This window comes from Mesoplodon bidens (genome assembly GCF_964165515.1).
Source record: "Mesoplodon bidens genome assembly, chromosome: 7".
Taxonomy (NCBI): Eukaryota; Metazoa; Chordata; class Mammalia; order Artiodactyla; family Ziphiidae; genus Mesoplodon; species Mesoplodon bidens.
The window spans coordinates 12645642-12716864 of record NC_138164.1 but is presented as its reverse complement, the minus strand read 5'-3'; the positions used below and the strand labels follow the sequence as shown (position 1 = coordinate 12716864).

Below are 71223 nucleotides of genomic sequence, written 5' to 3'. Positions count from 1 at the left end.
TTTTTGAGGAACCTCCATACTGTTTTATATTCCCACCCACAGTGCACAAGGGCTTCCTTTACTCCATATCTTCACCAACACTTGTTATTTCTTGTCTTTTTAATAAAGGCCATTCTAACAGGTGTGAGGTGATATCTCATTGTGGTTTTGATTTGCATTTCCCTGATGATTAGTGATGTTGAGCACCTTTACGTGTATCTGTTGGCCATTTGAATGTCTTCTTTGGAAAAATGTCTATTCGGATCCTCTGCCCAATTTTTAATCAGATTTTTTTTTTTTTTTTGCTGTTGAGTTGTAAGAGTTCTTTATATATTTTGGGTATTAACTGCTTATCGGATATATAGTTTGCAAATATTTTCTCCCATTCCATAGCTGCCTTTTCATTTTGTTGATGATTCCCTTTGCTGTGCAGAACCTTTTCAGTTTGGTGTAGTCCCACTTGTTTATTTTTGCTTTTGTTGCCTTTGTTTTTGGTGTCAAACCCCCAAAATCATTGCCAAGACCTATGTCAAAGAGCTTACCCCGTATGTTTTTTCCTAAGAGTTTTATGGTCTCAGATCTTATGTTCAAGTCTTTATGGTCTCAGATATTAGATTCAAGTTTTTAACCCATTTTGAGTTAAATTTTGTGTATGGTTTAAGAGAGTGACCCAGTTTCATTCTTTTACATATGACTACCCAGTTTTCCCAACACCATTTATTGAAGAGACTATCCTTTCCCCATTGTATATTCTTGGCTTTTTTTGTCATAAATTAATTGACCATATACACGTGGGTTTATTTCTGGGCTCTTTATGATGTTTCATTGATCTATATGTCTGTTTTTATGCCAATACAATACTGTTTTGATTACTATAGCATTGTAATATAGCTTGAAATCAGAAAGTATGATGCCTCTAGCTTTGTTCTTCTTTCTCAAGATCGCTTTGGCTACTCTGAGGCTTACATATACATTATTAACACTCAAAAGTAACTTTTGAAATTATTTAGAACTTAGGCCAACAGGAGACTTTCCAGGGAGTATTTTAACACCAATGTTTAGAATTTCCACTGCGTGATGGTACTAGAAAGCTGACTGATTTTTAGTCGGTGTTGGTGTTTCTAAATTCTCTGCAGACAGTATGCATCCTATTGCCGGCATCTGGGATGACCACTACCACTGCCCCACCCTACCACACCACAGTTTTTTGCCCTTTAATCCCCTCATTAGATGCGAGGACCTAACTATTTTTGGCTCAACTGCTTTATCTTCCTCTGGAAGACAAAGTTTGGGCACACAAGGACCCAAAACACTCTAATTTTCAGGTCTTGCCAACCAAAACACATGTGTTATTTGTACGTTGTTTTAAATGGTAATACTCACATTATAGGTATGAGTTGATGGTTAATTGCCCTTCTTTATTAGCCAAGGTGAATAACCACAGCAACGTGCATTAGAAATGACGGTATACACTCTGGCAGGAGCTTGAGTGAGTTTTTGTTAGAAATCAAAAGAGCCTTGGGAGGGCAAGAGCCCTGATTTGGGCTGAGGATCCCAAAGTGGTGGGTGAGGAGCAGTGGAGACACACAGAAGGGTTGGTGGCTGAGGGTGGGGGAGGGGGCTTTGATGGGACATGGCACCCAGGAGACAAGTGGGACAAGCAAGCAGTCCAGTTTCAAGGAAGCCAGCCATTGTCAATAACAAAAGCTACTGTTTAGCTTTTTTTCCCCAATGTTTCTCTTTTTATGTCCCCAACAACTCTTCAAGATGAGCTCAGGAAGTTAATTAATATTTGTCTAAGGTCTCTCAGCTAGAGAGGTGGGATTTGAACTCATGGCCTTGCCACTTCACCACAGAGCCTCCAACACCAGCTCCTATGCTACCCTGTAGTCCAGCCCGGGCACTGGGACTCAGAGGTGGCCTCCAGGGGCCAGGCACCATGACTGGGTCATGGAAAGAGTGAGACTGGCATGACTCCATGAGCCATGCCAAGCATGAGATTTGAACACATGCCACAGCAAGTGCCTGGTTCTCAGATCTGAGGGGCAGTCTAGGGCCTCATTGGCAGCCAGCATAACTTGAAGCAGAATCCCTGGGCACCAAGGTGGAACTATTAATTCCCTCCAGCTGGGGTCAGGATTCATCTGAGAGGGGGCCGTGTCAGGACTTGGAGGGATGCTGAGGCCTGGAGCCAGAACCGTCCAGGTCGCACTGGGTCTCTCTTCTCAAGAACACTGTTGAGAGCACTGAAGCGCACAGAGTTCCAGGTGAGGTCCCAGATTTGACAACCACGTGGCCTCTTAAGAAGCCCCTCCTCCCGAGAGTCGGACCTGGGTGAGAACAGGAGGAGGGACATCTTCCCAGTGAATTTCAAATCACAGAACAACTTCTGGATTGATTTTTTGAAGACTGAGAAGGCCATATGCCTGTATTTCTTTGTTTCTGGCAGCGAGGGCCTAAAACGACTCAGGAATCTTTCATCATCAGCATCCTTATCAACAGCACCAGTGTTCTATTTATTCAACAATTACCTGTTGAGGGCCTGTTATGTGCCTGGCACTGTTCTGGGCATAGACAACTCAGAGTGAACAAAACAGAAACTCCTGCCTTTGTAGAGCTCAGTGCTAATGGGGGAGAGAGATCATAAACAAACAGGAAAATATGGGAGTGAAAAGTGCTATGGAGAAACCTAAGTCAGCTAAGAAGGTGGATGGCACCAGGGGTGCTGTTGCGATGGGGGTGGTGGTCAGGGCAGGTCTCTGTAAGGAGGGAACTAGGAGCCCAGTACCCCATTTCCTACTTCCCCAGCTCAGGTGTCAGGCCAGATCTGAGCACCATCACTCGGAGTGATGAGCAAAAAGGGCCTGTCTCCTAGTTTAGAGGCGCAGTGTGGGGACACAGGGACAGTGAAGAGACAGCCACTGCCTTCAGGGGGATGGGGTGAGCACACTAGAAAGGGCACGAGGCATGCACACAGAAACAGAACAAATGACAATTAGCATGAAGCACACTGACCATCTGTCAGGCAGGCTGCTGGGGCCAGAGGGAGCAGCAGTGGTCTCTATGGCAGTTCTATCACAAGTACATCCTGAGTGTCCCAGGCTTCCCCAGCTGGAAGGTGAAAAGCTGGTCCCACTAACCTTTGTGCCTAAAATTGGTGCTGCAAGTGCCCAGTTGTGTGATGGCAAGAAGTCCAGTTTTTTAGGGAGTAACTTCTCCTGTCTATTCCTGAGATGCTTCAGGGAGGTCCCAGGTGACACAGAGCTTCCCTGCCCTGTTGTTGACTCCCACCACCCAAGTCCCAGGCCCAACAGCATCCCTGAGGTATCACTTCTAGGACCTCATTGTACTGCCAGTATTTTGCCACTGCCAGGTCCTTGACTCTATAGTGAAGCCCAAAGTCAGTGACTGGGAAGGCTGCCTATGAGTTTGCCACTACTGGTATTGTCGCTCTTGCAAAGTAAAAGGGAAGTGCTCAGAGCACAGAGAGTGAAAAAAAGGCTGGTACCTGAAATGCTATTCAGTTGGTCAACAGCTCTTCTCCTCCCCCAGACAGGCTGAGGGTGGGCCTCCACCATGGCCAGAGCTTTCACAGCCCAGACTCCAATGAACCACCCCCTGCTTCTACCCCAAGGGCAAATCTGACTTTACAACCCAGGAGAATGCTTCATCTCTCACAGACAAGGGTGTCACACAGCAAGGAGTTTTGATTAGCCACATGTTCCAGATTTTTCAATTCGCAGGCACACAAAGCCCCTTTATCTCAAACCACACAAGTCACCAAGGGGCTGGGACAGGAAGATGGGGTACAAACACTCCCTTATGAAGAGTGAAGTCAGTGACTGGGCCAGGTTTCCTATGCTAGACACCATTCTCACTTAGGTGAGTGCATTTTGTGTGCCCTCATCATTCTCCCATGTTATCTGCTTTCCTTTGGCTCTCATCCCACCCACTGCTCCCTCCAGCTCCCCCTCCATCAGACATGTCTACGCCCCAACAGTACCCAAGGTTTGTCCTTTAATTCCAGACAGCTCCCTGTTCCTCATGCAAATCAGCATACACACTGCTCAACAACTCCAATTGGCAGAAACACCCAACCTTAATATGAGGGGTGGTGGGACTGAGTCCTAGCTTATACCAAGATGCTCAGAATGTCCTGTGGCACATAATGTGCACTTAGCTTGCAAAGGTGGAGAAAGTGTCAACATCTTGAAAAATAAAATATCCTTAGAAGCAATTGGTTCAACATACTCTGGTACATACATGCAGTACTATGCAACTATAAAAAAAAAAAAGAGGAAGTCACGGTGAACTGATATGGAATGATTTCCAGATGTTATTAAGTGAAAAAGGCAAGTACAAAAGAGCATAGATGGCATGCTATCTTTTGTGTAAGAAATAAGGGAAAATAAGAAAATGTACCTATATCAGCTTGTGATTACAAATAGAAACACAGGAAAGATAAAGCAGAAAATAATGATGGTTATCTACAAGGAGTAGGAAGAAATGGTGCTTTAGACTGGAATATTTGTATCCCCCCAGAATTCATATGTTTAAATCCAATGTGATGGTGCTGGGAAGTAAGGCCTTTGGGTAATTAGGTCACGAGGGTGGAGCCCTCATGATTGGGATCAGTGCCCTTATAACAGAGGCCCCAGAGAGCTCCCTCGTCCCTCTGTTATGTGAGGACACAAGAAAAAAATTGCAGTCTATGAACCAGGAAGTGGGTTCTCTCCAGACATCAAACTCTGCCAGGGCACTTGGACTTCCCAGCCTCCAGAACTGTGAGAAATATATTCCTGTTGTTTATAAGCCACACAGCCTATGGTGCTTTGTTATGGGAGCCCAAACAGACGGGGATGGAAATTGGTACCCAGATGTGGGGGTGCTGCTGTAACAAACACACTTTTCAATGTTGACGTGGCTTTGGAACTGGGTAAAGGGTAGAGGCTGTGAGAGTTTGAAGCACATGCTGAAAAAAAGTCTGCATTGTCGTAAATGGACCATTAGAGACTCATTCTGGCAGGAGCTCAGAAAGAAAAGAGGAGAGCTATAGAGAACGCCTCAATCTTCTAGAGAATACCTAAGTAACCCTGAGCAGAGTGTTGGTAGAAACACGGCCGGTAAAGGCCATTCTCATGAGGTCCCAGAAGGAAATGAGGAACATGTTCTTGCACAATAGAGGAAAAGAGATCCTTGTTATAAAGTGGCAAAGAACTTGGCTGAATTGTGTTCTGTGGAAGGCAGAACTTGTGAGCAATGAAATTGGATATCTGGCTGAGGCAACATCTAAGCAAAATGTTGAAGGAACAGCCTGGTTCCTCGTTACCGCTTACCGTGAAATATAAAAAAAGAGAAACTATTATCTATATTATTTATACACATACACACACAAATGGGACATTATTCAAGCATAAAAAAAAGAAGGAAATCCTGCTATTTGCAACATGGGTGAACCTTGAGGGCATTATGCAAAGTGAAATAAGTCAGACAGAGAAAAACAAGTACTGTATGATCTCACTTACATATGGATTCTTAAAAAACAAAAACAAAACAAAAACCAAACCCACAGATACCAAGAACAGATTGGTGGCTGCCAGAGGTACAAACTTCCAGTTATAAGTCCTGGGGATGTTGCACACATATGTATGTATGTGAAGTGACTATAGTTGATAATACTGTAGTGCACATTTGAAAGTGGCTAAGACAGTAGATCTTAAAAGTTCTCATCACAAGAAAAAAACATTGTACCTATAAGTGGCGATGGATGTAAACTAAATTTATGTTGGTAATCGTTTCATAATATATACATGTAGCAACTTATTATGTTATACACCTAAAACTAATACACTGTTATATGTCAATTATATCTCAATTAAAAAAAGAAAGAAAAAAGACATCCGTTTGTTAATCAAAATGTAAGCAGAATTTAAAGATGTGTAATATCCTCAGCCTATCCATACTGAAAAGAATGAGAAAGCCTGTTAGGGAGAGAACACTAAGAAGGTGGCCAAATGACCATTTGATAAGGAGATTAGTCAGCTCAGGATAGTGGAAGAATGAACCCCCTAACCTCCAGGGTGATTTAGGCCCTGGTACAGCTCAGCCTTGGTGGCTGCACTTCTTGGAGGGCACTAGATACAGAGTTTGGTGGATTCTCTACAGGACCATCTGGGGCCTACACACTGAGTACACGAACCATGGGGGCTTGGCTTCCCCCACCTAGATTTCTAAGGTTACCTGGCAGAGCCATAGGTTCAGGACCCCACCCCAGGAGAGCCACTGCTTGGGACCCCAGCCTGCAGGATCAGGGTCCAGACAGAGAACCACTGCAGGGACAATGGCAATGCCCAGTGGAGCAGTGGGGCAGGGCTACCCAGAACATCAGGTGCTGAACCCCTGTCCAGCAAAGCTGCAGAGGCAGGACCCCTGCCCCAGTGTGTGCAGTAGAATGTTCTCATGCCTTAAGGGCTAATGCGGTTTTCCCTGTTGGGTTTTGGACTTGCTCAGGACCAGTCACTCCTTCCTTCTTTCCTATCTCTCTGTTTTGGAATGGGAATGTCTGTCCTGTCCCACCATTGTACTTTGGAAGGCTATAACCTGTTCGGGTTCACAGCTTCACAGCTGGAGAGCAATTTGCCTCAGGATGAATTGTACCTTGAGTCTCACCCATACCTGACTTAGATGATACTTAGGGGAGACTTTGGACTCAGACTTTACAGTTGATACTGGAAGGAGTTAAGACTTTGGGGGCTGTTGGGATGGAATGAATGTATTTTGCTTGTGAGAATGAAATGAATTTGGGGGGTCAAGGGTAAATTGGTATACACTGAATATTTGTGTCCCCTCAAATTCATATGTTGAAATCTAATCTCTAACGGAGTAGTATTTGGAAGTGGAGGGCCTGTGGGGGGTAATTAGGTCATGAGGGTGGAGCCTTCATGAATGGGGTTAGTGCCCTTATAACAGGCCCTACAGAGCTCACTTTTCCCCTTCTTCCATGTGACATTACAGCCAAAAGAAAGTTTTCTGTGAACCAGGAAGCAGGCCCTCAGCAGACACTGAATCTGCCAGGGCCTTGATCTTGGACTTCTAGCCTCCAGAATTGTGAGAAATAAATTTCTATTGTTTATAAGCCACTCAGCCTATGCTATTTTGTTATAGTAACCTGAACAGACAGGGATACATGGGGTGGAGAGGATATGTGAAGAAGTGGTACTTCTCTGAGTATATGTTTTTAAAATAATTTTGACTTTTGTAAGCAAGTCAATAGTCTACAAATTCTAAAAACAACTTAAATTGGTAAGACTGGAGACAGAGAAAAGATGGAAAGCAAACTGAAACAAATGAAACTATATATTTCAAGTGAGAATTATAACCACACAGAAGTGGGGGAGGGAAAGAACTACTCCAAGTGACTTAGGAAAGTAGTATTTGACCACATACCCTCAGTCTGGGGCAAGATAGGTAGTGTATATGTGTATGCGTGTATTGGGGTGAGGGGAAGGGTGGGAGGGGAGGAAGTGCAGACAAATCCTGAATTCTTTAGAGAAGATTTGTTTATTGTAGTGGCATGAACTGCAGGGTTCTTACTAATGAAAAAGGGATGTGCAAATACGGAAGGGGTAAGGCAAGAACCCCGTGGAAATAGACTTGAATTGGAAGTATTGGTGTGAACTCATGATTTCTAAAGTATGTACATATATGAATGTTCACATGCACGTGTATAATCTAGGTATGTGTGTGCAGATGCATTTGTATATGCATACGTGTGTATGTGCATTTGTATACACATGCATATATTTCCTAGTTCAACCACTGAAATAGCCAAGAAGCAAAGATACCCCTGTAGCAATGAGCACACCTAGCCCCTTGATCTTGATCTCTAATACTATTTTCCACTGAAAGGAACCAGGACTCCCCAAAGAAGTGTCTGATTCCAGGATGAGGGCAGAGTAGCTACAAGACAAGCCTGGAACATCTTATGCCACAGAGTAAAGGATTGCTCCAATAATAATAATGATAATAATAATGGGGCATGTCACAGAACAGAGGAACCACACTGAAGGGGTTCCAATGGCCCAATCTGGGATAATTTGAACAACAAAATAATGAGCTAGAATAATGGATTATAAACCACTGAAAAAATAGGAATTTATGAGCCCATATCAAAAATATATATTTAGATAGATAAGTAGATAGATGATAGATAGATAAACAGATATGAAAGGAGGGTTCTTGCTTAGTAGAATGCTGAGGGCAAACTGGTAAATGCTGGAGTTGGGAGATTAGCATCATGGTGAAGATTGGGTCCATCAAGAATCATCAATGGATATTAAATCTCGCAGAAAATTTTGATGACAAATGGTAACCTGTCTCCCCACAAACTGCTTACTAGTTGCAGCGGAGGGGGGAAATGGTAATTAATAGTGGGGAAAGCCGGTGACACCTTGACTGCACAAACTAAATTAAGATCACCTGCGAGGGACAGATGGACATTACATGCCTCCAGATGTGATACCCCAAGAAGTATACATCATCACCTACATTGTATTGTTACTGAGAATGCATAACCCCACTCTAATCATAAAGAAACATCACACAAACACAAAATGAGAAACATCCTATTTTAAAAATGGAGCACTGTATTCTTCAAAAATATCAATATCGTATAAGACAAAGGAAAGGCTGTGGGAATGTTTCAGATTAAAGGAGGCTAAAGACACATGAAATCAAAATGCTATACCTAACCCTAGACTGGATCCTACACTGGAGCGAAAACTTCTCTTATTAGGTCGAGTGAAAAAATTATAATATGGCTGATAGTTTAGATAATGTAAATCAATCAAGCTGATAACTCTACTGTGGTATGTAAGAGAATATTCCTATTCTTAGGAAATATACACTGAAGTGTTTAGGGATAAAGAGCTCTGATGTATATAACTTATTTCAATGTTCAGAAAAAACTTATGTAAAAACATATATAACTGTGTATGAGAGAGAAAATACATCATAAAGTAGATGGGGTAAACTGTAAACAATAGGTAAATCTGGGTACAGTGTATATAGATGTTCTTTGTGCGATTTTTAGTTTTGCACTTGACCGTTTTCTGGCATGTTCATATGCACTGGTACTTTGTGTGTGTGTGTGTGTGTGTGTGTGTGTGTGTGTGTTACGTGGGCCTCTCACTGTTGTGGCCTCTCCCGTTGCGGAGCACAGGTTCCGGATACACAAGCTCAGCGGCCATGGCTCACGGGCCCAGCCGCTCCACGGCATGTGGGATCTGCCTGGACCGGGGTCCGAACCCGTGTCCCCTGCATCAGCAGGCAGACTCTCAACCACTGCGCCACCAGGGAAGCCCTGCAGTGGTACTTTTGATCCTCCCAGCAACCCCATGAGGTCAGCAGGACAGGCATTGTTATTACATTTCCCATTTTATAAATGAGGAAGTTGAGGCACAGAGATGTTGAGTAACTTACCAGGTATCACATCCTGGACACTCACCTCCAGGCATCAAGTCTAGGCTTCCCTCTCATAATAACCACATATGCTCTCCCATCTATCAGAATCCATGTACAATTCCTGCTAGTAATCTCTCCAGGAGGTAATGAGTTCCATAATTCTATCTCCATGAGTGTATTACTCAGCCTTCAAAACCCAACGTAAGAGTCAGTTTCGTCCCTGATCCCCTGCCCCAGAGTCCCAGCGGGCTCTCATCTGTTCTCTGCAGCATCGGTACATACATTTACTTTAGAACTGATGGCACATCTTGTTATTTCCTATTTGTTTCTGTTTGTCTCCCTAAAGGGCAGGGACCAAGTATGGTTCCTCTGACCCCCGGCCCCAAGCTCTGAGCCTGGCTCCGATTGTTTGATGAATAAATGACTGTGGAGCCGAATGAAACCTCCTCTTATCTGACCGAAAGTCACCTCAGTCAAGTCTCAAAGTGAACCTTTCATCATCGAATTAGAATTAAGTAGGATTAAAGTTAACACCGTCCTGGCTGGCATACCCCCCTGGCTCCATCCCTTTCTTTCACGGGGTAGCAGATTAAGAGAGGGGACAGGTCATAGGGAAGCAGTGTGGTGTTTTTCCTAATACAATAAAGAATAGCTTCCTATGAATGTAGCTTAGTGGGGAGGTCCCCAATCTGGCCGACATGCAGGAAGCAACAATGTGGCCCGAGTTTAGGGGAGGAAGTAGACAGAGGAGCAGAAGCCTCCTGGGGGTGGGAGTTAGTAGGAAACTACTCCTGAGTCACAGATTCCAAATCTACTCAGGTTCAGCCCTCTAGGGAAATGAGGAATTTGGGTGGAGCGACATTTAGCACAGTTCAAGTGACCACCTCCCCCATGTAAGTAGCCCAGAAAATAAGCAACAAAGGGACATTGCACAGCCATCTCGGGAAACCTGATTGATATCTACCTTCCTGATTCATCACGCTCAGGGCACCAGAGGCTATGATCTTTCCAACACAGCTCTGTACAGAGTGTGAGAAGATAGAACTTCCAAATAAACCCCTGGATTTGAGACAAGGCTGAAATCATATTTGAAGGGATTTGCTTCGATTTCATTTTTTTAAATGCATTTTTAATAACAAGCCTATTCAATCAAAAGGCGGCATTAGAGTGCTTGGAACAGCAGTGAGATCTTCCTCAATGTAATTTGGACCCTTTCCTAAACCCACTGCCTTTGATTCTGCCAGCTCAGATCTCTCCTCAGTCGGTAACTCACAAAGCCTTGACATCAGTGGTGTGGAAGAAATGCAGTTAGGAGCATCCCTAAATACATCTCCGGACCCGTCCCTGTAAAGCAGGAGAGTGAGTTCCCATTCACTGGTCACCAATGAGTGACATTATGCATAAGCATTTAATGCTATAGGGGGACGGATCCTAGGTCATGTGGGCCCAGCCCCTCTCATAGCATTGAGACCCACATGGCCAATCCAGATTGGGCCAAATCAGTCTCTCTTTAACTTTGCTCATTGGTACACATTTGTGACATATTCAATTCACTGTTTTCCTAGAAATATTCCAGTCCTAGTAGAGTTTAATCTGATAATCATGCAGACCGTCTCCAGTCCAGTGAAAAGGACTGAGTGAGGACCTAACCTAAGGAGACAAGGTCTGAAATTTAAAATATTCTCAACACAGCAGCCAGAGGGATCCTGTAAGAGCCTATAGAGTATATCACTCCCCTGTCAAACCTCCCCATGCCTTCCCATTGCACCCAGAAAACTCCTACAGTGGCTGCAAAGCCCAGGGTGATCAGGCTCCCGGTTACTTCCTGGACCTCGTCCTCTGCAGTTCTCCCCTTCTTCACCCCATTCCAGGGTTGCAGACCCCCACCCCCGTTCTCCCAGCACACCAGGCCCACGGGCTCTGTGCTTGCTGTTCCCTCTGCCTGGGTCTTCCTCTCCCAAGCATCCCCATGGCTCCAGCCCTCACTCCTTTACTTTTTCACTGAAGCATCATCAAAAGCCTGCCCTGCCCACCTGTCTTAAACTGCAGCACCTCCACACTCCGTCTGCCCCTCTCCTAATGTAGCCCTTATTACCATCTGACACACCAAGTGCTTCAATGATCTGCTTACTATCTGGGGCCCCCAGTAGAAAGTAAAGCTCTAGCAGCGTTGGCATTTTTGTCTGTTTCACTCACCACTGGCTCATGAGGAGCTAGAATAGAGCCAGACACATCGTAAATACTCCAAATCGGTTTGTGGAATGAATGAAAGGGAAGAAGGTGGAGACTATTGGGCCCCCAATCCCACCACCTTCTAACAGGACGCCTGCCCTAGGCTTGCTTGGCTCAGCCCTGGCTCTTGACTTCCCTACCTGCCTTCTGCCCTCTCCCATTGCCTGGCTCAACTTTGACCCATGCCGATGACAACAGAGGGACCAAGACGTGTGGAAGTAACCTCAGCATTTCCCAGAGCAGTGGATTCACTTGTGTCTATAACAATCTTCCTTGATTTGGAGACTTTTATTTTTATTTTTATTTTTTTTTGCGGTATGCGGGCCTCTCACTGTCGTGGCCTCTCCCATTGCAGAGCACAGGCTCCGGACGCGCAGGCTCAGCGGCCGTGGCTCACGGGCCCAGCCGCTCCGCGGCATGTGGGATCTTCCCGCACCGGGGCACGAACCCGTGTCCCCTGCATCGGCAGGCGGACCCCCAACCGCTGCACCACCAGGGAAGCCCGATTTGGAGACTTTTAATTAGCTCTCCAGTCCCTCATCGCCTCTCTGTTTCAGGCAGAGAAACCCCAATATCTAAGAAAGAGAGAGGGAGAATGAAAGAGAGAGAGAAAGAAGGAAGGAAGGAAGGAAGGAAGGGAGGAAGGGGAGGGAGCGAGGAAGAGAGGGAGGATAGGAAGGGAGAAAGAAAGAAAGAAAGAAAGAAAGAAAGAAAGAAAGAAAGAAAGAAAGAAAGAAAGAAAGAAAGAAAGAAAGAAAGAGGGAGAAAGAAAGGGAGAAAGAGAGAGAAAGAAAGAGAGAAAATCCCTTGCTATTTTACTTAGGGAAATAAGCCATTGGTTTGGCCAAAACAGGTGATCCTGAGGCACACCCAGCAGAGGGCTTGATGGGGAGGCAACATTCCTCCTCGGTGCTGGGCCTCCCTCATAACCCTCGCAGTGGACAGCCCTGGCCAAGGCCTCCTCCCCACACACTCACCACAGAGCCAGCTCAAAGAAGAGCCCCTCTTTGAGTCTCAGTCAAAGACGTGTATGCTTTCAGAATCATAAAGTACTTGTAAACCCAGAAGAGAAATTCACCAGACAGTCCCATTCCGCCAAGGCAGTTCTTTCGAGGCGTTAACATCCAGAGCTGGTGCCTAAACAGCCCCACACAGACATAAGGATTTCTCAGAGCAATAGCGTACAACAGAAGCTCCAGCCATCTGTCTCTTGAAATTATCAAGGAGGGGGCACCCCTTAGCTGGGAAGATGCATTGAGGCAGTTTTCACATCTGAGATGCATCACACAAGGTTATGGGACAGAACTTTCAAGAGGCCTTCCCGCTGATGCCATGAGTGTCAAGCGGGCAGACTTCCCACCCACCGCCAACACCCCTCCCACCAGTGGCCACAGAAGTTCTAGAAACCCATGGGAATAAGGATGCCGGTGAGAATCCTCACGTGGAGGGAGGGTTGGGCAACAAACCCTGCCAAGCAGTGTTCCCAATCGCTGTAGACCAAATTCTGTTGAAATGAGACACTTTTCAAAAGCAATTTCTGGGTAAGTGGTGGAGAAAATAAGATCACCCTGAATACATGAGGAAAGGAAGGAGCCGCCCCCCTAGTGCAGAGATGGGTCCTGGTCCACAGGCGGGGCGAGCCAGAGGATCGTTTCTCACATACCTTCACGAGAGGCATGGGCTCCGACAGTGACTTGCGTGGGTTGCCATGACAATGAAATTGAAACTGGAATAAACAATAGCCACTCAGCCAGCAGCCTAACCTCAGAGCTGACCTGTCATTACGATGGTAGCCACCTGGGCCTCACGCAGACATCAGGAGATGAGCATCTCTGGGCAGCTTTCGTAACAGGTGGCTAAACAGGAGGCTGGAAATCAACTAGCTCTTTTTGCCCTTCTTGAGCTAAACTAGGGGATCGAGTGGCATCCTAGGAAAGGTCCCTAGAGCCTGTGGAGGGACAACAAAGCACAGAAAGCTAATGGAGTAGCCCCAAAGACCCACAGCACACAGGCAGGAAAGGCTGAGCACTGGTCCCCCATCCTAAGTTCAGATCCTTCCAAAATCATTGCTCACTGGGGGTAGCACTTCTAAAGCCCATTGGGGCTTCCCGGCATTCCTCACCAAATGGACCAATGCAAAACTGAATTATTATCTCTTTTAGAACTTGAACGTGCCTTTGCAGTTCCAAGTCAAATGCAAATTGCCCAGCTCCTGTGGCACTCTGTGGCATCCTCCCTTCCATCTCTGCTAGCCTCAGACACAGAGCCTAAGCCCCTCTCCATAGCCTCAGAAGCACAGCACCGGGAAAGAGAATAGAATATGCCCCAAAGGGCCCAACTTGGCTTTAAAACTGGTATTGTTATTTATATTTAATAGCAGCTTCAGAAAAAGCTGCAAATCCTAGGGCATGGCAGAAATGTAAATGCTAACTGATTGTTATTCTTACAGAAACTTAGAATTCAAAAATTTAATCATCCTCATTAGCATAATTTGGGCGACTTCAGTCCATAACCTCACCCTGGAGTTGATTATTTATGGCGCCTTGAACAGAAGTCAAAAATTAACATTGATTTAATGTAACAATTCCATCCCCAATATAATTCATAATGCAGATACGTTTGTCAAAAATAAATCAGGCTGCTTCGCCCATCTCGGAACAGGAAATCAAGAAAGGAATAGAAAGAGAATCCATAATCTTTCATTTCTGTGGCTGTTCCCGCACACCCTTCCTCTCGTCAAGTCCGTGCCTGCCCAGGGACTGCTTTGGAGGTGGCTGAGAGCTTCAGAGTGCACAGAAATCTATGAATCAAGACAGACGGGCCAGGAAGCAGTAGGGTTCCCCAGGGATGGACTTCTTGCTCCTCCTGAGGGTTTTATCTAAGTAAGCAGCTTTCTAACAAAATCGAATGAGAAAAATGATCACAGGGCGCTAGTCTGGCGGAAGGCTGCATGTGGAGAGCATCATCTATGCCTTGCTTTTGTTTGAGTTTTCTCAGTGTATAGTTTGCCTTCACCTGCACCACCGCATTCAATCCTCACGACGATAGATAAGGCCCATGGAAACTGAGGCCCGGGGAAGTTAAGCAGCTTGTCCACATTCCACACGGTTTGAGCCAGGCAGTGCTGCCCTGGGATGCCTGTCTCCTGGCTCCACACACAGTGCTCTCCATCTGCCAGCAGGTAGAAAGAAAGGCACCTGGCTGAGCAGTCTGTGTCCCAGCCAAGGACTCCATCAAGGACTTGGGGTGACAATGGGAGACGGTACTCCTGGAGAAGGCAAGAAACATCCTTAAGGCATCACCAGCTCGCCAATTTCCAGAAGTTCAGAAATGGCATTCATTACCTCTGCTGGAAAAGCTCAGAAAAGTGTAGGATCCCCACGCACTCGGCAAAATGTCCCAGGAGGAAACTCCCAGATGATTGGGGTCATAGTCATGCTGGGATTCTCTTTACCCCACTTCACATAAATTTGCGACCAAGGAAGAGAGCATGGGTAGCACCATGGGTGCTTTCCACGGGGAGTACCAAGGAGCCAGACCGGCATTGAGGAACAGGCACTTCCTCTGTGCTAATTCTCTGTCTGGACTGCTAAAGCCGCCCAGACGTGCCAAGTTTTAGTGGCAATAGGTTTGCCTGCCAGGAACCAGCCTCCTCGGCCTCCTGCCTCAAGCACCTACCTGCTGGACAATGCCAGCTCTCCCCTTCCCGTGCCAGGTGGAGTGGATGAGACCTCACAATGGACAGCAGAGTAGAGTGCCAACAGCCAGAGCCTTGCCCAATGACTGGCAGGAAAGGGACCAAGCTCAGACTATGCCATTTGGCTCTTTGGCGTCTGCTGTGGAAAAGAACTGGCTGAGAAGAGGTAAAAGCTGTTGGCAAAACATAAAGTTCGGGTTCTCTTGGTCCCAGCTCAGCAGGAATAATCATGAGCTGGCTTGGCTTCTGTGTGTCTGTATATGTGTCTTCACGCTCAATCACATGTTTTTAACAGTTATAAAATGAAGACAAAATCAGGCCAAAAGTTCACTTGTGAAAGAGAAAGCACCCAGGGCCTTGGATAAAATCACGACCATTCTTAGATTGGGTCACCAGGATGCCGGAACAATGAATTGATTCATCCAATTAGAAAACCAATTGGTTACTTCAGTTCAAACAACCACCTGATCCCACCAATGAAAAAAATAAATGTCAGTTGTTAGAGCCTTCGCTGACCAAACACTCAAGGAGTTGACTGAATTGATCTTTTACCAACTAAATGTTGTGACGCAGTGCATACACAGCTTTGGAATCACCTCTTCCAGGGTGTCACTTTGCTGAAAGAAAGGTTTCCTGCTTCTATTTCTAAATGTGTAATATTCACAATAACAATAACAATAATGCATACATGGGTACATCCACCATGAGTCAGTACTCCATTGCGTACTTCATATACTTTCTTTCAAGTCATCTTCACAGCCCTATGAAATCAGTATTATCATCATCTTGACTCTAAAGATGAGAAAACTGCAGTTCAACACAGTTAAGTAACTTGCCCAAGGTCACACAGCTAGTAAATGACACATCCAAGGCTCAGACCCAGATCTATCCAGTTTTCCTCTTTACACTTGTTCACATGTATGTCCTTGCCTCTCCAACTAGATTGTAAGCTCCATGACACAAGGGACCTCGATTCTCACATCTAAAACAGTGCCAGAGACTTTCCCTGGTGGTCCAGTGGTAAAGAATCCTCCTTCCAATGCAGGGGATGCAGGTTTGATCCCTGGTCGGGGAATTAAGATCCCACAAGCCTTGGGGCAACTAAGGCCACGCACCACAACTACTGAACTCGCATGCCTCACCAAAAGAGCCCACGTGCCGCAAACTACAGAGCCCACGCGCTCTGGAGCCTGTGCACCATAACTAGAGAGAGAAAACCCGCACACCCCAACCAGAGAGAAGCCCGTGTGCCGCAATGAAGAACCCGCGCTGCAACGAAAGATCCCACATGCCGGAAGTAAGACCTGACGCAGCCAAAAAAATAAAGAAAATAAATATTTTTAAAAATAAATAAATAAAACAAAAAAATAAAACAGTGCCGGCATACAGGCAGAGAAGAGGCTCTCAATAAATATCTATTGAATAAGTGAATGGTTGAATGAATGAATGAATCAGCTCCACCGTAACTGTGTCATGAAACCAATCAGCTCCATATCCACCTCCTGACCTGAAGCCCCAAACATAGAGAGTATCCAGTGGTGGGCATCGGGGCATGGCACTCCCAGAGGGCAAGGGTGAGGTATGTCCATGTTCTCTGCTGTCAGCAGGGGACAGGAGAGCAAAGACTGCCTGCCTTCCTGTCTCCTGGATATTTACATTATCGCATCCCAATGAGAGTTTCCCATCAGTCACATGTCTTCCTGATAGGCCCCTGTGCTGGGAATACCCTGTGCCACTTGGCACCCATTACCATAGCACTGGCATCCATGCTCCATCTTGCCAAACAGCTGTCAGAGCTAGGCAGTGGATGGCCGCGGCAATCTTGGCAATGCAGCCAGACAAGTTTCTACCTGAACTTTGGCTCTGCCAGTGACTGGATGGAGGAGCCAGAATAGAGAAGGAAAGTGCCTTCTCATTTCTGATTCCCAACCATACAGGACCAAGGGAAAGGGATGTGCTAATGGTGGTGGGGAAACACCAGTAAGAGAAGACATTCTTTGGGCAGATAGGAGCTCAGATCTCCCATTCATCCCCTTGCTGCCAGGCTCACCTGCACACAACTCACCCAGGACAGACCTGTTCCTCCACAGCCCCCAGACAGAAAGCTCCTCTGATAACATGTCTCATCAGCCACATTCAGAACTGCAGCCCTTCCCAATGGGCAATGGCACAGGAGTGGAGAAAACCAACAGTCTGATGATTCTCTCCTGCCACAGGATGGAGAAAGCACCAATTCTCAACTTAGCCTCTCAAATATATGTGTTGTTACTGCTGCTGTTTTCAAAGACCCTGGCCCTACTTATGCCTTGTCCCATGCACTTCCCTCTTAGGACATGAGAAACAATAAAAAAGAAGGTGGGCTTAACCCTTCCCTTGACAGGGATAGGGACTTGTCAGAGATGAGTAGGAGTGAGTTTGCAAGATGAATACCTTGGGCTTGCAAAAGACTTTATATTTGACAAAGCTTTTTCTCATTTGAGCCTTACAGCTGTGAGATGCGTAATACAGTATAAGTCTATATTACAGATGAGAAAACAGAGGCTAGGCCAAGGCCACAAATGTTGCTCTAAGCCTCCTTTCCTCTCCTCATTACCCAGGTTCTAGGTCCCTGGAGAGCAGGAGAAGAGAAACGGTGGTACTAACAGGCCATGTTAATTGCAGCACTGCCCAGCTGGTAGAAGGTGGTGTGTTACTCAGTCTGCTGCATCCTGTTCTCCTTCTGTTCTGTGAGATGAAGGGCATGTGATGGTTAATTTTATGGGTCAACTTGACTGGGCCATGGAGTGCCCAGATATTTGGCCAAACATTATTATGGGTGTGTCTGTGAGGATGTTTCTGGATGAGATGAACATCTGAACCTGCAGACTGAATAAAGCAGATTGCCCTCCCTGGTGTGGGTGGGCCTCATCTAATCAGATGAAGACCTGAATAGAACAAAAAGGCTGAGTAAGAGGGAACCCCTGCTGCATGGCTGTTGAACTGGGACATTCATTTTTTTCCTGCCTCCGAACTTGAATGGAAACATCGGCTCTTCCTAGGTCTTAAGTCTGCTGGCTTTCAGACTGGAACTGCACCACCAGCTCCCCTGGGTCCCCAGCTTGCTGACTGCAGGCCTTGGGACTTGTCAGCCTCCATAATCACATGAGCCAATTACTTATAATAACTCTCCTTCTATATCTCTATAGCTATAGCTATGCATGTATCTTTTGGTTCTGTTTCTCTGGAGAATCCTGACTGCTTTCAGACAGGCTCTGATTTAGGAGATGAGCTGGAAAACTGGGCTGGACTGAGGCAGGAGGCCTCCCATCCCCACATCAATCGAGAAAGGAAGGGTTGTCTGCTCTTGCACAGACTCCTTTGAGAAGCTGCCCTCCCTCCCACAAAGAATTTCTTCAAAAATATTTACTTACCCCTGCCTTGTGGCAGACACTGTTTTGGGAGTGTGAGTATGTCAGTGAATGAAGCAAAGATCCCTGCCCTCGTGACACTCAGTTTCCATTGCAGATGTAATCAGGAAATTAGTATATTACAAGGTGGGAAACACTATGAAAAAGTTAAAAATTGATCAAGGGGAGGGGGATCAGGTGCATTGGAGTGGGATCGAGAGTGTTGAATCAAGGACGGCCTTGATGGGGAGGTGAGATTGGAGTGGATCTGAAGGAGGTGAAGGAACAAGCCAAGCAGATGTTTGGAGGAAGAGCATTCCAAACAGGAAACAGCCAGTGCGAAGTCCCTAAGAGGCGAGGTGCCTGGTGGGCACAAGGAACCGCAAAGAGGCTAGCTCGGCTGCCTCGGAGAGAGAGTAAAGAAGGGCAGAGCGGCAGGAGACAGGGACGAGATGGCAGGAGGCTGGGTCATGCAGGGCTGTTGTAGAGATTGGAAGGGAAGCCTCGGCAGGGCTTCTGGTAGAGGAGGACATGATCTGATTTTGTTTTTTAACAAGATCCCTCTGGCTGTCTGTTGAGAACAGACTGTAAAGGGGGCAAGGATAGAAATGGGGAGACCAGTTAGGAGGGTCTTGTCAAAATCCAGACAAAGATGATGGTGGCCCCTCCCAAGGTAGTGTCAGAGGTCTGATTCTGGATGGAGTGAGCCAACAGGTGGAGACACCCCCGAAAGCAGAGCAGGCAAGTTCCAGGGTCTTGGGTCCTTCCGCTCTCTGCCCAGGGATGCGTCCCAAGGACATCTTCTCTCCTGGGACACAACTAGGAATCCACCTTCTTTGGAAGGGGCTGTGGAGGAGGATGAGACAGCCAAGTTCTAGCCCCTTCCTCCACATCTGGTGCAGCCATTAAAGGCTGATGACACCATACAAGTCCTAGAGCCAGAGTGAGGGGCATATAGGAAGGGGATGAGGCTCTCTCCCATAAGTACAGTCAGTGGTGTGCTGGTAAAGGTTTAACAACCGGCTCTCCAGGAAAAAAGAAAAGTGTGTGAAAGTGGGTGTTTGTGATTTTACTGATATAAAGGGTGCATTGCATATATTTTACAAAAATAATAAAATATACAACACTCTTTATTGTAAATTCCACATATCCAATTGGTTTTCACGGAATGCTTCTGCTGATTTTTGCAGAGCTCTTCTATCCGTAGCCAACCTATGGCTACAATTGACAAACGAGTGTAGTTCTCACATGAATTTTGGTTAGTATTTGCATTTACATTAATGGGTAAAAAGAAAGTGAAACAACAAAGACATCTGTGGGAACCTCCTTCGTCAATGATGTGACTCCTTTGCTGCATCAGATAATAGTTTTCAATTACTGCAAGAATATTTCCTCGATTTTTTGTGCTATTTACAATGTAATAGCTACACACACCACATACTTTTAGGTTTAACCTGCATCATTAAGATTTTCTCCATCACTGTTTTTAAGTCTAACCAAGTAACAAAACAACAAATGAAGTCCTGACTTCACGGCATTTGCCAATTTCCATGTTGCGAATGCCCCTACTCTGGCTGATTTCAAGCTACCAAGGTGATGTCATTGAATGTGGAGTTGGAGAGAGATGCTTAGCAGTGAGTCATTACCCAGCATTGCCAACATACAGATACAATCGACATAAATAACCTCAAGAGCACAGATAATAGTAAAGTAATTAGGAAGTCATGAGTTTTGAGTATTACCTTTGTGTTTAATGTAACTTATTGAATTGTAAGTTTATATAGTTTAGTTTTTAATAATGGCCATGTTTATCAACCAGCTGGCAAAAATCACTGGAAGTTTAACAACTGACCCTTGTGAGTCGATACCAGCCAGCTCTGGCACCCTACTGACTGTATGGTGCTTTCACAGAAATCACCCATCTTCTCAACTGGGAGACCAGAAATGGGGAAACTGAGGCTCAGAGGGGTGAGGTGATTTGCCCAAGGCACCTGGAAGCTGATGGCCTTGAGCGAGGGTGGCCTTGGGCGTCTGGTATGGGGTGAGGGGAGGATGGTGGAAACCCCAGAGAGCCAGAAGAAGTTTCATACAAGGGCAGGGAGGGTCGATAGAGGCTGTGGATGGGAGGGACCCTCAAGCCCACACCCCCATTGCCACCACCTGCTCCCCCAGCTGCCAGGCTAGCCTCTCAGGGTGGGACCTTGGTGGATTTCCATGGAGAGACAGCCACACCTAAGTTACATAGGCTATGGTTGATTAACAAATTAGCTGTTAATCATGCACCAATCAACGTAAATAACAAGTTTGTCCACAGGATGGAAGATGTGACAGGACCAGCCCCTTTGGTTGGGCTCGTCATGAAGTCAGCATGTGGGGATCAGGCCGAAGGGAATTAGGTGGAGTGTCTGGCCCGCTGGCCCAATGCACTAGTGTTTCCCAGAAATGAGCTAGGGGCCAAGGGAGGGGTTGAAAGGCAGGAGCTAGCCCCCAAAGATACCAGCTGCGCCTGGGAGGACAGCCCCCTTTACCCCCTGTTTTTGTTCCCCAAGTTCCTTCCCTACCAATCACTGCCTCCAAAATGCCTACTTGACCCTCTGGGTCCCAGAAGTCAGAGTTATGATAGCAAGGCCAGGCCCTCCCCAGCCTCCCCAGGCCCACCCAGGTCCTGGACGTAGAGGGAGGAGCAGTGTGTAGTCCTAAACCCCAGGGAGGCCTTTGGTGGGGTCACTCTGAATTTGACCCAGCTCAGAAGCTGAGGGCAGAGCAGGCCTCCTGAAGTGGGGGATGCTGGAAGGGGCAAGGGCAGCAGGGAGAGTGTAGCCAGGGACTGGCCAGAGCTTGGCCCACACCCTAGCTTCTGTGCACAGGACGGAGAACCCACCAGCCTAGAGCTGTATTTTCTGAATCCATTAGCTGTGTGACCTTGGGCAAGTTAAAGAACCTCTCTGAGTTTCCATTTTCTCCATGTTAGAAAATGAGTTAACAATACACTAAATTCCGGGTGTTCATAAATGTTCTATTGTTTTTAACTATTTAATGATCTAGATGTTTTTCTGGGCAGTACCCCGTAGTGGGCCCTGTTTGCCTTCCCAGAAGCCCTTGGTCTCCTGCTTCACTAGCTCTGATAGGAGCAAGGAAAGAAGGATTCAGTGTCTGCTTCTAGCCTCCATCCCCTGACTCCTCAGTCTAGAAGCTCACTCCCCATGGATTTTCTTTCCCCGCAGGATCTAGAATCTGCATTGCGGCAGCCGGTGCCTTGCAATTGGTGGCAAAGCACCAGGACCTCCGCACAGGGGTCTGCATGGCCCTGAGGGGACAGCTATGCCCCCAGTCCCAGTGTCCAGGCTTTTTCAGCCCTGGAGGTGGGGAAAACGTAAGCCTGGGAGTCCCACAGACGGAGGCTCAGAGCTGGTCCTGTCACTGAACAGGTGACAGGAACCGAAGGCTCCAGGCCCCCTTCCCTCCTTTTCCACCAAGGGCCTCAGGGCAGCTCTCCTGGGACCGCGGGTGGGGTGGGGCAGGGCAGGGGGAGCTCCTCATTAGCACTTCCCCCACCCTCAGGTCTCTCAGCCGCTAAGGACAGCTCAGCCCAGAAAGGAGTTTGAAAGTAGGCCCAGTTCAGCCTCGGGCAACTCACTCAGGGAGGGGAGAACCAGTGAGAGGTGAGAGGCAGCATTGGGAGAAACAGGTGAGAAGCTGAAATGAGGGTTGGGGAGAGACCAGAGTGGGAGGCAGGAGGGGAGGGAGGCGCTGACGCAGCACTGGCTGTGCGCATTGCTGCCACAAATCACTCTCGGAGAGGCCTGGGAGCCCTCACAGCGGGAGGGAGAAGACCGGAAATCCCAGATCCCGAGTGAAATCTCCATTCCCCTGGAGGCCTGGGGCACCTGGGGCCGCCCTTTGTTCTTGCCGGGGGCCTCCGTTTACCCCACTGCAAAATGGGGCTTCCCTGGTGGCGCAGTGGTTAAGAATCCACCTGCCGATGCAGGTGACATGGGTTCGAGCCCTGGTCCGGGAAGATCCCACATGCTGCGGAGCAACTAAGCCCGTGGGCCACAACTACTGAAGCCCACATGCCTAGAGCCCGTGCTCCACTACAAGAGAAGCCACCGCAATGAGGAGCCCAAGCACCACAACGAAGACAACAGCAACTAGAGAAAAGTCCACGCGCAGCAACAAAAGACCCAACGCAGCCAAAAATAAATAAAAAAAAATTAAAAAAAAAAAAAAAAAATGGGGAGCACGATCCCCTCCTCTTAGACCCTGGGCAGAGACTGTGTCCTGGGGACATCGAGGTCCCCACGCAGAGGTACGTGGACAAGCAATGGGCTTATTAGTAGTAATTCTCATTCCTAACAGTATTAATTTTTTAAAAAAACAACCTCATGCGGAGCTCTGGGACAGGCCTGCTCTGGGGTGTGGAACAATAACTAATGTTTATGTAGCACCTCACAGCATGAAAACCAGGGTGTATTTCTCTCCTGTGATTCCCACAATAAGGTAGGAATGCAGGTAGGGTGGAGGGCGTTTCTCCTTGTTTCACAAGCCAGGAATTCCCAGTTCAAAGAAGCCCTGAGCTGCCCGGGGCCATGGAACCAGGTAGCTGCGGGGAGCAGGAACTACACCCCAACCTTGCCCTTTCTGTGGGTCACAGGGGAGGACCCGGTTAAGGTGACCGAATCCTGGGAAGGAGAGAGATCACAGGACGTTGGTGTCTGTGCCACTGCCTTGTTATAATGAAGATAATACCCACACCCTAGGGTTGCTGGGCGCATTAGGAGAGAGAATGGATTCAAGGGCTTAGCAAAGCTCCTAGCAGAGAGTACGTGCTCAATTGACGTGAGCAATGGATTTATCATTCCTAAGATTTAAGGGAAGGGGGGTTTGCCCTGCTGGTTTGCCTGCCACTCATTGGCCAAGAGGTGGACATAATGACCCCCCAGTTCTCTCCCAGGGGGAGGGGCCCAGAGAGTCATTTTCACGGCCTTTCTCATTTTCCCCTAGAGTCCCCTCCCTGTGCAGCTTTTAGGGCTTAGATGCCCACAGCCAGAGGACATTACCAAGGTGTCCTAAGCTAAAGCGAAGGAAACAGGGCTCCAGACCCTGGGGAGTTAAGCAGCTTCTGCCCTGACCTTGGGCTTGGAGCCCACCTGAGCCCAAGGCAGACCCTGGATAGATTTGTCCTTCATCAAAGCTCTGACTGGGGAAGAAGCTTGGGGCAGTGCGAGAGCATGGACTCTGGATCCTAACAGATCTGAAACCTAACTCTGCCTCAGTTTCTTTATCTGTAAAGTGGGGTTATAATAGCCATAGTGGGGATTGAATGTGGTTACCATGGTTAAGAGTTCCCCTCCCTCTCCCTTCCCTCACTGTGGAGGCCAGAATAAAGCCTAGGATGCCAGACCACTGGGCAGAGCTACCCGACACTCTCTGTGTGGACATTCTGGGGTCAGGTTCCCTGGGAGGCAGGACTCTCATCAGGCAGGACCAGCAGGTGGGATGCTGCTGGTCACAGGAGCATCCTGGCCTCTCCATTTTCCTCAGGCCTGGCAGCTGCCCCAGCCTTCCAGGATGTACCACCCACCTGAGGCTACGGACCCTCGGAGACGGCCCTGCCTGAACGCCCTGGCCCCCGGCCCTCCTCCAGGGTCCACCTGATGCCTGTGCCGCACATGAGCATCACACGTGGCCTCTTCCTGCCTCAGGTGAGCGAGTCAGGTGACACGTTCGGAGGCTCTGAGGGCCCCGCCACTAAGTGGTGTAATTTAGCTTGGGTTCTGTGTTTTGATTTTGCCCAGCTGCGTCTGTGTGCATTTAGATTAATCCTGTTAGGAGCGGGAGCGGGGCTACCTGCTGTTTATCAAGAGTGCTTGTGTGATTCCCGTTGAACATGCAGCCACCTTCCCTGTGCACAGAAGCCTCCTGTCTCCTCCCTCCCGCCAGAACAGGGAGAGGCGGACAGGTCCACAGAAGGGGCTGCCAGAGCTACCCACACTTGGCCTAGCACAGACCCACCGCTCGGCCTCTTCCATCCTCAGCACCTCCCCCCGGCCCCACCTTCATTGCAAGGCCTTTAATCCACTGCATCTTGGAGTCTAGAAGCCTCCAGAATCATGGCTGTGATTGCTCTAAAGCCAGCAGGAGTCCGGGTGCTCTGAATAATGTTTGGAGACACATCCCTGACTCTCATTGTTCTCACCTGTAAGACGGGGCTAGTGACACCCATCCTACTTACACAGAAGCTTTTCTTGAAGGTGAAATGAGAGTATTTTCCCACAGTGCTTTGCGAGGTGTCAGCCCTGCTGCGTTGTCAGGTGCAAGACATCCCAGAGGCAGGGTCCAGTTCTGTTCTCCCTCTCGGCAATGTGTCCTTCGACGAGTCACCAAGACATGGGACCTCTGTGATACCTCGTGTAATACCCGCCCCATCTACTCACAGGGTTGATGCCAAGACCAACTGCGATCAGTTTTCACCCATCACTGGAACTCCTACCAGGTGCTTTCAACACAGCATCTAATTTCATGCAGGGCAACCCATGGAGGGGGAAATGACCACCCCGGACTACTGACAAGGAGCCTGAGGTCAGAGAGGTCCTCTGCCTCCAAACTCAAGCTCCCATCACTTGCGCTTCACCCGTGGGGACACTGACTGGGTCAAGTTCTTTCCCTCTGCACAAGGTCACATCAGTGGTGTGATGACCTCCAGGGCCACTGTTCCTTGGAGTTGCAGGCACCTCATCAGAACCCCAGCTCCCCTACCCAATACCGACCAGCCCTCTCCTGCTGGAGGGTTTGAGGGCCGCCAGAGGTCACCGGTTCAGCCCTCTGCCTGCCCCGGCACTTCCCAGGGGTTCACCCGCCTGAGTGACACCTCTTCCTCCAGGAAGGCGTTCCCTCAGGGTCCATCACCCATCCCTTGGGAAATGCTTCCTGAGCAAGGTCATCCCCCCACCACCAAGCTCTCCACTAGCAAATCCCCAGCCTCTGTCTCCACCCATACCTTGCCCCTCAGTCTCAGGATTTTTCTATGGATTTATTTCTCTGTTTTTGAACAGCTTCATTGAGATACAACCCAAATACCCTATAATTCACCTATTTAAAGTCTACAATTGAAAGGTTTTTAGTTTATTCACAAATGTGTGCAAGCACCACCACAGTTCGCTTTAGCACATTTTCAGCATCTCTAAAAAAAAACCCCATACCTTTCAGCCATCACCCCTCCATCCCCCCAGCCCCACTCAAGTCCCTAAGCAACCATTAACCCACTTTCTGTCCCCACAGATTTGCTCATTCTGGACTTCTGTAGGAACAGAATTGCATACTAGGTGGACTTCTGGGACTGACTTCTTCCACCTAAGGTTTTCGATGTTCATCCACATGGTAGCATGTGTCAGGATTCCATTCCTTTCACAGCTGGATGATATTGTGTGGATACACATATTTTGGTCACCCATTCATCACTTGGTGAACAACTGGCTTGTTTGTACCTTTTGGCTATAATGAAGAAAGCTGCTATAAATGTTGGCATACAAGGTTCTGTGTGGATGTGTGTTTTCTATTCTCCTGAGTATATACCTAAGAGTGGATGTGCTGGGTTATACGGTAACTATGTTTAACCATTTGAGGAACTGCCAGACTGGTTTCCAAAGTGGCTGCACCATTTCACACTCTTACCAGCAGTGTATGAGGTTCTAATTTCTCCACATCCTTGACAACACTTGCTATTATCTGTCTTCTCGATTATCACCAACCTACTGGATGTGAAGTAGTATCTCATCGTCGTTTTTTTTTTTTTTTTTCCGGTACGCGGGCCTCTCACTGTTGTGGCCTCTCCCGTTGTGGAGCACAAGCTCCGGATGTGCAGGCTCAGAGGCCATGGCTCACGGGCCCAGCCGCTCCGCGGCATGTGGGATCCTCCCAGACCAGGGCATGAACCCGCGTCCCCTGCATCAGCAGGTGGACTCTCAACCACTGCACCACCAGGGAAGCCCCTCACTGCGGTTTTGATTTGCGTTTCCCCGATGACGAACGGTGTTGAGCATCTTTTCATGTGCTTATTGGCCTGTGTAATTCCTTGGAGAAATATGTATTCTGATACTTTGTCCGCTTTTTAATTGGGTTGTCTTTTTATCATGGAGTTGTAAGTGTTCTGTATATACTCTCGCTATAAGTCCCTTAGTCTCAGATTTTAACACCTACCTAACTGGCATAGGCTTATGGTCGAGGGGGAGGACCATGGGCTCTGAAATGAGACCAGCCTGGGTCCAAATCCCCACTCAGGCACTGAGTCACAGAGAATTTATCGAACCCATCTGTAGAATAGTGGTAACGGCACCTGGGAAATAACACGCTCTGCTCGTGTTTAGCTGGTGCCAGGCAAGGGGCTGAGAGCTTTTACAGTTCTCCCACTGAGATAGGTAAGGAACTGTTATTATTCCTGTTTTGCAGGGGAGGCAACACAGGCACAGAGAAATTGCTAAAGACTGTGGAGTGGCGGAGCGGGGAGACCCCACATCTGGGGGACTCTAGTGCTGAGAGCCACAGCGGTGTATTGCCTTCCCAAGGCAGACAATCGACAGGGTTAAATGAATGAGTGAATGCGTGCCTTCACTGACGGGGACCTCACCACTCACCAAGTCGTCTGCTCTACTTTTGGACATTCCTAGTTACTGCAAATTCTTTCCTTCCTTGAGCAAAGCTTGCCTCCCTCATCATAACCTCTCCCACTGGCCCTGGCTCTGCCCTCTAGCAGACTCCTGATGTGCAGGGGCTTGGGTCACGGCTGCTAACTCCAACACTGGTCCAGAAGAGGTCCCCTCTGTCCCACATTCATGCACGAGCCCCAGCCCTGCCCTGCAGACCACGCTCCAGGGTGGAGTGTGGGGAGTGACCACTCCCACTGGCCCATCCGGCCCTCCCACTGGATACAGAGAGCGCCAGATTCCCCTCCCCAGGAACCTCCACAGGGAAATGAGGCCCTTGTCAACTGTGATGTGGGAGCCATGTGGCTTTGAGACCAGGTCGGGGGAAGGCAGGAGCGAGAGCCAGGCGAGGGCCGGCGGAGCCTGTGGCTGGCTGGTGGGAGGGGTGTACACGGGGAGCTGCTCTTTCCAGCAATCTGAGCAATCCCATGCTTGGTTAGCTCTGCAAGTGACGTTGCTTCGGAGCTGACCTGTTGTGGCCCCAAGGCTGACCCAACCAGTGGGCTGTGAGACCCAGTCTTGGGCTGGGAGGCCTGGGGGACAGCAGGGGTGGACTTCAGTGCAGGAGCCCCCCCACCCCGCAACAATCCCCCGAGGAGCGCAATCAGCCTGTCGTGCCATCAGGCGGGACAGCATACCTGAGCCCCTCTGCCAGCCCCTCCAGACAAGGCGGGAGCCCCACCTCTGTCTCTTCACCACAGCAGGGGTCCTGGGGTGGGGTTCCCTTATGCCTGCTCTTGAGAATTCAGGCTGCGCTAGACAGGCTAGGACCATAACCCCCAGCAATCCAGGGCCAGGACCTCTAGCTGTGTCCTGGATGCGGAGGGAGCTCCCCTGACATGGGCAGACCCCAGGGCTATTGTTTCCAACAATTCCTGCAGCTCCGTGTTAGCTGAGAGGCTGGCTTGGGGGTCAGGATGACCCAAGCTTGAATTGTGCCTCTGCAAGTTACTTCCCTGGCCTCAGCTTGCATTTCTATGAAATGGGGATAGGGATGCTTACTTTGCTGAGGTGTTGTGAGGATTAAATGAGTCCTTCAAGCCCATCCCACAAGGTTACACACCCTACGATTCTATTCATTTGGCCTTCTTGATACCAAAATGATAGAAATGGAGAACAGATCAGTGGTTGGCAGGGATCAGGAAAGAGGGAGGAAGGGGGAGGTAAGGGTGCCTATAAAGGGCAACAGAAAAGACCCTTTTGCTGAGGGAAATGCTCTGTAGGTTGCCCGTATCCCTGTCAGTATCCCGGGTGTGATATACTGGACTAAGGTTGTGCAAGATGGGGGGAACTGGACACAGGATACACGGGCTCTCTCTGTGTTATTTCTTACAACTGCACGTGAAACTACAGGCATCTCAAAATTAAAAGTTTACGTTTTTGAAAAGAGAGTTATCTCATGGAGAAGATATCTGTAGAAGAATAGCATCTATAACATTAGCTATGCTTGCTCTCCGTTCCCCTGGGTTCCTCTGTGAACTGGTACAGCCTGGAAATTGGCATAATGTGAAGCTCTCACAGCAAAAGAGAGAAGGAGGTGAGAAGAGCCTGACTAAGTGTTATAGCATCTTTTACTTCCGTGCCTGCCATGAGTGCGTAATAAATGCATGAGTCAGTGAGTGAGTGAGTGAATGGCCATTACAGCCAGTGAGCTGGAAATGAAATGGGCTTAAAGCAAGTGATATTTGGGGCTTCCCTGGTGGCGCAGTGGTTGAGAGTCCGCCTGCCGATGCAGGGGACACGGGTTCGTGCCCCGGTCCGGGAAGATCCCACATGCCGCGGAGTGGCTGGGCCCATGTGCCATGGCCGCTGAGCCTGCGCGTCCGGAGCCTGTGCTCCGCAACGGGAGAGGCCACAACAGTGAGAGGCCCACGTACCACACACACACACACACACAAAAGCAAGTGATATTTGGGGTAGACACAGGGCCAATCTTGCAGCCACTAGGATGGCCAGCCCAGTACCCTACCTTGGCTAGTCACCCCAGGCTGTGTTGTGGGGTGTGCCAGGAGCAAGCTGTGTGCCTGCACGGACAGCACTTTAATTAGTGCAAGAGTCAATCACGTCGGACGAGCAGAGCCCCGACTTCTCCCAGCAGCGTGGGGAAAAGGGAAGCCTAGCATTTTCAATTTAAGGTTCAGTTACATAACGCCTGTTGGTGCTAGTAGATTACAGAGTGGATATTAAATCCTTCAGGTTTTGGAATCGGGGCGTACAAGTAGAATCCGTTAAGTAGGAGGAAGCCGCCAGAAGGAGCTGGCCCGCCGTCCTCAGCTAAGGAGAAAGACCCTCTGTGAAGCACAGACCGGATCCTACAGCCTCCACTCCAGGACCACGAGGCGTTGGTGATCACTGAAGTTCTAGGGGCTGGAATCGCTTTCCTTACTGGCTCCCTGAGTGGATTCTTCCCATGTTACTGATGGGAACGCTAGGGCCCAAATGCACCCCAGGGTTTTGCCGTCAAAATAGGAACTCACACTTCAAGCCCGTCCAGCCCTTCTCTCTCCTCTCCATCTGGTGGACTCCTACACTACCTTCAAAATGGCCCAAGACCCCCTCCTCCAGGCAGCTCCTGAACTACCCACTGGGGTTCGTCCGTGAGCCCAAGGGCTTTCAGTCATTCCATTCACCACGGTCATTATCACCCAGGACTTTCCTTGCTCCCCACCCCATCTTTGAAGGGAGCGTCATGACTTACCCTCCTGTAGCCTCACCACCAGGCACACCGGAGTATCCAACAAACATGCTGGATACAAACGGGGTTTTTACATTACATTTGTATTTGTTGTTGAACAGCTGACGCTTTTTGAATATGTGATGCATTCACAGTGCTCAAGACTCAAGAGGTACAGAAGGATAAGGGAGAAAGTCTCCCTCCGCCTGCCTCGCAGCCCAGCTCCTCCCGGGGGGCAGCCAGTCTCCTGTGTACCCATCCAGGCTTTATCCTTCAAGCAAACACGCACATGCTTCTCTCCCTTTCTTAACAGAACAGGATAGGATACACGTTATCCTCCCTACTCTATCTTCACTTCACCACCTTTCTTGGAGGCTATTTCTTATCCTTGCCCAGGGGATGTCTTCATGTCCCCAGTCATCTTTGTACCAGATCCCGCAGCTTCAGGAACGGGAGCCTGCGGGGCTGGGGGCTGCAAGGATGGACTCCCAGTTCTCCCTTCACTCCCAGACAGGTCTGAGGTTGCTTGGGCACCTTGAGACGGCCTCTGAGGCTGACCTGGACCAGCACACTCAGAAGCGTAGACACAGGGCCTCCAAGCCTTGGGCCCAGCCCACGGGACGGCAGTGGGGAATGTGACAGCTTCCCTGGGGCCAGGATGACAGCCCAGCATGAAGGCTCAGGCTCAGGCTCAGTGGAGAAGGGGGATATAGAAGCTTATTAGTTTAAGCAGGATGAAATGTGTAAATTAATTACCCCGGCCACTCATGCATGTAGTGGCCGGCCCTGAATGCTGGGAGGAGACGCACTAGCCTCCATCCTTCCCGTGCGCGGTTGCCTCCCCTGCCAGATGCAGCCAGAGGACCCATGGCTGCATGCCCAGGCGGGGAAGGAGGGGCCCAGACTCATCTCGTCCCTAGAAACCAGAGTGGGTGGTCTTAAGGGATGGGCAGGCCTTCTCCTGGAATGGTGAGGTTGGATTCTGCCACCACCAGCAGCAAAAGCAGGGTCAGAAGAGAACAGCGAAGCCCGACACCCACTCACCGAACATTTATTTCTCGAGTGATAAGGTGCCAGGGACTGTGGCAACACTTTACTTACTTCCTTTCATTTAAGTCTCACAAAACACACAGGTGGTTGTGATTACTAGCCCCATTTTGCAGATGAGAAAACTGAGGGCCAGGATCTTGAGATGGCACGAATCCTGGGAATGAGCGAAGGAGCTCCCACCAGTCCTGCTGCCACACGAATCCCCGTTCCCGCCCCTCTGCTCTCACCTGGATCTGCACCAGGTCATCTAGTCCAGATCCTACTCTAGGCACGTCCCCACCTAAGCCACCAAAGACCCACAACCTCACCTCTCGAGGAATAATCGTGAGTCCCACACCTTCCACTTCCAGATCTGCCTTCAGCAAGTCGCCAATCAGTCATGGGTTTTGCAGTCCACTGAGCATCTTAACGTGAGGATGCAACCAACCTCAGAGAAATAGTTTGCTCCCCAAGGCCAACCGCAAGGCCAGTGGGGAAACAAATTATCAGTCTACTTGGGATTAATTTCTTAATAAGCATGAGCTAGCCGAAGACCTCCCCATCCTTCCTCACCTGGCTCCTTGTCCTCCCTGGAGAGACTCAGGGACCCAGGGCATCTTTCTCGTCCCCTGGGGAGGGGGTCCTGGCTCACGCACCCACTGCCACATCCTCTTGCAAGAGGGTCTAGTGGCTCCCAGGGTCCTGGCCCCAGCGCCTCCTCCTTCCCTTGCCTCTCAGCCTCAGCCTAGGCAAGGTGACGAATTAGGAGCCAGGAGTTAGCACATCCATCCAGCAATCAGCGTTTATCTCTCTTGATCGTGTGGCTGGACAATAGTTCATTTTCAAACTTAACAGTCAACACTCAGAAAGGTAAACCTGCCTGGGTCACTCCTGGGAGGTGCCGTGAAGGTTTGGTGGGAAGACGAGGACAGGATAGGAGCTCAGCCCACATCTTTGCCTCCAAGCCCCCACCCCTCCCCAGAGTTATTCCTGAGGCCTCTGCCCTCCCCACATAGTTGATCAGGAGGAATGTACAAGATCCCCCCATTCCATGTGGGCAGGAGATCTGAGGATGGCAGACATCAGTGGGCTCTGCAGTTTGCAGCCCCTCCGTTTTTTCTCACTTTGGATTTCAAGGGCTCTGACTTTCCATCTCGCACTTCACTTGGGGGTCTGCCTTGTACAGAGTCCCGCCTTCGGGGGCTGCAGAAGTGACCCTGACCAGCCCACCCAGCCCCCTTCCTCAGGCCCACAAAGACAGTGCAAGGGCAGCAGTGCCCACGTGGAGGGGACCCTCCGCATGCACCACGCTGCAACCTTCATGCCAGGCTGGACAGGGTTTCATGGGGTGAACAGCAAGCCCCTCCTTCCTGCTCAGCTGTCGTGATGCATTCCACAGCCTAGGACCTCAGGGTCTATTTAGCTAATGTAGAAAGAGGGAAGAAGGGGGCTCCCTTTGAGGGGCCGTTCCTGACTGCAGGGCCTGGGGAGGGAGGCTTAGTGCCCATTAACTGTGGTGAAATACTGCCACCTCCTGGCCATATCTCAGAACTGCAGGGAGCGCTGGGGCTGGTCAGGAGACCAGAAACTGCCCAGCAGCCTGCCAGTACCCCCTGTCCAATTGCAGAAGGTTGAAAGGACCAGAAAACCGAGCTTGCTCTCAGGTTTGGGTGTTGACTTCACAACAGTCATATTATCATGTATCAATTATTGGGCGCTTGCTGTGCCAGGTGCTTTTCACACATTCCCAACAATCCCGTATGATGCCTTTACGGAATTTACCCTCCTATAGGCCAGGGAGCTCACCAAGGTCACACAGCTGCGGAGTACAGTCGGGGCTCGCTCAGGCAGTCTGGCTCCAGACTCTGTACTCCAAACTCCGAAGCCCACGTTTCGGTTCCCCACCCGATGGAATGTCCCAGATAGCCCCTCACTGGACCTCTCCCCAACTCCCCCTTTTTTTTTTCTTTCATCTCCCCGCTGCCACTGCCTCCCCCCAGATAAATGCTTCTCAGCCTGTAAGTCCTGTCCACATGCCCACTTTCCTCTAGGAGAACAAAACAGAGTAACCCCTGATATCACAGAGTCCATATTCCAGTGGGTCCTGAAGATCCAGGTCCAGAGCAGAGCTCCACGCTTCTGAGGCCCCCGCCTCCCCGCTCCTGACCAGGAAAGCCATCTCCTCAGGGAAGGCCCAAGTCCCATACTGTCGGGGTCTAAAGGTGAGGTGGGGCAGCCGGGTGGGTAAGGGGAGGCGTGGGGAGTCAGGAGTCCAACCCACCTGGCTCTCGACCAGATCCTGATCAAAGCCCTAACCTGGTACCAAGCTCCATTCTTCAGTCCCTTCCAACCACTCACGCTATGATCTTTGCTGCACAGAGCTGGGAAAGGACCCCAGGAATGATCCAGTGAAAACACCTCATTTTTTAGATGGGGAAGTTCGGGACCAGAGAGGGCAAGCAGATCACACAGCCCAAAGTGATGGAGTCAGGAAAAGAAATCCCAACTACCTGGCCCAGCTCCCTGCTGAGCCCCAGCTCTGCTGCGCTGCCTCCTCCAGCCCTATGCCGGCAGGCTACCCGCAGCACCCCCGGAATCGCCTAAGGCACAGAGCTGGTGAGGACAAGGCACAGGGGAGCATGGATCTGAGGGAAACTAGAATAGAAATGGAGTCTTGCTTCTCTCCTTTCTCTCCCGTTCTGGGGAGGGACATCTCCCCTCCCATTCCCTGAGCCATTTGGGGCCTGCGATAGTCCCAGTGTTTTCATTCACACTGAGGAGGGAGGCTTTCTAAGAAGTGGGAAGAAAGGATTCCCTTGATTGTTTTATAATCACAGCTCTGGCGGTAATGGAACTGGTGGGGATGGATGTGGGAGCACCGTGCTTGGGGGACGTCCCCACCCAGGTCCCAGCAGAGCGCCCAGGACCTCCAGGCTGCAGGTGGCCGCTCCTGGGGAGGCCCAGACCTCAGACAGGCAGGGGCCCAGCTGCCCCCATGGCTCTCAGCCCAGAGAATTCAGCAGGACCGGGGTCCATTTCCCCTCCTCAAGCTGGCGGGCTTGGGGAAGGGCCCAAAATGTGGGCAGACAGGCCCTTTCTCAGAGCATCTGGGTGCCCCTGGAGCCCGGGGGCGGGGGTGGTGGCCCTCTTCACCATGACAGCCACAGAGACTGCAGGTCCTAAAGAAGGTGGGGGAGGCCACGGGGCACTGGGTGTCACTGAGATGGGCCTGCTGGGAGGGGAACAGTCCTCAGAGGACATTGCTCATGGAACCAGCACCCGGGGCTGCGGGGAGCCGCAGCCAAGGCCGAGGACACTGCTCCCAGACCTCAAGGGAGGGCACCAAGGTGGCAGAGCGTCCCACGCGCAGTCGACTGCTTCCTGATGACGGCAGAAGGTTCTCCCTTCACCTTCCCTTCCTTCCTTCCCCTCTTTCCTCCCGGTCATCCTCTTATCCATCTCTCCTGATTCCAAGGAGCCCCCTTCTGGGAAGTCTGGCTGCTGGCTGGCATCCCAAAGCTGCCCGGCCCAGCAGGGCAGGGAGGGGAAGAGGAGGGTGTTGCCCCACGACGATGGACCAGCAGTGAGCTCACTGAGGTTCTTTTACTGAGGTGCGTGGGGCTGCTCCCCTGGGATCATTTGGCCCCTGGTGGGGAGCAGAGAAGGACACCCTCTTTCTCTCCCTCCCAAGTCATGCTTCCTTCTGTTTTGCTTGCCTCTTCCAGGGAGCCTTCCCTGACTGCCTCTCCAGGCCTCTCTGGGTTCCCAGGGACTGCAAGGCCTCATCTCCTTTCCCTATAGCCCAAATTCAGGATGGCGCTGCCCTCGGGAGCGGGGCTCCCCTGCCAGGCCTCGGCCGTGGGCTCCCCTGCCCAGGAAGCCCTCCCCCTACTAAGAAGGCTCTCAGGTCTGAAGCCTCTGCTTGGCCTCCACCCCAGCCTGTGGGTAGCCATTCCTGGGCCTGGCTCCCCTCTGGGGACTCTGGGGTAGGCTGGCCGGGGGCTCTGAGCTCTCACAGCCCTCGGGGTGTTCAGGTGACCCCCGGGCCCCACCTGCACCATCCTCCCTTCTGCTCACTGCTAACCAAGGCCGCTTCAGGAAGGTCCGGCGTCCTGCACTGCCCACCAGTGACTCAGGTGGGCGTGGGGAGGGGTGGGAGGGAGACCCAAAGGAACCACGTCTTCTGGAGGCAAGAGGGGAGATGACCACATACTCATCAGAGGTGGAAAAAGTGTGTTCAGAAGAACTGCAGCCAGCCCCTCTGGTGACCCTCAGGGAAACGCTTGTTCAATACAAAGAAGTGAGTGATCAATGGTTTATTCAGGAAGGGAAAGCCCAAGCTGAATGCCTCCCTCCCTCCCTCTCCCACCCCTGACAGCTGGCCCCTCTCCCCGTAGCCCCCACAGGCCCTTGGGAGGGGGACGGCGAGAGGAGGGATGACCCCACTTTGGTGCTGCTGGTGTGAGCGCCTCTCCAGGCCCTGGGCCCCATGACAACATGTAACGTGGAGGGTAGTCAGAGGGAAGAGGGAGACTCTAGTGGGGGCAGTAGGTGGGGGTGCGGGCAGGGTGTAAGGCACATTGTAACTAAGCACCCGCGGCTACCAGCCCAGCCACACTCCCACCAGCCTGCTCGCTTCCCATTGTCAGGGAGAAACACAATTATGAAACCAACGAAACATTTCCCTCGGAGCAGCTGGGCCAGTAGCTATTTTCATGGGTGGAGTATATCACATCAAGGGACTCGCTTATCTCAGCAGGTAGGAGAAAGGAATATCTTGGTGAAGATCATCCTGCCAGCCAGGAGAGCCCGTCCTCAGGGACCACAGATGCGCGGTGGATGTGGCGAGACCCAAGGCCGGCCAGGGTGATGCCAAGACACTGAGAGATTTCCCTCTGTGGTGGCCAAGGGCTGCAGGCCCCGCCAGGCTGAGCCTGGGTAGGTAGGACCAGAGCAGGGCACATGGGGCCAGTCTTCTCCTAGGGGGCTAGGCTGCTGGGAAGAAGTGGGCCCGTGTGTGGGGGACATGGGCCGCTGTCATGGCCAGACACCTACCGACAGCATCACAGGGTAAGGGGCCTTGGAGAGAAATGGCCAACAGGCCTGAAGACAGCAGGGGCCTGGGCGGGGGAAGCAGGCTGGTCCCGTGTGGGCACCCTCTACCGGCCCCAAGGATCCCACCCAAAAGGGGGAACGTGGCGTGTTAGGGGAGAAAAGCCTTATCTCTCACCCGCATGAGGGTTGGCCTCTGAGCACAGGAAAGATGGTGATCCTTAGTCACAAAGCAGGAGGGGGCCTGGGTGGGGCGTGGCTGATGGGGAGGACGGGGAGGCCAGGCGGCCCTGAGAGAGCAGGGGAGGGCGGGGTGGGGGGAGGGCCAGGACCCCTCCCACCCAAATGAGAAGAGCAGCAGGAACAGCAGTGCCGGCCGGGGAGGGCAGGGGTGGCGGTGCCTCGTTCCTGCCGGCCTGGCACTCATGGGGCCTCACCGGACCTGATCCCGTTGCCTTTGTTGACGCAGAAGGTCCGGTAGTTCGACTGCGGGGGAAACAGGAGTAGTTAGGGAGGTAGGAGGGCACTCGAGCTTACCAGCCGGACGCCCACCCCCTAACCTCCGCCAGGAAGCAGCAGTGGTCTGAACCCCAATAATTCTAGGGGTCTGTGGCCTAACCCGCAAGCTCCATCTACCCTGGGATTGGGGTTGGGCCCCAGTATTATCAGAGTCTCTGGGTTCACATCCTAATTAGAATTCACTCCATCAGTCGACTGGTGAGCTTGAACTTCAGCCTTGTCAACCGGTCTCTCCACGCCCAGGAAGCCCCTCCCAGCACCAGCGTAGCTCCCATTAATACGGTGTTCTCTACTCTACAGAACTGGGACGAGGGCTTTCCACAGACGGACTCACTGAATTTTCACAACTACCCAATTAAGTGGGTTACTCTTATCATACCCATTTTATACATGAACAAACCGAGGCACAGAGAGGCTAAGCAACTTGCCCAAGGTCACCCAGCTGGCAAGCAGAAGAGCTGGGATTCGAGACCCAGCAACCCGGCTCCAGAGCTCAACCCCCAGCCCCACTCATGTCAACGCACCTCTTCTGACTCTCAAGACTTGGTCTCTGATCTCTCTGCATAATTCTCCCCGACAGAAGGGATGCAGAGAGGGCAAACCACCGCCCCAGCCCAACACAGACTGGGAGCCTCCCATCCCAGACCTTCCAACTCTCTCATCCCAGAACCCTCATAGGGATTCAGGGAGCATCTCTCAGGACAGAGCCGGCGACAACTTTCTTGCCAGCCTGTGTATTACATCCCGCAGCAATTTCACAAAATCAGCACTCCCTTCTCTTCCCAATCACTTCATCAGGGCCCTGAGGAATCGCCCTCCAGCCTGCAATGAAGAGCACATTTTAGCCGCTGCTTGCCCCTGCGAGCACCCTTGGCCCCTAGAGGGCCTCCAGAAGTGGCTTTGCCCTTGAGCTGGGTCAGAGCCTGGGCCCGCCTCACAGCCCAATGACCCCAGTACAGGAGACACCAAGGGTGATCCCAGCCCCTGCCCTGGCCCTGCCTGCCTGGAAACCTGTATCTACAGTAGCTCCTTGCCTACATCTGGTCCACAGCAGGACTGGGGACCTGTGGAATGCAGGGGCTGAGGGGACTTAGCTCAGGCCTTGGTTAAAACACTTATTAAACAACGGAAGAGATGGAGACCCAGGGCGGGGAAAGACATAGCCAAAGTTACTCAGTGGCAGAGCAGGGCCTGGACCAGGTCTCCTAATCCCCAGGTGCCAGCCTGGACCCCAAAGGAGTCAGTAAGGCAAAGTGAATAGACCCAGAAATGGCTGAAGCCTTTCTTACAGGAAGGCTGGGTCAATCAAATGGATCACAGGTCAGTGAATGGCGCTGTCTTGACAAGAGTCCAGGGTGGTAGGCGGGCACAAGCAGAGCACCTGGGCAGGGTGCTCCCTGCACACACGCACCCCCATCCCCTGCCCCGTTCCCTCCCTGGCTCAGGGTCACATGAAAGTTGGAAGAGCTATGAAAGCATCCAGGCCATCTGCCTTATGTTACAGATGGGGAGACTGAGGCACAGGGGAAGAATGACTCGCATGGCAAGCTGGTGAGAGGACCGGGGCCAGACCCCAGGCCAGCCTCTTCCTACACTAGCACCTGCCTCCATTTCCCCAGTGCTGGGTGCCAGCTGGGGACCCCGGAACCCTGCCCTGCCAGGCATCTCAAGGTGATGATGAGCCTTCTCTGCTGGGATCAGGGCTCTGGGAGGGAGGAAAAGTAGCGGGAGGGAGGAGAAGGGCCGAGTCCAGGAAGAGAAAGCTTCCTTTTTCTCTCCATATCTGCTTTTGGCAGCCCTGCTGTTGCCGTGGCCCTGGGCCTGGCTCAGATTACACACGCCATCACTTAGCTCCATCGCCAGCAAATTAAAGATTCTCTCCAACTAAACCAGCCCCAGTCACTCTTTGTGACCTGAAGCAAATCACCCCTCCATGCTCTGACCTCCAAATGCAAAGACAGAAGGGAGCCGGGGGCTCCAGCCCCTGGGCCCAGCAGATGCCACCCCCATCCCAAGGCAGCTGGCTGACTCCCTCAGCAGGGCCTGGCATGGGCCTTGGAGGAGAAGGCCCATGCGGGGACATGAAGGCACAGCACATGAAGGACAACCCCTGATCGCTGAGGCCTCAGGCAGGGCTCAGGCATGTCAGGTCTACAGGTATTAGAGTTCAACCCCGTCTCAGCACTGCATAATAGAGCCCCAGAAAGGGCTCTGACTCACTCAGGACCCCACAGTCAGCAGGTGGCTGGGCCCCAAGACCATGCTTCCTCTCGTGCTGCTCTTTGATGCCCCAGCTCAGGGTCATTAGCTATCGAACCCTAAATATATCTATTCCTAACTTTGCAGCCTCTGCCTTACCCACGCTATCATCCCAATGACTTCTCTGCTGTCAGAGCTGGCCCCCAGGGAAGCGAGACTCATCTCTAGGATGCCCGTCCCCTGGACTCAGCATTTTGACCATCATTCAACAAGCATAGGCAGCAAACAAGCATTTGCACATAAAAAATATCCTGGGCTGCCCACTTTACAGATTAGAAAACTGAGGCCCAAGAAGTATATCTTTACCCAGGCCCCCTGCCTATTAGCCCTGGGTCTTTCTTTACTACCCTTTGCTGTACGCAGATATTCAGGCCACTGCCACCTCCATCCCATGGCTCAGAGACGTCACCATCCTCCCACAGGCCCTGACCAGTTGCTCCTGGGAGCCCCATTCAGTGCCCATTCTGCACATGCTCATGCCCAGGCAGGCTCTCCTCACTCACCAGATAATTCTGCTTGCTGGATTTCCAAGTCTGGGGCTGGGCCTTGGGGCTTTGGTTCCTGAGGAGGGAAGGATAGCCTGGGGAGACAAGAGGCTCTGGTCAGAGGGAGCACGGGCTGGCGGTCAGGGGCCCAGGGCCGGAGCACCACAGACACCATCTCCAAAGTGACTGCCAAGCTCCATCCAGCCCATGACCAAGTGCAGCCAACCCTGAGGAGGCATGCAGGAGCCAGGAGGGTTGCAAATGGAAAATCCTGAGGAGGTAGGCCAAAGGGAGGGGGCCCCAAGGCAGACAGAAGGAGGAGGAACGGGCCAGGTGGGCTGGGCCAAGCGGCAGGGGAGTGTCACCCCAAATCCAGGTCAGGATCACACCACTTGCTGGGATTTCCCCCAACCACCCTGAAGGCTCACTCCACAGACCCCTCCCCTCCCCAAAGCCCAGGGAAGCCACTTTATGAGCACGACCTGCCAGGATTTCCACCATTAGGCACTCATCCCAACTGCCCCCCCCACCCCGCCCTGCCCGCCAACTGTGTGGACGAGGCTCCCCATGTATTGGCTCCACTTGTGCCAGGCACTGTGCTGGGACTCGCATAGGTCTTCCCTGTTTCTGTTGCCCTGAGCTGCACAGCTAATGATCAATGGTCAGAATTAGAACCCAGGTTTGCTGGACTCCAAAACCCATCCTCGTGTTCTGTCTGCGTAGTTTGGCTCCCCCTTCCCTGCTTCACGAGCAGGAGGCTGGGGCCCAGAGAGGGGCAGCAATGTGGCTGCGGTCCAGGGTTAAAACAGCGAGCCCAAGGGGGCCTGGAGCACATGGGCGCCATCTGGGCCTGGGGTCCTCGAGGCGCTGGTCCGGGGCAGCGCTGCCCAAGCCCACCTCCCCACCCCTCCCCCTCAGCCCAGCGGGTCTGTAAGGAGCTCCAGTCCACAGAACTGTGAAAAGTGCTCTCAGTGTCAGCCCTCAGCCTGCAGGGACTGGCGGTGGTGTCTGGCAAGGAACAGGCTGTGACCCGGACATGGAGGAGCTCAAGAAATAAACAGGGTCTGTCCTTGGCAGGGGCAGGCTGGAGCCCTGCAGGCTGGCAGCCCTGGGCAGGCTGGCCTGCTCAAAGGCGGATGAGCTGGTCAGGCCCAGAAACCACCTGTAGCACTGCCAGGCTGCCAGCGAGGCCAGCCCTTCCCCGGGTTGGCAAGGGGTTGGAAACAGAGCAGAGAACCCGGCTGTCTCCCTGCATCTGGGGATGGGGGCAGCCTTGGAAAGAGAGGGTTCCTCAGGTCCTGAGTGGGAGGTTGAGAGGGGGGAATTCAGGTCTCACTTCTCAGTTCCCAGAAAGAAAATCCCAAGCCAGCCATGAGAGAGGTGGGGATGGGGATGCGGCAGGGGTGTGGTCCAGGAGACCAGCCTGTATAGCAGACAGCATCCAGGGGCAGGTGGGCTAGGGATGGCAGGGGGCGAGGGGCATGCATCCCCTTCCAGGGGGCTCTGGGGAGGAGGGACCAGGACTCCCTAGAAGTGGCAGAGAGCCCCATAGGGTGTCCCATTTGCCCTGCTGTGGGAGGGAGAAGGTGGGGGCGATGTAAAACAGGCAGGTACCAGGATGATATTTTTTTTTTTTTTTTTTTTTTTTTTTTTTTGCGGTAGGCGGGCCTCTCACTGTTGTGGCCTCTCCCCTTGCAGAGCACAGGCTCCGGACGCGCAGGCTCAGCAGCCATGGCTCACGGGCCTAGCCGCTCTGCGGCATGTGGGATCTTCCCAGACCGGGGCACGAACCCGTGTCCCCTGCATCGGCAGGCGGACTCTCAACCACTGCGCCACCAGGGAAGCCCCAGGATGATATTTAAACAGCCCACTGCTGTCCAGTGGTTTGGAAAACTCTGTGGTAGCCTGTCCCAAGGTGGTGAACTGATAGGGGACTTTTCTAGTGCCTGCTGGGAGAGAGAGCCATTAGCACTGGTGCCACGAGGGCCCAGAGGGAGTCACACGTCCCACGGGCACGGCCGCTCTCAAAGCCCTCGCTCAGTCCTCCCTGGCGGCCTGAGTGTACTCCCTGCCTCCCCCGCCCCAGAGCAGGAGTCAGTCCTCCCAGGCAGGCAGGCAGCCCCTGCCCAGAACCCCCATATAGGCCATTCCCAGCAGATCTGGGGAGCTGATCTGCATGAAGGTGACAACAGGTGTCCCGGTGTTGGTGTTTTGGAGGAGAGGCTCTCCTAGGACAAGGCCTTCGCCTGGGGAGACCGCAGGCCAACGGGGAGATGCTAGGGAGCGTGAAAGCTCCAAATCACACCTAAGGGTGGCCGTCTTCCCTGCCGGGTGGCCTTTAATCCAAGCTTGACCAGAGATCAGGGATGATCTGTTGGAAGCCAGACAGGCCAAGGCAAGTCCCAGAACTCCCCAGGCCTAGGGGTCCTGCAGGCTGGGACCCTCTAGTCATATCTCCTTGCTGGCAGATCCAAGAATCCCGGCCCTGGGTATAGGCTGGGATCCAGCCCGGAAGGGAATGCTGGATGATAAAGCCACCATCCGAGGCCACTGCCTGGAGGTCCGCCTGCCCCTTTCCCACTCCCTCCGCCTGAGCCCACCCAGCCTGCTTATCCTGTCTCCCAGGCCAGATGTCTCCAAGCCAGAAGGCAGACAGGCCTGCTCCCACCTCAGCCCACCAGAGCTGCCCCATGCACCTTTCAGAAGAGATGGGAGGGCCGTGGGCCCCACTGTGAGCTGGGGCCTGGCTCAAGCCTGGCTCAGGCCTGCCCCTCAGGATGATCCCATCCCCAGGGGACAGGAGGCATCGGCTGCTCAGCCTTGTCAAAGAGCTCTGGGGGGCAGAATCAGACCTGGGACGCCTTAGAGATCATCTCATCTGCCTCTCCCAGCAGGGACTCGGCAGGACTCTGGCTCCATGGGATGCTGACAGGTGCTATGTGGTCACAGGGTTCTAGAGTCAACCAAGGCTGGGAGTCACTGGGTGACTGAGTTAAATAAACTTTCTGCAATAAGAAGACTCGGTGCCTGATGGAAGCACCCTGGGGATGTCTGGGGTGGGGGTTGTAGAGGGTGTCATGTGTCCGCACCTCCATGACACCGAGGCCTGTACCACAGCACATCCTGAGGTACCGGCGTGTGGTGGCCCAGCCCTCCTGACAGCAGAGACGTGGAGGCTGGGCTCAGATTCTTACAAGGTAAGAACTTGTGAGTAGAGTCCAAGGCACTCCGGATGGGGTGGGCTCACCTTTCAGGGAGAAGGAAGAGCTGCCTTGCACGGCAGGCAGGTCATCGGAGCTCTGGACGGGGGAGGAGTATTCCCAGACCCGGGAGGTGTAGTTACCTGGTGGGGGAAGGAAGAGGCATCAGCCCTGGACAGCTTGGCATGGGGGACGGAGGCCGGGACATGGCCGGCCATTTCTGTGAATCTCTCCAGCCCCCGCACGTCTCCAGCCAGGACACTGCTGGTCCCTCATCACACTTCTGGCCAATCCTTCCTGCCATCAAGCTGTCCTTCTAAACTATAAAGTATTGTCAGGTCCTTGCCCTACCTAACAGCCCGCTGCCCTCAGATTAAGGTACAAAGTCCTTAGCACGGCCCTCAGCCCTTTCATGAGGCCCTCCCCCCTCCCCACGGTCTCCACTTTCTGCCTTCGCCTGCAGGTGGGCCTCCAGCACTCAACGCTCCAACCAGGCTGCACTCTGAGCTCTTGACACACACCAGGCTCTCGTTTGCCCCAGGCTTTTTGCACAGCCCAGATCCTCTGCCTAGAATAGCCCACCTGCTCCCCCATGCTTAGCAAATTCAGGTGTCGGGTCTTCAGGTATCAGCTTCCATGTCACCTCCCCCAAGTCTGCATGTGTCTCAGCCCCACGCCCCGTATGGCATTGTAACTGCACGTTTAATGGTCCACGTCCCCCACCGGGCTCTGTGGGGGCAGGTGGAATGCCCGTCTGGCCCAGCATCACACCCAGTGCCTGGCACCCAGCCTGCTCCCTGGAAGGTGCTCACTGTACAGCTGATGGATGGGTGAATGAGTAAAGGAACAAATAAATACAAACACAGGCGAAAACTTGGAGGCGGAAGCAGCTGATACAAGTCCTGAAATTCTGTTTGCCAGGTTGAACAGGCTGCAAGTGTCCATTTGCAGGTGGACAAAAAGAGGCCGTGGGGACGGTGTGGCAGGGACAGCAGGGGCACCGCGAGGGCCTTCGAGAGCCCCTGTGGGCAGCGCACCCTCTCAGCAGCCCAGAGCGTGGGGGACTCCCCCCTTGGTTGAGCTCACTCCACAGCGGAGCCCACCAGCCCTGGCGATCTTCTCCTGCTGCTGCCTGCGGGGTGGAGCCGGGTCAGCGGTCACATGGGGTTGGGGCGGGTGGCCTGCCCCGTCGTGGACCCCCTCCCACAGGGATCTTGGGCAGACTCTGCAGCAAGGCCCTCACTGAGCACGCCTGCCAAGGCTCCAAGGGGCCATCCGCCTTGCCCTTTCCTTCGCCCATTCATTGGTGCCCTCTTCCTCTCATTCATCAAATGTTTGCTGAGCCCCGCCTTCTTCTGGACCCTGGGGTCGCAGCGGGGAACAGGGCAGACCCAGCGTCTGCCCTCACGGAGCTCACAGTCTCCGGTGCTTGGTGGTGAACCCAGTCCTGCACCTAGAGGCCTGGGCACGGCCCTGCCCACGGTGCCCCTGACCTTCCAGATCTCCGGGGGCCTGGTCCTCACTACCGAGCCCCGACTCCCTTCCTCGTCTCTTCAGGTGTCCTGGTGCTGTGTCCGAGGGGTGCTCTGGCAGAGCTGGCCTGGTCCCCTCCCCGCCCCCGCATGTGGCACCCCCCGTAGGAGCCCCCAGAAGCTGGGCTCATCGAGGGTCGGCCCTGCCCTCGGCGCAGCGGTGCCCTCAGCACTGTGGGCAGAGTGGACCCTGCGCTCAGCAGCTCTCCCTGGGGAAGCCGTGTCTCCACCCCCCATCCCACCCCTCCCGGGTCTTAAGGATGAGTTGCCCACACACCTCCCTGGCAACAATACCTCCTGGGTTTCCAGGGACGGTCCATTTCATAGCATGCCTGACTTCTTGTTTCCTGCTCCCCTAGTTTGTCTTAACCACTGTATGACTTTCCGACCCAGGAGTACACAAATCAGGAGAGGTCCTCTGTGGTCCCCTGCCCCGACATCTGCTGAGGGAAGTCCCCACACCTAACCCTGGTGTTCACTTCCCCCCGACTCAGCCTTCAGGGAGAAGATCCTATGGACTCAGGGATTTCCAGGGATGCCGAGGTGCCCGGCTGCCTTTCCTCAGCCTAACGACATCACACACACGCGTACACACGCACACACACGCCTGTACACGCGCATACACGCGCACATGCCCTAAGCCCACTAGGACCCCTCGTCACCCGTCTCTGGGTCCCCAACCCCACCCCAGCTCCCCACATTCACCTCACGTGGGGAGCCCAGACCCCCTGCCCATGACCCAGCCCACAGCCCCTCCTGCCCACCCCCCAGCTGAGCCGCCTCCTACCTTTGGGGCCATACAGATTGTTGAAGGTCTTCTCCTTGGAGAGGCGGTTGGGGGACACCGGCTGGCACGACGTCCTGGCCCCACCTGTGAAGCACACGAGGAGGGGCTGTCATTGCAGAAAGGGGGACCTGGCTCAGTCGGGGGCCTGTGGCTCTGACCTGAGGGGTGTACTGCAGGATTCCTTGCCCCCAGACAGTGGCCTCTGCCTGTGCCAGGGCCTGTTCCCCCACCAAGACAGCTCCCTTGGGTCTAGGATAAGGTGACCACGTAAGTTACCTTTCCAATCAGAATGGTCCTGAGCGTGAAAGGGTGCTATGAATAGTTATGCTGAGGGCACCAGGTGTAAACCTGGAGAGTCCTAGATAGACTAAGATGTATGGTTGCCCTAATTAGGGGCTTTGAGGGTCACCAGAGCCTTCCTGAGCCAGGCCCTGTGTGACTGAGACCCCAGAGGCTGGGAAATGGGGTGCCCGTGAGGAAGCTAGGCCATGGCCACCATGGGGCAGAGGTGTAGGGCCCTTGACCGAATGAGGGCTGCCACCTGGAGGGGCCTGATGAGCTTGTGTCACAAATACCTCCCCCACTACAGGGATGCTTTCCCCAGGGACAAGCTCTAAATGGCACAGGTGTTTCCCTCCCTCCCCCATTCAGGCTCCACAACAGTCTTGGGAGGAAGGCAGACAGAACGGGCTCCGCACCGCTACTTCACAGATGAAGACAACGCGTTCCCCACATGCGTCTGCATGGGTCAGAGTCCTCCATCGGCTTCTGCCCTCCCGCCTAACCAGCCCCACTCCCGTTCTGGCCGAGCACCAGCTGGTCCTTCTCTAAACCCGCACCCCTGCAGTCCATCCCTCTCGCCCTGCGCCCTCTGTCCATCACAGCCACACCCTCTCTACCGAGCCCCTGGCCCCTCTTGCAGGGAGCCTGGAAACTAATCTCTCCCGGAAGTCTCACTGCCCAGTCCCACTGCCCCAAAGCTCCCAGACTCAGGCCACTATCCGTTGGTGGCGTTGCTTCCTGATCTCCTTGCTGACTCCCTTGGCCCCTCCCCTGCCTCTACCTTGGGCCCGGGGCTCCCAGATTTCCTCCCTCCCGTCGCAGAGGAGGAAGCTGTTTCTTCTCCTTACAGATGTCACAGCCTGTCTCACGGTAACAGAGCTGGACGCTCTCTTAACAGCTGAGTCCAAGCTCCTTCTTCTCAGATGAGGATACTGAGGGGGCAGTGACCGGCCCAAGGTCACCAGGCCCGGGCTCTCGGGTGACATCTGGGCGGGTCCATGCTCTTTCCTCAATCCCCCATTATTGCTCCGCTCCCCTCCGCCTTCTACAGAGCAGGCCAGCCAAGCAGGGGCCAGTCGGGGGACTTGATACCACCCCAGGGTCTGATCCTCAGAAGCTGGGGAGCCAGAAGGGTCTGGGTCAGGGCCAGTGATGCTGGAATGGGGCTGGTTAACGCAGCTCACCCCCTCACAGGACTAGACCCAAAGGAGAGCGCCCCGGGGGAGGGAAGGGAGCAAGACCCGCCCCGGCCAGGAATGTAGGGCCCAGTACTCAGGTCCAGCTTCTTTGCGGGAAGCCCAGGTGTTGTTTTCAAGTTGGGTGGGGCGGCCAAGGTTCCTCTCTGCTGAGCTCATCTCCCCTGGGCCCCTCCCACCGAGTCGGTGTGTGCGCATCTGAGGCGTGTGGATCAGTGCCCAGGGCCTCGAGGCTCCCCGCTCCAGGCCCTGGCGTCTTCCCCACGTCTCCTTTCTCCCCCTTCCCTGCACACCCTCTCCTGTCCTGACCCCCGGCCCCTCACAACACAGGCACATGCACACACCCCTCTGTCCACGGGGCACAACCACCCTTACGTCACGGGCATCGCTGTGGTTTGTTGCTGGTGCCAAAGAATGTGACGGGCTACAGCAGGGCAAGGACAGCCAGGCACTGGTCTCTACCCACGCCCAGCTGGGTTGCCACCCCTCAGGCGGCGCCTCGCGCCAGGGCCTGGGAAGGAGGGCTGAGGGGCTGGCATGCATGGGGTGGGGGGTGAGGAATTTAAAAGAGAAGCCGTCAGCCCCCTGCCTGGAGGAGCGGGATGGCTCTGGAGAAGCCAGCCCTCCCTCAGGACCACGGAAACCTCAGCAGAAGCAAAACCCAGCTCAGCCCGGTGGATGGGAGTGGCTGAGGCCAGCAGCCAGGAGCCCCTCCGGAAGGAAAGAGAAGGAGGGTGTGGGCTGGAGGCGCGGGGGTGGGAGGGGTGGGCACAGGGCAGGGAAGCTGAGGGGCAGGTGCCAGACGGAGGGCGAGAGGAGGTGCTGCTACTTACACCGGGAAATAGGTAGGCGCCAGGACCTTCCCAGGCCTGTCCGCGAGGGTCACTCCCCAGGGGAACCTGGCTGCATCTCTCCTGGACCATCCCCTCAGCGGAGGACCTGCTCCCTTCCCTTACCCTTGGATGTGAGGTACATGGAGTACTTCTTCACGGTGTCTGGAGCATTCCACTCGCTGGTGTAGCTGTTACTGTAGTTGTTCACGTAGCGATGGTCATTCCCTGGGAAGCAGAGAGGTCGGGTCAGCAGAGGGGCAGGTGGGGAGGATGAGCTGAGCCACTGAGGGTGTCGCTGAGGCAGCCCATAGCCCCTCTGTCCCAGGGAGAGGCGAGGTCCCCAACCTTGGAGAAGGTGGCCCCCTGCCCAGCATCCCCTCCGGCCCTGAGCTCCTGGGGGGCGAGAGAGGGTCTGTGTGGTGGGCCATCCACCCTCCCTGGGACTGGCCCCTGTGAGGAAGATGTGTGCAAGGCACTTTGCAGTTTACAAGGTGCTACTGAGTTTCATTTCTTGTTTGATGTGTGCATCAACCCTTGGGCTGATATGAAGATGCCCAGGTGACAGATAAGGAAACTGAGGCTCAGGAGGGGAGGGAAGCCACTGCCCCGTGTCACAGGGCCCGTAAGGGCAGGTGTGGGGCTCGAGCCTTCATCCCTGTCTCCTGGCTCTGTCTCAGCCGCTGCTGGCAGCCCAGGAATGAGATGGAATGAAGTCCCAGCATTGGCCTCCATGGCCAGGGATCCAGCTGCGGAGCCGTGCAGGGGAGAGTGAGCTACTCAGGAGGGGTAGCTAACTCTAGCTGACTCCCCCCTACACCCACCGGCAGACCCCCTTGAACCCAAACAAATCTGTGGCTCCAAGTTTGCCTTTCCCCCGCTGCCCTCTGGCCCAGTCCGTTCTCCTGCTACTTCCCCATCTCCTACATTCCCTCTGCCCTGCCCTCTCCCTCTCTCCCGGGCAAGAGGAGGAGTGAGGATGCTCATCCTTCATCTCCATCACGTGTGCCAAGCAGGGGCCTGGCACGCAGTAGGCACTTCACGACAAATAGAAATCCTCCTTGATGTTGGCCCCATCCTGTCCCCACCAAGCCCAGGACGAAGATGCTCTGGTGCGTCTCAGACCCCACACCTTTGATGGTGGGGATTGAGTCCCTGCTCTGTCTGGTGGGCAGACTGCAATCAAGGGAGAGAAGATGGTCACTCCAAGGTCTGACTCACTGGCCACCCATGCCCCACCTCCTACAGCCAGACACACTCCCAAGCACACAGCAGTGCCAAAATGCCAACGTGGAGGCCCGGGGCCCCAGGCACAGGTGCAGGGCTGCTGACATCAGTAGCACCCATCCTCTTCTGGCAGCCGCTTCCCGGCACACCTTGGACAGGGCCCAGGGCCCCACTTGCACAGAGGTCATGGCCAGCACTATCATGACAGAAACGGCACAGTGGGCGGACTGCAGGTGAGAGGTGGGCACCCCAACCCAGTCGGGGCTGTTCTCATCGGTCCGACCAGACCTCAGCGGAGGGGCTCCCATACCAGGTGTGTACCCCAGGGGTCATGATCATCACACTCCCAGCTCCTCTGCATGGCCACCAGCAGCAGCTGCTTCTCAGATGAGAGGACACCGGGTGGAGGCGTTGAATGGCAGAGCCTGAAACCCAGCTCGCCCCCTGCTTAGCCGTGTGCCCTTTGAAAAGCTTCTTCTCTAAGTCTCAGCCTTCTCATCTGTGACATGCAATTCATCCCACAGGGAGACTAAGATAATGTAAGGGAGGCGTTCCCACAAAGCCAGCGTCCAGGGAGGACCCAATCGCTGTGAGCCGTCCCCTCAGGATGGTCGCCATGGTCATTAGGAGGATTTCAGGACCCAGGTGCCACTTGAAGCCAAATGATGGTCTTGCTGAAATGGCTTATCTGTCCTCAGGTGTGACTGAATGTCCCTCACATCTCACGGAGACACTATGTGACATCACCATCCCCGAGACATACAGATGCTGCCCCCTGAGTCCCAGCCTTTCTGCGCACTATTACCCCCTTCTCATCCCCCAAAGAATCACATGCTCCCTTCGGAGACCAAAGACCAGGGTCACTGCCTTCGGGGTGCTGGGGCTAGAAGTCATTAGTTAGGCTGCAACCTCAAGGCCTGGGCCACTGGGTGGGGCTTGGGGAAAGTGTCCAGCTTCAGGCCCTAAAGGGACTGGGCTGGGAGTGGTGGAAAAGCACTTAAGGGGGCAGTTTCTCATGTTAGGACGCTGTGAGGTGATTCAGTTGCCTCTGCAGAGGACAGAGTGATTCAGTAGAGAAGCTGACTTCAGGGGAGCTGGTGAGTCACCAAGACACGCTGTGCCCAACCATCCCCAGCCGGGCCACCAGGCCAGGTCCACCTCTGGTCTCAACACTGCTCAGCACGGCCATGGTGACAGGCAAGTTCTCCCTCCAAGCACACATGCAGTTCTAGGTCATGTCCACTGGAGCCAGCAAAGCCACCAGGTTGGAGTCTGGCCCTTACAAGCTGCAGCATCTACACAGCTGCTGGATTGGGTCCGCCAAGCAGACGCAGAGCTGAATGAAACCAATCCCTGAGTTTGATGGACAACCCACAGAGAAGACATTTGTGTAGCCAGTGCCTGGGATGCTTCCTGCCCTGGAGGCCCCTTGTAATAGCTGCATAACTGTGGCAGCAACTTCAAGGGAGAGGGGTACCATCCCTGAATCCTAGTCCAAACACCCTTAAGTGGGATGGGTGGCTGGGAACAGTGAGGGGCCAGCTGGCTCGATGTCGGCCTGCACCAGGCAGCAGGACTTGGCCTGGGAGGAAACATCCATGGCCTTGGGGCCTGCACACAAGAGGGGACTCACCGTTCTCCATGTGGTTCCTCTCGATGAAGTTACGGCTCAGGTCCCCCTTGCACATCTTCTCAACATGGCGCATGCACACATTCAGCAGGTCGTCCTTGAAGTTGCCCAGCGACTGCCCCAGGCCCTCCCCCTCCAATAGAACATGATAGGTGGGCAGGGGCGGGGGGAGGGAGTAACTGCTCATCAAGGCGCCATATTCCTACCAGGAAAGGAAAGAAGCCATTAACTTTCTGGGTCTCTGGGAGCTATGGGGACCTTTCTCTGCACGGGGCCTTCATGGTCCAGCTGGAAGACTCAGCACAGGACGCAGAGGAGCTGGGCTCTAGATCTAGCTCTGCTACTAACTAGTCCCACTTTTTCCCACTAGGCACTTGTTTCTTATTCTTCTGTAAAATGAAAGGGTTCAACTAAAATCCACTAGATGCTAATATCCCTAATGGCACTAGCACCGAGACATGTGACTCCGTGGTTCCTATCTCTTAAACTGGGTGCACTGTGCCTACCTCATAGGGGTCTATGGGTGTGACACAAGCTGTGAAGTCTTTGGGCGTGAAAGCACCAAAGAAAGGCAAGGAATTACTAGCGTATGGGTCAGTCATGGTGGTTTCTCCCCCTGCTCATGCCCACTCACTGCCTCTACACTTTGGCACTTCTCATCTCCCTTCCCTCTCACCGGAGGATCCCTTCATCTCAAATCCTAATGGGACTTCAAGACCCAGTCAAATTCCACCGCCTCCACAAAGCTGTCTCCAGCCTGTTTGCCCTTCCCAGAGCTTCCACAGGCTCTTATCTCCTGAACCATAGGCTTTATCACTTAATTACACCCTCTTCTATATTGTTCTCTAATTGTACGTGTCTTATCTTCCCAGACAGATTGCAGCTCCTTGAGGGCAATAACCATGTCTTATGCCTTTCTATTCTCCACAGCACCTAATAGAGTACTGGGCGTGCAGTACCCAACACAGTCTAGCAGGTGGAAGGATGGATGGAGGAATTGACAGACAGACAAGATGAAGGAAAACAAATATGCAGCACTCATATGTCACACACAGCCATACCCAGTGCAGGCATCGTTAATCGATCACAGAACTGTTTCCTACTGAGCCTGGAGCACTATTTGTACTTATCAATTGAAGTGGGGAAAAGGTGGTATTTGTGTGCCATCTTTAAAGTAGGTAAGGAAGTGGCTTGGATGGAAAAATTAAATAGACAGATGGAATGGAGCTTAGAGGGACGAATGGATGGATAAATGGATGGATGATGGACGGTGGATAGGTGGATGGATGGACAGATGGACACTGGATGAGGGTCTGGGTAGTGGATAGAAGGACTGAGGGATTGAATGACAGAGGAGTTGCTTGTTACCTGCAGAAACAGCACTGAGTCGCTGATGCTGTGGAGCTGCTCCCTGGTCTGCTTGTCGTCCTGCAGCACCTTGGCCCTCTCATGAAGAGCATCAACGATCACCTCCATTTGGTCTTCAGCATCCTGCTCCCGTTGCTCCAGTGCAGCCCTCACTTCCTCCTTTTGCTTCTCCAGGTCCCGCATCAGGTCTCGGAAGTTCTGCTCCAGGGTGGCCTTCTCACTGGTGGTGAAGCTCTGCGTCCAGAGTGAGGGGAGAGAGGAAGGATGGTTTCAGTAATTAAAAATCTCCCTAGAGGCTGCAGCTTTAGGTTCCCAACATAGAGTCAGGGCATTTCTACTGCCCTGACCCTGCAAGCCTGTTCAACCAAGAATCTCATTCAAAGTCATCATTGAGGGATGCCATCTCTTGATAGAGATGGCCAGGGTTTTTTTTTAACAGCCCACCTTTCCTTATCTATCAGCAGCTCCTCCCCCTTGGTGGGTTGACATGACCTATCATTCCACCCTTGGGTAACTCCATGGGCCCAGAAGTTGCCAGATGACTCAGGGTGTGTCCATTGAAACTTCAACCAGACCCAAACATCATTCAGAAAGTGAATTAATGAGCTGTTTATGTAGCCAGGGTCAAGAGTCAGTGATTTCAGGTTGTAGTTTACAAGCATTCAAACCATGGCAGACATACATCTAGCCACACTGACACAAGTAAAGGGAAAATAGCATGCATTTGGTGGCTGGGTAGCCTGGTGGGCAGAACAGACATCGGTGGACATTGGAAGCCACACTGGAGGACAAGTTGGTCCAGGGTCTTTACTTGCTGGGATAAAGTAAAATGAGCATTAGGTGCTGGGCAACATGGATGCCTGGCCCACACTTAGAAGGGGGCAAGAGAACCCAGAAGAAACGAGTGTGGGTTGTAACTGTGGGCCTGAGACCTCGAGCTGGAGCACAGGCCTGCCTCTTCCAGGCAGCACAGGGTGGGGAGAGCCCTGGGGGCTGCTTACCTTGATGTGGTCCTTCTCCTTCTGCCACTTCTCAGCTTCATCTTCGATCTCGATGATCTTGAGCTGCAGCTGCTCCTTTTGCAGTGACAGCTCTGTCTGCAGGGAAGGAGCCGGGGTTGGAGGAGAAGTCAGGGGGAAGCGGTGGAAGAGAACCAGAGAGTCCGGGAGTGGGCCCACCCAGGGGGCAAACTCGAGCAGGGTCCACCACTCAGCCCTTCAGCCGTTCATTCGGCAAACACTCATCAGGCCGTCGCATATGCCAGGCACCACGCCAGTCACCGAGGATCCAGCAACAAGTCAAACGCCATCTCACTGTAAACTCAGGGCTCTGGGGCTGGGCAGCCCAGCCATGTCTTCATAAGGCTGACCCTCTGCCAGGCCTTCCACCCAACGTGAGCAGGAAGGAAGCTCATTTACGGGGTTCCCACTCCTTTCAATGCACCTGGGGCCATCAGGGAGCAGCTTAGGGGAGAAAGGGGACGCAGCCCAGCTCAGCAGAGCCCAGCCCAGGGAGTGTCCCGTGGCAGTCACAGTGTGCAGCGTTTCTATGATATGACGTGAGGCTTGTGTTGCAAGCAGGAGCCTGGGTGGCCGCCAGCGGGGACTCTGTCTGGGCAGGCACAGTTAGAAACCTGTTGATGAGAAAGGGAGTGCCGTCTGCAGTTTGGGCAAGTTCGGGACTTTATTCAGGGTCCCTGGGGGAAAAGAAAGGCCAGCAAGTGAGGCAGTGAGGGTGGATGGGAGAAGAGAAGGAGAGGTTCTAGGCACCCCTGCTCAGGAAGAGAACATGGGCTGTCAGGGGCTGGGGTGGGTTGGGAAGAGGATCTATCAGGAATGAGCTGGGACATGAGCTCTGACGGATACGGAAAGTATGGATAATAGTTTCCTTCCAGCGGAGGAATGTCCTGCTCTGAAAAGCAGCTACAACAGAGACAAAAGTGGAGGCTTGAAGCCAAGGTCAATCCAGTTCAGCCAAGAGGCACCTCTTTTGTTCTGTGGGTTCCCCACGTGTGCTCCCAAAGCACCTGCCAGCTTGGAAGACAGGTGGGTGATCTCCACCTGAAGGCAGGAAGACCAAGGCATCTGAGAACACCCCGGAGTGCTCACCGGTCTCCCCACTACACTGGGTTCTGAACACAGAGTCCCACCCATTTCCAGCCGTCTCCTTGAGGAGCCACAAGAAGAGTCAAGATGTGGAAGCCACAAACCACCAGGAACGTGAGCTCTCTTGGCAAGGAGTCCTGAGCAGCTGGGCGCACACGTCACGCCTCCTGGATACGCTCCCAGGCCAGGGGGCTGCTGGTGGGTCCCTGTGCGGACACCCAGGGAAGTGGATTGATGGAGGAGAGAGAGTCCTGGCTTTCTTGAAAAAGTGCCCAGGGGGCCGAGAAGCTGGTGGAGAAGCTGGGAAGGCCTAGAGCAGGAGCTGCAGAGCCCCCAGACAGCCCAGGATTCCAGCCCTACCCGCTCTGCCCACAGCCCTGGGATCCCCAGGCCAGAGACTCTAAGTTCTTCTCAGAAAGCATGTGCCCCACGAGCTACGTGCTGGAAAGCTCACAGCACGGAAAATGCCATCGCCAGGGATGGAAAGTGTTTAAGAGGAGGAGTAGACGCGGATGAAGATGAGGATGTGGCCTGGTCTCTAGACAAAGGCTGGGAGAAGCCAGCTGTCAATAGACACGGTGGTGGGAGGTTGGAGAGCCAAGGGACCCAGGCCCCATGTGGGCAGCGGAGACTCTCTAAGGGGGCAGAACCAAGAGCCCGGAACTCCGAGGTTGGCAGAGCCGGTGGCCTGGAAGGTCCCTGGGAAGCCTGGGACTGGTAGGCGGGTCTGAGCTGTGAGGAAGAAGCCTAAAGGCCGGACAGTGGGTCTGTGCTGGGCAACTTTCCCGTCCCTGGAGAGTCCCTCACCCCCAGCAAGCAAGGCCCCAGGGGGATGGGACGCCGGAAGCCGCCTCCCCCAGCAGCTGAGACGTCCTCACCAGCTCAGCAATAGAGCGGCTGGCGTTGGGGCTTCTCACCCTACCTCAGCACCCAGAACAAGGAAAGCAGAGAACAAAAGTGCATTCACTCCCACCCCCAGGCCTGGGGGGCCGGGGCTCAGGCGCAGGGCAGTTCTTCCATGAAATGAGCCTGGGGGATCCAGGAGGGAGCCCACCCAGAGCCCAGGACTGGGGCTCCAAGGCTTTGAATCCAGTTACCACCACCTCTAGGCAGGTGGCCTTCACAAGTTAACAAACTTGGTGCCTCGGTCACTCCATTCTTCATGGAAGTAGTATGAGGGCCATCTCCCAGCCAGGTGTGGGATGAACTGGGATCAGGCAAGTGAGGCTCTCAGAGAGCACCTGGCACAGAGAAAGCGCTGACAAGTGGTCCCCTCCCCACAGCTGGGTGGGGCACCTTCCATGGACCAGGAGCCGGCTCGGAGGGGAGAGGACAGGGTGGCGGGCAGGCCCACAGGCACGGGTAAGTGAGGGGAGTGGGCAGGTGCACGCAGCTGAGGTCTTGGTGGTGTTCAGCGCTGTGGATGGAGTGTGCCGTTGTGCTGGGGCCCAGGGGTGGTGCGTACACAGTCGGGATACAGAGTGAGTCGTCCAGGGGCGAGGGGAGGGAGGTCAAGACATTGGGCTGCAGATGCAAAGTAGAGGCTTAGATGGTGGGGAACTGAAGATTGGAGGATATTGGGGAAAGCGGAAAGGAGGTAGGATAAAGGGGGTGGTGCAGGCAGGCTAACCCCCTGTGCGAGGGGAGAAGGTTTGCCTAGAGAAGGTGAAGGTGAGGAACCAGCGGAGTGAGCAGACGTGCTTGGGGGACCAGCTGGCAGCTGTGGGGCATGGGGGATTAAGGCGAGGAAAGGTCTTACCCACAGAGCACAGACTCACTGGCCAAGAGGGAGGAAGAAGGCACTGAGTACAGAGGAGGGAGAGTCCAGGGGCTCTAGAACAGTGAAGAGCCTCGGCCAAGGGTAGCAGGAGTCAGCCCCTGGGGTCCATCCTGAGCAAGAGAGGCAGGGAAGAGGGAGGCTATCAGGGGCGCACAGAGGAGAGCCAGAGGTGTTGGCCAGTGACCTGGGAGGGCCGGAGGGAGAGGCAGCCGATCTGGAAACAGGTGAGAGAAAAGCGGAGCCGCCCTGTCTGCAGCAGTGGGCGGAAACATCAGTCAGGGCGGAGGAGAAACTAGTCTCCTGGTTTCTTTGGGGCACCAGGGAAGTCAACATCGGCTGGGAGGGGGCCTTGCAAGGCCAGACTTGCAGGGCACCAGGGACCTCGGGCTGGGAACTCTGTGCTACTAAGAGGGTCTGCTCTCACCTCTGGGACGAGTGCCACCCTGTCAGGAGAAGAGGCTTTGGGGTGAGACCTCTGGGGATGTGTCCAGCATCTGTTTAGCCCTTGGCAATTTTTCCCTCCTGGCAGGGTCGCACAAAAGCCAGAAAAGGCAGGATGTAGTAAATAATAAAACATAGGAAGGCTCCAAAATACTGGGTTCTCCTGCAACCTTAGAAGGAAGGACCCTAACTGCTTTACTGAGCATCCACTATGTGCCCGCATTTTTCCTTTCATCTGCAAAAGCCCCCTGGGGAGGCAAGCCGTGTTATCCCCATTTTACAGATGCAGAAGCCGAGGCCCAGAAACATTGAGGAGCTTGCCTGAGTTCTCCCAGCGAGGAAGTGGGAAGACCACGACACAGCAACAGGACTCAGCTCTGTCACGTGGCCTCCACCTCTGGGCTGTTCTCTGTACCTTCCAGGACGTCATCCATGCCCTTCACTCCCGCCCAAGCTCCCCCACCTCACAGATGGGGCAATTCATCAATTCTGCCTCTTTTCCTCTCCTCCCCACACCCTCTCCATCACCCCCTGAGGCCCCTCTTTCTCCTTCTTTCCCTCCTCTCTTGAAATCTGATTAAATCTCCTGATGCCTGACAGGGCCTCAGCTCCCCTCAGCTCCACCCCTGTCTACACCTCCCTCCCGACTTCCTCCTTCTCCCCAGCTCACTCCCTACACCCTGCCCAGGCCTGTCCCTAAATGCCTTCTTTGTTCCCTTCTCCCACATTCCTCCATGGCGATTGCCTCTGGCTCAGTTGCCTGGGACGGGCCTGTGTAAGCCACACAGCCTTGAAATGCTTCTGGCCTTGCGGGGGCAGAGGGGTGGCCAGTGGCTGTTGGTGTCTCGGCCGGACAGACGGGGCCTTCAGGTGCAGACTCACCTGAGCACTCACCTGGACACGTGCCTGCGCTGCCCCCACAGAAGAGGAGATGGGGCCCCGAGGGATCCTCCCCTGGTCTGAATTAACCACACAGGCCGTTGGCTGTGACATTTGCCAGATGAGCCAGTTAATTGCCAAATTTGTACTTTCAGACAAATGGTGATTTTATGGATAAGAATCTGAAATGCTGGAGAGATGTCCCCATTTCCACACAGATGTCAAACAGCCCAGTATTACTCTGCTTAGCTGGGGCACACCCTTCCTTCTGCTTTCTTGGGTGTCAGGACGAGGCAGGGGCAAGACGGAGTGGGAAGAGCATCACCCAGACTGTCTCCAGACCAGCATCGGGCCCTTGACATGTTACCCCACCTCCCAGGCCTCGGTTTCTTCCTGGTAAAACTGGACTAGATTCCTGATTTCCAACCTGACTACGTATTCGAATCCCTGAGGGTAACTTAAAAGTGCAGATCCCAGGCCCTGACCCCCTGAATCAGAACCTCCCAGGTGACCCCAAGGAGCCACTGCCAACCCTATAAAAACAACATTGAAAATGGTGGAGAGAAAACAGGCTGGGCTATGGCCACAGTGAATCTGAATCCCAGCTCTGCCACCTCCCAGTGCTGTAACGTTGGGTAAGTTTCTTGGCATCTTTGAGCCCATTTCTTCACCTATAAAATAGATGCAGTTACTCCCACCCCGTGGGACTGTCGTCAGGAGTAAACGTGGAAACGCTCAGGCTAGCGCCTGGCATATAGATGTACTCCATAAAGACGGGGCTGTCTCCTGCCTGCCTCCCTGGCACTCTACTTCCCTGCCTCCTGCCTCTGTACCTCTTTTATTTTGTCCTTTCCTCCCCAGCACCCACAGAGTTCATCCCACCTCCTTTCTCACCCACCCTGTCCCAGAGCAGAAGGTTTCCCCCAGGATCTCTGGGGAGGATGGTCTCAGCACCTGCCACGGCACCCTAGGCCTTTTGCCTGGCTCATCTTCCCAAACCCTGGTCATGGCTGTCCACCCAAAGAGCCCCAAAAGCCCAGACCAGCACAGCTCCCAAAACTCAATGAGCAGCAACTGCCCATGCCCAGCAGCCCGGCAGTTCAGCCTTCAAGGAAGAATTGGGCCATGAGACCTGAAGCAAAGCCACAGGCCATGGTGACAGAGAGGAACCGAGCCAAGTGATGGCGTCAGGAGAAAGACCAACGCACGGAATCTGAGCCACGCTGACGAGCTAGGACCTCGCCCTCCAGAGCAATGCTTGGACTGAGCACTCCTCCCGGCGCCTTGCCAGGCTGCCAACCCAGAGCCCAAGAGGAACCACGACAGGCAGGCCGCCCTGCAGCAAGCAGCCATGGCCAGGAATCCTCCACCCTGACCCGATGCAGCAGAAGGCACTAGGGATAGGCAGGAGGAAGGGCCACGAGACACAGGGAAGGATGGGTATGTACACTGCCATCTCATCAGTGTGATCCAGCCCAGGAAATGCCCAGAGGCAGAGGGTTGGGCCACAGGACATCTGTGGACCTCCCTTGTGACATTCGGAGTGGAATGGGAGACCTTCTGATCTTGGGTCAGCAGAGGAAGGGTTGTCATGCTGGCACACCAAGGGGCCTTTCTCCAGCACTGCCTCTGCTCGGAGTCTGTAGCAAGGTCTGAGGCCCAAGAGATGAGCACCGCAGCCCTGGGTGTTGTCTACACTTTTGTGCAAGTAACCAAGATAGGTCAGCGATCACCTCACCTGGGCCTCACCAACCAGGCTGCAGAACAGGTTCTGGACGGGGCTCCTCGCACAAAGCTGTGTGGGGCCCTAATGTCTGAGTCTGCAGGGGCTGCCTCCAAAGGATGCCAGGATTGACACGCCAGTCCACTTTGATCTGTCGGCCCATCTAACACTGCTCTGTGCCAACATCCCTCGCGTCTGACGTTCCAGCAGAGCCAGACCGGGACAAAGTGCCCCACTCCATCTCCATGTCCACTCAGCTGCTCGGCACCACCCATCCCTGCCTACCTACACTGCTGGTGCACACACACACACACACACACACACACATACAGTCTGAAGCTCCCACCCCTAAAGTCACTCCAGTGAATCAGACATTTTCCCCTGAGTCCCTGCAATCCCATCCCCCTCAAAGGAACCCTAACCCTTCCCCTAAGTTGCTCCCCATCATTGGTTGAGGACTCAGGGAACTTCTTCCTCAAACACTGAGCTTGGACAGGGCTCTTCCTTTCTCTGGGCCTGAGTCCCCAGGCGAGGTGGGGAGCAGAGTGACGAGATTGCTGACGCTCCAGTCTGACGTTCTGCCCTCTGCAAGTTGATGTTTACTTACAGCCACTGCTGTGTAACTGGGGGGATGCTCCCCAGACTGGTGTGTGCGTCTGAGCTCTGCCTCTTGACCTACGTCATGAGCCTTCAAGGGTGAGAACTGTGTCTTTGAGTCCTGTCCCAGTACTAGAACATGAAGTCCGAGTCCCAGGTGCCACCAGAGAAAACTGCCCAAGACCGTCCCGTCCTCCAGGGGCACTCAGGCTTTTCTTAAGTGGACATACCCTTGTTGCAGATGAAATCTGGGGGCAAACCTACAGATAAATAAGAGGATGCGCTGCTTGCACTGGGGGTGGGGACAGGAGTCCCCTGATTTCTTGGCATCAATCAGCCCCCCTCCTCATCCCTGATGCCTCAAAGACATTCCCAAGAATCCTAGGGTTCCAGGGGTCCTTTGAAAACTTCCAATCTAGTCCAATCCCTTAGTTTCACATGAGGGGAAACCAAGCCTGAGAGAATGGAAGGGACTTGTCCACCATCTCACAGCTGGTTAGAGGCAAAAACCAGGACTGGAAGTCAGGTCTCCTAAAACACAGCCTGGGACTCTGCAATTTCTTGCTTGCGGTGGCTGAGGATGATTGGCCCTCGTTCTGTTTTGACTTCCTAGGTGTCCTGGAGGTGGGGTCCATGGCCCCTGCCCCATCTCCATCTCCCTATCTGAAGCTTGAAGCCAGACTGGGGTCAGGGAGTTAGGGAAACTGGGATCACCTTTTTCCTGGGCCAAATGAGGCTTCTGTAAAGGATCTTTGAGTCTTTTCTCATCTCTGACTCATCTCTCCTGCCCAGGGGTGTGGGTAGGAGAGAGTAACCTACAGACTCCCGGTTAGGAAGGCTGGGCCCAGAGGGTGTCCTGTGCTGCCCCATTCTGCAGGGTGCGGAAAGTCAGGTGCCCTGCCTTGACCACCGGCTGGAGACCGCCCATGTCACAGAGCTGTGTGGCCGCGGGTACACCAGCCCAGCATCTGTGGAGTCAGTAGCGGCAGCCACAGCGGAGCCTTTGGTCCAGCACACCCTCTCCAGGTGTAAGGTGTCCACGTTCACAGGCTTCCACACACCCCCTCTCCTCCCCACAGAAGCACACGCAGGATCACGTACACAGAACACAAACATACTTAACGTATCACATATACAGTCATATGCAAACATCCACATATGAATAAACACCCCCCCCCACTCCAACCCTCACCAAGAGTGTCCACCTACAGGCAGAGGTATGTCCACATACAACCACACACACAGAGCACACGGGGCCCAGCGGAGGGAAGGATAAAGGAGGCCACTGGGAGAGTCAAGAGACTGGGTGGGGGACCCGATAGAACAAGAAGGAGCCACTGGACTGCAAAAGCCAACTCTGAAGCTAGAAAAAAAGGGCCTTGAAGTGGTCCTCAAATTCCCTTCTCCTCACCCACGACTCATCCCAGAAGCCAGCCCTGCTCAGGTGGGAAGAATTCTCTCTCCCTTAAGGAAAAAAGAAAGAAAGAAAAGAAAAGAAAGGAAGGAAGGAGGGAGGGAGGGAGGGAGGGAGGGAAGGAAGGAAAGAAGAAAGAAGGAAAAGACCCAGGTAGACACAGGGCCCAGGACTGAGTGCTGATTCCCTGACCTGACTTGAATTTATCCTATGACCTTGGCCAAGCCCCCCATCTTTGCTGAGCCCCCATTTGCTCATCTAGGAGATGCCTGGTCTCCTGAGGCCTTAGAGGATTGGGGAACCGTCTCTGACTCCCAGCCTGGGGGCGGGAGGGGAAAGAACTGTTTTCAGAAAGGACAAGGGACAGCAGAGACTTAAGCCCCAGACCCTGGGAACCCCCAGTGGAGAAAAAGAGGTGGGAGGACGCGTTGGGGGAGGAGAAACGTGGAGGGGCCCGCTGTTACCTCCCTCTCGGCTTTGGCCTCTTCCACGGTCACGGTGCTGTGGTTCTTGTGCTCCTGGAACATGCAGAGGTAGCAGATGCAGGTCTGGTCCGTCTGGCAGAAGAGTTCCATGGTCTTGCCATGCAGGGGGCACTTGCGGGCCTCGAAGTCCCAGATGGGCTCGAGCAGCTGGTGGTCACGGAAGGCGGCGCCCTCCAGGTGGGGCTTGAGGTGCAGCTCGCAGAAGGAGGCCTGGCACACCAGGCAGGACTTGACGGCCTTCTGCTTGTTGCCGATGCACGAGTCGCACAGGACCTCCTCGGAGCCCGACTTGGAGCGCAGGAGGTTGCTCGAGGCGGCCCGGGGGCAGCTGTTCCGCTGGAGGTCCCCAGGCTCCATGATGGGCATCGTGGGCTTGCAGGGCTCTGAGAAGATGGACCTGCGCTGCTCCCCCTTCTCAGCAAAGGTGATGGGTGGCTTCTTGGGGGCCCCCAGCTGGAGCCTGGCATAGGGGGACATCTTGCCTTCTCCAGAGTCCATGCTGAAGTAGCTGGAGCCCTTGTCATCCACAGACTCAACAAATTGGATGATGGGCCGCCGCCCCTTGTTGCCCAAGAGGAGGGACCCCTTTCCCTCGCCTGGCTTCAGGGAGCCACCCAGGCTCTTGCCCTCGGCCGCTTCCCTACCGTGCCCGTTGCTGATCCTGGCCTCTTTACCTTCGGCCTTGGCCCCATTCTCCAGGCTGCCTTTGAGGCCCAGTGGGCTGCGGCCACCCCTGGCTTCCAGGCTGGCCCCATTGCTCCTGGAGGCATCTGCAGCTTCCATTGTGGGTCGCCTGGCTGGTCTGTGTCGGGCTCGCTGGAGGTGCGGTGGGTGACCTTTCGCGCAGCGTCTCAGCTGGAGTGGGACAGACAGCTGCAGAGCCCGAGACACACCTACAGGGAGAGGGGAGGAGGAGTGGAGAGGAGGGGCCGCAGGCGAGCCTGACTCGACGGGCCCAGAGAGGCAGGCAGCTCCCAGAGCCCGCAGAGCAGCTAATTATACAGGGGGCCGCACCCTGCACATTCATACCTAGCCTGATTTTTTAAACAAGTGTTTTTTCTCTCCCCCAGTTTAACTACTTTCCACGGCTCAGCAACCAGTTGGGCTGCTTCCTCCTGACTCACTTTCTTCTCATCAGGAAATGGGAGCCTCTGTCCTCACAGGTTTCGCTGAGCTGAGCAGCCCCCAGGACAGAAGGCGAGGTGCCCGCGAGGCCCACAGGACAGAGGGCTATTAACTGGATCACACAAGCCAAATAACCTCGTAATTTGAGGGCCCAGGTTTCAGAGGAAGATCCCCCGCCGCCCTGAGACAATGGAGTTGCTTCTCATCTTAAAGGGAAAGATGGGTTCAGTTGGATTTGGATTTTAGGATTTGGAGTGAAGTGGCTACTGATCATTTAATCCTGCATGCCAACTTCAGGCACTGTGTTAGGTACATTACCTGTATGAGCTCACTTAAACCTTACAGCAACCTGTTCAATTATCCCCATTTAATACATGAGAAAACTGAAGCTCTAAGAAGGTAACTTGCTGGCCTAAGTCAGCTGAGTCCTGATGGAGCTGAGATTTGAACCCAAGGCCTTTGAGTTGCTAAGGTCCCATCAGCCACCTGACTATCGCAATGGAAGACACCTTCGGAAAGTCATGGCTGTCCCAGCAGCATGAACAAGATGCATACAGCCTTATGTTATTTCTCTCAGAGCAGGTAGAAATAACCTGCTTGGATCCAAAGAACAGAGAAATAGTAGTGAGGGACAGGAATGTCAGCAGTGCCAGGACAGGGGGCTGCATCCTCGGGGCCCAAACACTTCACTCTCATCTGTCTCCACAGTAAGTATGCTGTGTGACTCAGAACAAAATCTGCCTGCCCTCTCTGTTCCAGGCCACAGGCAATACCCTCCAAAAAGAGGCCAGTGAAGTGTGGACTCAGATACTCTCAAAAGTGAGACGTTTGGGTACGACTGTCATACAAACACAGACCTCAGGGGAAGAAGTGAGAAAAACAACTCTAGCCACTTCCTCTCTCTGACCCCCTGCAGGAACTCTGGGGACCCTCCACTCCTGCCAGGACATGCCACCTGGTCCCCTCTGGGCTGCGACCCTCTGCCATGGTCCAGGGAAGCCAACACCCCCGCACAGAGTAAAGGGCTGTGCCTCTCCCAGGCTGGGCTGGATGGGGCAGCGCAGGAGATGGGCGTGGCTGAGGTGGCAGGTTCTGGACTGCGGGCAGGGGAGTGTGGGGTCCGCTTCCTTCCCCTCGACTCCAGGTCGGGCTCTGGGAGCCCTGCAGACCCTTTGGCTCACCAGGCTGAACAGCAAACCCTTTGCAATAACAGCCCCTGGGAACGAGAGACAAGCTTGGTTCACAGAGCAGCCAGAGCTTTAGGAGGAGGGGTGGGGTGGCGTTGGGGGCAGAGGGTGCTGCTTCATGATGGGCCTTCCCTCTCACCTCATGTCTCTGTTCTCAGGCCCCAGGGGAGCCCCATCTTGTTTGAACTCACTGGTAAGTTGTCTAAGAGTTCGTGGGGACTTTGGGAGCAGGAAACCCTTTCTCAAAGTCAGGCCCAATTCCACTGGGCTCTTGCCTGAGGTGTGGAGGGAGTGAGAGATGGGGACATGCCTCTCCTTCCCCTGCTCGTGTCTCCTGGACCCTGTGAGAACAGGGTATGAGGGGCAAGGAGCAGCAGAAGGGGAAAACCAAAGTGCTCTGGTTATGAACCCAACCTCAGTGCCGGCTCACCCCGGGGTGCTGCACTGGGAGACCTCTGCTAGTCCTTCTAAGGACCAGTCCTTCACGCACCTATCTTCCAGAAGTCTGGGAAAGATTCTGAGCCTGGGGAATAGGCCGACACAGAGAAGATGCTCAGAAAGCATTTGTGGATGGATGGATGGATGGATGGATGAATAAAAGAAATAAAAGTTAGATGGATCCAAGTGGGAAATGGATGGGTGGATGGATAGTAGATGTGTGGATGATAGGTGAGTGGGTGGCAAGATGGTGGATTGACGGATGGATGGAGGATGGATGGATGGATGGAGGATGGATGGATGGATGGTGGATGGATGCATGGATGCATGGATAGAGGATGGATGGATGGATGGTGGTTGGACGGATGAGTAGGTAGGTGGGGAACTGGATAAAAGAATTGATGAAAAAGGAAGGGAGGGCTTCCCTGGTGGTGCAGTGGTTGGGAGTCCGCCTGCCGATGCAGGGGACACGGGTTCGTGCCCCAGTCCGGGAAGATCGCACATGCCGTGGAGCGGCTGGGCCCGTGAGCCATGGCCGCTGAGCCTGCGCGTCCGGAGCCTGTGCTCCGCAGCGGGAGAGGCCATGACAGTGAGAGGCCCGCATACCGCAAAAAAAAAGGGAAGGGAAAAGGGAAGGAAGGAAGATCCGTGGGAAGGAGAGAGGGAAGAGGAGGGAAGAGAAAGGAAGGAAGGAGATGGACAGGTGGTAGATGGACAGGTAGTAGGTAGGCAAATGTGCTGATAAACGTTTAGCAACTAACTCTTCTAGGGTGAAATAGACTGGTTTATAGTGTTTGCCAATTTCTCCCTCCCTGGCCAGTTTCAAACTACCAGCGTGAGGGGTGCTGGGAAGAGATGAACACAGTCAGCTCCCCCAGGCCACTGTGAGCCACTCCGGCACATCATGGAGGGTCAGCAGGTGACTGGGGTAGACGAATTAATGTAGGAAGGAGGATAGAAAAAGGGATGCTGGAGAATTCAACTCTCAGTTGCCCTGAGGGAGGAAAATGGGCTCAACTGATTTTAAGGCAACAGAAGACAAGGCTCCTTTATCTCTTCCACGAGGCTTTCCCTCTGACCCAGGCCCACAGTGATGGCTCCCTCCTCTGAAACCCTGTTACATCCCTGTCTGTCCTACTCAGAGGTATTTAGCTCAGACCACCCGATGGGGTTAATTACTCACTCATTCACACTGATATTTCTCCAGCCTCCTACCATATGCCAGGCTCTAAACAAGAGACTGATCACACGGGCATAAATGAGTCCCAGATCTCGTGGCTGGGGAGCTCACAGTCCAGTGGGAAAACAAACCAGTGAGTCAGTCATTTGAATCTGGCATGTCCGTGAATGAGAGAAATCCATGTGAGAGTTTTGGGCTGCCCAGCGAGGGGAGGGAGAGCCCAGGCCTTGCTGAGAGAGGCCGGTCCCTCCAACCAGGCTGAGCATGGCTCACTTCCCATGCACAGAAGCATCCTCCCTGGCCAGACAGAGGCAGCATTTGATTTGACTCAGCAGATTTATTCAGTTGAATTGTGTCAGTGCTGATTTACTGGTGTTTTGGCCCTCCCGGGTAAGGGCCTCAGGCCCTGCCTTCCCTTGGTGTGGGTGCTCCTTCCAAAGGCACGGTGGACTCTAGGTGGAGTCTCCTGGCAATCTCCAGAATCCAAGGGCTGAAAAAGGGAAGAAGCCAAAGAAACAATTGTCCTTCCAGGGACCCCATGACTCCATGCCCACCAGTCCCGGGGCTGAACTAGAGAGGCAGGGATTTCTACCCTCTGGAGTACTGAGGTCTGGTGTGGTCACTGAGGACCATCCATGGGAGAATGATGGCTCCCAGAGCTCCCCCAAACCCCTCACTCCAGTTCTGCCTTTGTGCCCCCCAAAACTACACTCTACACTAGCTGCTGGGGTCTGGCTGCTTTTCAATCCCAAATCTAGTTGCACAGTTTCCACGAAAGGGTATTATTTCCTGATGGCTCACAGAAGCTACGTGTTACGTGCAAACTGGCAAAAAGCCCCCAAAGGCTGTCATAGCCATCACTGTGGCTTGGAGGTGAGGGGGGTGCTGGGAGCAGAAGAAACCTCTTTGTTTTTAAAGACCTTGAAAGAAAGGGGCCCCTGGAGCCCCTCAGTCACTCATCTCCCATTTTATCCAGTTCTCCCTCTGGTCTAGCTTAAAGCCTTCCTGCTGCAACATTTCTCCCTGTACCAAGAGATGGTGGAATGTCACTGGCTGCAACCCCATCCCTTGCAAGGTTTAGGAGGTAAGAAGAGCTGACAGGTATGGCTTCCAGAGAAGGACTCCCATGAAGCTGGGGAGAATCTTGCTTCTTCAGACTAGGCCTGCGCTTCCAGCCAGGCCCCACCAAATCCCTTCCTCCCATACCCACCTATCAGCCAACCCCAAGCCTCCTCCCAGGCTTGCTTCATGAGGCATCTCCAAGCCATTCCCCTCCTGGAAGTCTCCCTTGATTCAGCAGGTGGGGCAGCCTCACCCACCCACTACTGTGCCCTGGCAACACCTGATTCTCTCACCAACCACCTCCAGATGAAAGAGGAAACCCCTTAAAAGGAGAAAACTCCTCCTGTTCCCTTGGAATCCCAGAGTTGAGAGGGAGCGGCCAGCTGGTCCACTCCCTGCCTCTGCGAAACGCTATATCTAGAAAAGTCCTCTAAAAGACCTGCAAAGAAAAAGACTTCACAAGATCCCTTAGCCATTTGAGTTCAAGCTTTAGGATTGTTTGCTGCAGGAACTTCTTCTTTGAGTCTATCTGAGCCTCAAGCCCTGCGAAAGACAAGATGAGGGGCAATTGTGTCTGTGAGAGGAGGGCTCTGGTCCAATCTTAGTGCTTGCGTGGGTCTTCTGAATTGCCGGTATCTCTGTCCTTTGGTGTGCCTCTAGTTGTAAACAGCAGCCAGAAGGCTGTGGTGGGTCAAACTTTAGAGCAACAATAAAATCTCTGAAGTCTAATTTACTCATTTCTGCTATCCTAGTCCTACAGAGTTTGACCTGAAACTGGAGGGGTTTTGATTTTATATTGAGAAGAACTCTCTAATTTTTTTTTCTTGTGATGAGAACTTTTAAGATCTACTCTCTTAACAGCTTTCAAATACACAATACAGTATTATTAACTATTGTCACCATGCTGTACCTTACATCCCCAGGACTTATTTATTTTAAAAAGAAAAGTTATACCCTTTGACAAGAAGAAGAAGGAGGAGGAGGAGGAGGAGGAGGAGGGGAGGGGGAGGGGGAGGAGGAGAAGAACAACTCTCTAGACTGGGAAATACTATTTCTGTTATCAGTAAATTTTCTTATTGGAAGAACTTTAAAAACAGGTCTGATTTCTACCTGCCTAGAATGTTTTAGGCACCTACCGGGGAGCCTGATGAAGGGAAAGGAACAGACATTTGTAGCACATCTCCCGTGGGCCATGGTCCCAGCCCTGGGATACAGAGAGATAAGACACGGTCCACACCCTCAAGGGCTCTTGGCCTACCTGGTCCCTCGGACTCAGGCAACAGTCCTCTTGCTCCTACTCCGAGGATTGCCCTTTGCTCCTTCTAAGCCTCCTGCCCCCTGAAAAGTCCCTGGGTCTTAAATGCAGCTCTCAAGCAGACGAAGGCAGCACATCCCCAGGGGAAAGCGTTCTGGTGTGGATCTTCTGGGATAACCCTGACCTGGGACCCAGCACCTTCATAATGGGGAGGTCCACACAGGGCTCTGCCCTCCTTGGCACCTCTCCAGCACTTGCCTGGGACTCTGGGGAAAAGGCCCACTGGATCAAGCCAACTTCTCCCCATCGACACCCGTAAAGGAGCGTGTGATGGGTAGCTTTATGTGTCAACTTGCCTAAGCTATAATACCCAGTTATTTAATCAAACGCTAATCCAGGTATTGCTGCGAAGGTATTTTGTAGATGTGGTTACGTTACAGTCAGTTGACTTTAAGTGAAGGAGATTACCCTCTTTAATGTGGTTGGGCCTCTTCGAATCAGTGGAAAGGCTTTAACGGTAAAAACTGAGGTTTCCTCGTGAAGAAATTCTGCCTCGAAAACCGTGCCATCAAATCCCGCCTGATTTCCAACCTGCCAGCCTGTCCTCCAGACTTTGCACTTACCAGCTCCCAACTGCATGAACCAATTCCTTGAAATAAATCTCTTCATATACAAATAAAGATATATAAATGAATCTCTTTATATAAATATATAGAGATATATAAAGATATGTATGTGTATATATATATATATATATATATATATATATATATAAAGAGAGAGAGAGAATCCTGACAATTCCTGCCGCAGCCCAGCTCTGGCCTCCCTAGAGCCTGACAGACTCTCCAGGAGAGAGATGCTTCCATAAAGGCCTGTGGGAATTGACTCTGTGGGCACCACTGGGATTGGGGTGAGCGTAGCAGGAGAAGGGAGTTTGGGTGGAGGGGCCTGGGACTTTCTTTGTGTGTGAATTTGGGTAAGTTACTTAATCTCTCAGAGCCAGTCCCCTTGCCTACAAAATGAGGCTCCCTGGCAGGACAGTGGAAGGATTAAGGAAGTCACAATTTTGAAAATGCCTGGACAGTGCACAGCTCACCAGAACGGCTCAGTCAATTTTTGCTTTAAGGACAAATGAGCAGGGCTCTCCCCTGCTGGAAGAGGGGTGGGGAAGGGCGTCGTGAAGGGGAGCCTACTGGGCTTCCTTCCCATTCTGGCGACTGGGCAAGTAGAGGCCTGACCCTCTGCAACCGGCTCTCCTCCACACCTCTCCTAGGAATCTTCCAGCTCTGAAATTCTATGATTATAGGGTGGCATCCTAAATTACACAGAGGGCAATGAAAATAATTAAAGACTTGGCAAACAGAACCTGAGAGGAAAGGATTAAAGGCACTAGGATTATTTAGCCTGGAGAAGGGATGCCTTAATAACACCCTTCTTAACCTCAGGAGGATTATTTGGATGTAGGTTGGCCAGTTTCTTTCCACCTCTCTAGAGGGCCAAACAAGAGGGCACAGGCTAACAGCCCAGCTAGAGGGACTGAGGTCAGACAGACCACAGGCTGTCTGCCTCGCCCAAGATACCGTCTCCTTTAGAGGACTTGGGGGGCGCGGGGTTGGAGGGGGGATGGGGGGGATGGGATTGCTGCAGACCTGCCTTGTGGTAGGAAATGTGTTGGATAACCTCCGGCTTTCCCCCCGGCTGTTTGAATCCTAGAAACTAATTTCCCCAGAATTGTGAAAGATAGGAGGAAAGGAAAAACACAAACAAACAAACACCGGAGAGCAGACGGAACGGGTGTGGCAGGGCTGGTCCAGCAGCACTCGGCTGCCCTGCATGGACTGTCAGCCGGGGAGGGCTGGAGGGGATGAGGTGCTCGGTCAGCACAAGCCCCACAAAGTGAGGGGTGGGTTGGCCACAGAGAAGCCTCTGCTTTGGGTTTGCTCCTAAGACCTCCAAGGTCACCTTCCTTCCCCATCCCTTCCACACAGCTTGAACGTGAACCTGCCCAGGTTCAGGCAATGCTAACATCTCAGGAAGGCATGAAGGAAAACAAGACGCACATCTCATTCTGAGGCTGCGGTAAGTAGCTCTCTCTCCCAAGGAACACGTAGATCCAACCAGTTCCCTCCCAGAAGCAACCAGTTCCCTCCCAGAACCCTGAACTTCTTCCCCATCTTCACCATCAGGATAACAATACTAGCGCCTATTTTTTTTATTGAAGTCATACTGTCTGCCAGGCACATTACATAGATTATCCCCACTTTCACAACTCTCCCTGGTACACAGTACCAAGAAACAGGGGTGCAGAGAGGTGAAGCAACCTGCCCAAGTTCACACAGCAGAGCTGAAACTCAGCTCGGTGCCATCCATCCATACAGTACAAACTTTACTACTCACGAGTGAGACAGCGTTATCCCCATCTCACTGATGAGGAAATTCAGACCCATTAAGACCAGGAAGTTGAGCAACTTGCCCTCAGTCACTCAGCTGTTAACCAGTGATGGCATATACATCCCAGCAGAACCCCCATTCTGCTGCTCTCTCATCCCATGGTGGGGGGGGGTGGAGTAAACCCTTGTGAAGCCCCCAGTGGGAGCCAGGCAAGGGTCACTCACCCGTCTCTCAGAGGGGTTGGAGAGAATAATACCAATAAATAGCATTACTATTATTTATTATTATTATTATTATTATTTGTGAAGCCTTCACCATGTAACAGGCACTAGGCTAAATCCTTAATATGAATTACCTGATTCAGCCCTCCCATAATCTTACCAGGTGGGTACTGTCATTCTTCCCATGTTACAGTGGAGGAAATTGAGACACAGAGAGGTTAAGTAACTTGCCCAAGCTCCCAAGGTTAATAAGTAGCAGAACTGAGTTTTGAATTCTACATAATCTGACTCCAGAGCTCTCCTTCTAATCCCTTAAACTATACTGCTAAATTTTTTTCTTCTGAGCCAAGCATGTTAACTGATTTTAGAGTCTAATGGCTACCTTTGTGATATCACTAAAAATTCCTTCCATATCTCCCATGTTTTTTCCAGCCTCCACTTCTGGGAAGTCCATCCACAGTCTGTCTCATCACCCCATGGCAGTCCTTGCCCCCATCCTGGCTCAGGGATGGGGGAGGCCCCTCCCCAGGAGGAGGCTCTGAGGTCAGAATCGGCTCTCCTGGCCCTGGCAAGGCCTGGCTTCTGTGTATGGCCTCACCTGTGGGTACAGCTGAGCCCAGAACCAGAGCCGGAACCTGAACAAGAATTGGAACCAGAACTGGAAGGGAAGCCAGAGCATTCCCTGAAAGGCAAAGAGGGCAGAGGAGGCTGCCTGACCCCACAGAGGCACAAGGCGTGAGTCACATGCAAGGAGGCGAGGCCAGCTCTGCCTGAGTCACTGAGGGCTTCGGGGGGGAGGACCGCTGAGGAAGAGGGGGAGCAAGCGGAGGAGCACCCAGGCCCCTGCTCGGCACCGTCCCACTCAAGTCCTGTGCTGCTCAGGGGAGGCCGGCGCCAGCCACCTTGGAGTCCTCCTGGTCCAGGCAGAAGCACCACTGCCCGGGGAGGGGCGCCCGGGGAGGCTGGTCGGCAGCTCTGGCCGGGGAGCAGGGGGGTCTCCAGGCCTCACATGCGGGCTGGACCCCCCCTCACACCCAAAGTCTAACCAGACTGAACTTTCTGTAGCTCCCGGAAGGCCCTGCAAGGAGTCCTCACCCTGGGGCTGTTTCACACGCTGCTTCTTTGCCACTCCACCCACTTTGGGTCTTCGCTTAGTTGGCATTTCCTCCAAGAACTGCTTCTTGACACGTTGTCACCCCAATCCAGGCCAAGCAACCCCTCCCTTCCCGCTCCCCCCACCCCCCAACCCCCCTCCTCCGAGTTCCCTGGTGGCTGACCCCTTCACGCTGCCTTGTAGCCTTCCGTTCGTCCCACCACCAGGCCAGCTCTACCGCCATCAGCGTCTCACTCGGTGCCCAGCACACAGTGGGGGCCTGATAAATATCTGTTGAATTAATGGATGATTAAAACAG

At 53.2% G+C, this 71223-nt stretch overlaps 1 protein-coding gene across 1 annotated transcript; it reads right to left on the bottom strand.

Annotated features, from left to right (window-relative positions):
• Positions 1–35517: 35517 nt before the first annotated feature.
• On the bottom strand, positions 35518–61735 carry TRIM29 (tripartite motif containing 29; the record flags this gene model as incomplete). The annotated part of the gene is made up of 9 exons (XM_081238716.1): positions 35518–36699; positions 39495–39571; positions 42724–42819; positions 44996–45079; positions 47430–47531; positions 50164–50362; positions 51529–51762; positions 52530–52625; positions 60932–61735. 9 exons carry the CDS (start codon positions 61733–61735, stop codon positions 36637–36639), a joined length of 1755 nt encoding a protein of 584 aa, XP_081094842.1. The 3' UTR covers positions 35518–36636.
• Positions 61736–71223: the final 9488 nt, after the last annotated feature.